This window comes from Mesoplodon bidens (genome assembly GCF_964165515.1).
Source record: "Mesoplodon bidens genome assembly, contig: HAP1_SCAFFOLD_144, whole genome shotgun sequence".
Lineage (NCBI taxonomy): Eukaryota > Metazoa > Chordata > Mammalia > Artiodactyla > Ziphiidae > Mesoplodon > Mesoplodon bidens.
In genome coordinates, this window is record NW_027671255.1 from 771724 (window position 1) to 842896 (window position 71173).

A 71173-nucleotide genomic window follows, 5' to 3' on the forward strand; every position below is an offset into this window, starting at 1 on the left:
TGCGTGCTGTCCTCCCCTCCTTTGTCAACTTTGGGGTTTTCATGGCCGCATGAGGACCAGTGGGAGGATGCTTTCTGGGTCTTGTCCCCTCGTGTCCTGTGGTGACCTTCACCTGTCCTGCGGTGATGGGAACTTTTCCTCGATGAAGACGTGTCCTTCTTTCCTTTTTTTCCTTCCAGGCTTCATCCCTGGGGTGGGAGACCTTCTGGCTTCCATCCCGTTCAGACGTGTAGCCTTCGCTCTGCAAGGTGGAGACCATGGGGGCTGCGACCTTCCCTTCAGTTCTTCCAGCAGCAGGCTTGCTGGTTGTGACTGCAGCTGGCAACACCATGCTCATGCTGCTCTCTGGACCATCTGCCCCCGTCGAGGATATGCTGGCAACACCCGCTGAGACCAGGTTCGTTTCCTGCAGGGATAGGCTGGCAGCACCTGCAGTGGCCTGGACGGATCCGCTTTCTCCTGGATCCTCGATGGTGGCTCCCGCCAGGCCCACGGTCATCCCTGCCGCCGATCCTTCGGCGCCTTTCAGGGCTGCAGGTGACCCACGGGGGTCATGATGGATGCCCTTTCCCCCTACATAAGCATAAGACGTGGCTCCAGTCACGTCACGAAGCTTGTGAAGCCCAACCTCATCCTGATCCCTTTCTCTGTGGAGCTCTGTGGTCTGAGCCAAGGGGAGGAGAGACAGGTAAGATAGAGATGACAGAAAGTGAGCTCAGAACTGTCCGCTCCTCTCTCATCCTGGAGCTGAGCAACTCAAGGCCTTATACTTAGAATAACCTTTGAAATCACCCAGTCTAAGCTCCCATTGGATGCAAGACCCCATCTACTGCACCCCTGTCAATCGGCCACTCCCGTGTACTTGAACAGTCCCAGGGTCAGGGAGAGCACTGATACAATTCTCCATGATGATATACACTTTAACTTTATACCCTTGTGCTTCTCTCTCTGCAGGACAGATTCCTAGAAGTGGGGTTCCTGGGTCAAGGGATGCACACCTTGTACATTTTGGTGACTCCACGGGTGGGGCTGATTTGAGTCAGCGTGTCGGACTCCCGGGGAGACACAATGAAGGAAGGACTTCCTAACTGTGAATGATGTTCCCCACCTGCTGAGACTACCTGGGCTGGGGTAAGTGTTCAGGAAGAGACCAGAGAGTCAGGATGCTGTAGAAGGGATTACAGCCCTGGTGATGAGACCAGTGCAGCCGAGATGATACCTAAGGTCTCTCTGAAACTCGGCCTCGTGGGACAAGGTGGAGAAGCACTCAGAACCTCTCCAGTGTTGTGACTCCCGTAGTGATAGCTCGTTTGTCACTGACCCTTTTCAACGGTAGAAGGTATTTCCCAGGCGAGTCTCAGAGAGCACCAAACGCTATGAAGGACCAGCTTTGCCCTGCTCTCCCGAAGCGCCCTGCCCCGTGTTCTTGAGTCCCTGTCGGTGCTTACCACTAGGATTTTGGCATCCTCTGTAGTCGCTGCATCTCCAGTTTGGAGCATCGGGGTACTGCTGTAACTGTCTACCGGTGGTCTCAGGATATAGACAAGCTTTTCCCAATAGGAAAAGAGGTCTTCTTGTGCGTCGGAACAGGGGCACAGCTGCAGATAGAAAGTCCGGCCGGTAGCAAGATTCAGGCACAGCTGCTGTTTCTCCCGGTTGTGGATGGAGATCTTGACAAACTTCAAGGGGAGCAGCTTGGTGAGCTCTAGGGTCTTCACGGGCTTGCAACCTCTCCCCTTGGTGATCCCGGCACAGACTTTCCTTGGACGGGCCAGCAGCATGACGTCAGGTAGTGGGAAGAGGGGGCTGGTGGATGCGACGCCCACAGTCACCGTTCGGACGCGGTTGTCTAGGTCAATCAGTTCTCCTTCCTTGCTGACCTGGATAAAGTCACTCTCAAACATGGGAGCGTACTTGAAAATGTCATACTCTCCTCCCTCGTACAGTTGTCGTTGCAGGACCCCCATGGAGGTCCTCGACACCCCCACTGAACAGTAGCTATTGGCCGTGTAATGAGGTAAACTCTCACTGCTCATGGCTCTCTTCGTTCAAGACAGAGCCACCAGCCACAAATTGAGTCTCGGAGAGAGAGAGAGAGAGGGAACGAAAGCACCTCGTCACCTCTCTGCAGGACTCTGCCAGAGTCTCTTGACCCGACCCTATTTATACCGCAAGCCCTTTGTGACCCGTCACCATCGCATCACACACCCCTTTGTTGAGCCTCCAAGCCCCCACCCCCTTGGGGCAGGCTCACCAGCCTCCCCCTAAACCAACCACCACGTCCATAGGGAACAGGCTGACCCTGCCAGGGTATACGTGTGGGTAGGCTGGATAGTCTTTCTACTCAAAAGGTTGAGAAAACCCTCCTGCTTTTGTAAATATCTGGGTGGTTTCCAGTCTTGTTGTTGTTACAAATCTCCATCATCTTGGCGCTTCTGCTGAATGATGTCCTGGGGATAAAATCCTGGAAGTGGACCGTGTACTTGCTAAGGGCAGGCATCCTATTGGGATTGCTGTTCTCTGTGCCCCCAGCGTATATAGCACAGTGATGGCAGGAACTTAGAAAGAGTGCTACCTGTCAGAGTCCCATTGGTACTGTCATTTCCAGGATATGGAGAATTTTCTCACCCATTTTCTCTTTTCAAGGAGGCTAACGTTTTATATTTATATTTTTTTACAGTTTTAGAAACTGTTTTTCTTGTGAAATATAACACACATTCATGAAAGTGCACAAACCATAAATATATAGCTTAATGAGTAACAAGAAAGTGAGCAGCCGTGTAGCTGCCACCCAGAACAAGGAATAGAACCCTGCCAGCCCCTCTTCTGCGTGCTCCCTCCCCACAAAGGGAACCCAACCTTGGCTTCTATTTTTTTCCTTTCCCCCCTTCTTTTTTATTGACGTATAGTTGATTTGCAATGTTGTGTTCTTTTCTGTTGTGTTAATTTCTTCTGTTAATTTCTGATTCAGTTTCATGTGTATTCTTTGTATATTTCATGTATAGTCTTTTTCCTATTCTTTTCCATTATGGTTGATCACAGGATACTGACTATAGCTCTCTGTGCTCTACAGTAGGACCCTGCTGTTTATCCATCCTGTAGTTTGTATCTGCTAATACCAAACTCCCAATCCTTCCCTGCCCCCAACCCCACTGAAAACCCCAAGTCTCTCTTCTATGTCTGGGAGTCTGTTTCTGTTTTGCAGATATGTTCATTTGCATCGTACTTTAGAGTCCATGTATAAGGGCTATCATATGGTGAGAAATGTTACTTTTTATATAGGCTTCCCAGGTGATCCTTATGCATGTGAATGTTTGAGAACTACTGTCTTCCACTGTAAAGTTATGGCATACTGGGGTTGAAAGAGGCCCCCCAGACCTCCTAGCCCAGTGGTTTTCCAACTTGGCTGCTGCACAGTAGAATTATTGGGTGAGATTTTTAAAACTCCCAGTGCTGGAGGGCTTACCCCACTTAAATGTCATCAGAATCTCTGGGATTGGGGTCAGGCTATCAATGTTTTTTTGTTTGTTTGTTTGTTTGTTTTGAAGCTCCCCAGGGAACTCCCAACATACAACCAAGGGTAAGAATCACTGCAGCGGTCCAATCCATTGGTTTTACAGTTGGGGACCCCGTGGCTGCCCACCGAGGTACCATTACAGAGAGGCAGAGTGACCCAAGAGAGTCAGTGGCCCAGACAGGATAGGAACTCAGATTTCCTGACTCCTCGTTGGTGCTGCTTCTACCATAAAGATTGTGTCCCTTTGTTGAGCCAATGACAACCCTGATCCCCCCGTGTTCTGTTTTATCCTACACAAAGTAAAATAACTCCCAATGGTTTGATTTCCTTACAAGCCAGAGAGAGTTTCTGTTTTCATGAGGTGAACCTCTGACCCCAGCTATGGCCTGAAGCTCAGCCCCGGCTGCAGACTTGTCCTCCCTCCACCCTAAGTGCCCTGGAGAAGCCTTGCTGGGAAAACAGGCTTCTCTTTCTGGCAGTGGCTATGCACGTGTGACCTTCGAGCAAGCGACGAAAACCTTTTTCTGTGCTTATTTCCTTGCCTTCTACAGAGTGCCCATAACCAAAGCAAAGTGCTTTGCTGAGAAAAGGATGGTTGTTCAATAACATAGCCTCGTGCTAGGCACAGCACGGACAGCCAATAAATACTTGATGAGTTAAGTAATTAATTCAGCAACGCAAGTATACACATCACACAGTCACTTCCCCCAGCTTGTCTTCTCCCCAAGCTATTTACATATTAAATCTTATTTCAAAATATTCCCTACCTCGCAATGAAAATTTCTGTAGAGTGCATCTATTTCCAGCCCTAGTGAATGGCTTAATGATACTTAATACCTATCTTGTACAACAAAATTTTGATTCTGGGGTCTCAGGCCAAAGCACAATTCGCACCACAGAAGTCACTGTCAAGTCCCTACCAGGCGAGGGGACATAGAAAACACAAGATCGCATTTCTTTCGGAGTTGTATGGTTTCCTTTATTAGAGAAAGTAGGAATTGCCTCTCTAGGGAAGGATCCAAGCCAACCGGGGCTTTGTCTACCTCCCAGTGGTCATGTGTGAGCCTTGGTTCTGAATGGGGAATGACTGAAGCGCCGAAAGACGGAGCGTATCTCACTGGCGGTCTTACTTAGAGTCCCCGAACTGGTGGCGGGCTGGCTCTTCCTCCGTCTGCGTGCTGTCCTCCCCTCCTTTGTCATCTTTGGGGTTTTCATGGCCGCATGAGGACCAGTGGGAGGATGCTTTCTGGGTCTTGTCCCCTCGTGTCCTGTGGTGACCTTCACCTGTCCTGCGGTGATGGGAACTTTTCCTCGATGAAGACGTGTCCTTCTTTCCTTTTTTTCCTTCCAGGCTTCATCCCTGGGGTGGGAGACCTTCTGGCTTCCATCCCGTTCAGACGTGTAGCCTTCGCTCTGCAAGGTGGAGACCATGGGGGCTGCAACCTTCCCTTCAGCTCTTCCAGCAGCAGGCTTGCTGGTTGTGACTGCAGCTGGCAACACCATGCTCATGCTGCTCTCTGGACCATCTGCCCCCGTCGAGGATATGCTGGCAACACCCGCTGAGACCAGGTTCGTTTCCTGCAGGGATAGGCTGGCAGCACCTGCAGTGGCCTGGACGGATCCGCTTTCTCCTGGATCCTCGATGGTGGCTCCCGCCAGGCCCACGGTCATCCCTGCCGCCGATCCTTCGGCGCCTTTCAGGGCTGCAGGTGACCCACGGGGGGCATGATGGATTCCCTTTCCCCCTACATAAGCACAAGACGTGGCTCCAGTCACGTCACGAAGCTTGTGAAGCCCAACCTCATCCTGATCCCTTTCTCTGTGGAGTTCTGTGGTCTGAGCCAAGGGGAGGAGAGACAGGTAAGATAGAGATGACAGAAAGTGAGCTCAGAACTGTCCGCTCCTCTCTCATCCTGGAGCTGAGCAACTCAAGGCCTTATACTTAGAATAACCTTTGAAATCACCCAGTCTAAGCTCCCATTGGATGCAAGACCCCATCTACTGCACCCCTGTCAAACGGCCACTCCACTGTACTTGAACAGTCCCAGGGTCAGGGAGAGCACTGATACAATTCTCCATGATGATATACACTTTAACTTTATACCCTTGTGCTTCTCTCTCTGCAGGACAGATTCCTAGAAGTGGGGTTCCTGGGTCAAGGGATGCACACCTTGTACATTTTGGTGACTCCACGGGTGGGGCTGATTTGAGTCAGCGTGTCGGACTCCCGGGGAGACACAATGAAGGAAGGACTTCCTAACTGTGAATGATGTTCCCCACCTGCTGAGACTACCTGGGCTGGGGTAAGTGTTCAGGAAGAGACCAGACAGTCAGGATGCTGTAGAAGGGATTACAGCCCTGGTGATGAGACCAGTGCAGCCGAGATGATACATAAGGTCTCTCTGAAACTCGGCCTCGTGGGACAAGGTGGAGAAGCACTCAGAACCTCTCCAGTGTGGTGACTCCCGTAGTGATAGCTCGTTTGTCCCTGACCCTTTTCAACGGTAGAAGGTATTTCCCAGGCGAGTCTCAGAGAGCACCAAACGCTATGAAGGACCAGCTTTGCCCTGCTCTCCCGAAGCGCCCTGCCCCGTGTTCTTGAGTCCCTGTCGGTGCTTACCACTAGGATTTTGGCATCCTCTGTAGTCGCTGCATCTCCAGTTTGGAGCATCGGGGTACTGCTGTAACTGTCTACCGGTGGTCTCAGGATATAGACAAGCTTTTCCCAATAGGAAAAGAGGTCTTCTTGTGCGTCGGAAGAGGGGCACAGCTGCAGATAGAAAGTCCGGCCGGTAGCAAGATTCAGGCACAGCTGCTGTTTCTCCCGGTTGTGGATGGAGATCTTGACAAACTTCAAGGGGAGCAGCTTGGTGAGCTCTAGGGTCTTCACGGGCTTGCAACCTCTCCCCTTGGTGATCCCGGCACAGACTTTCCTTGGACGGGCCAGCAGCATGTCGTCAGGTAGTGGGAAGAGGGGGCTGGTGGATGCGACGCCCACAGTCACCGTTCGGACGCGGTTGTCTAGGTCAATCAGTTCTCCTTCCTTGCTGACCTGGATAAAGTCGCTCTCAAACATGGGAGCGTACTTGAAAATGTCATACTCTCCTCCCTCGTACAGTTGTCGTTGCAGGACCCCCATGGAGGTCCTCGACACCCCCACTGAACAGTAGCTATTGGCCGTGTAATGAGGTAAACTCTCACTGCTCATGGCTCTCTTCGTTCACGACAGAGCCACCAGCCACAAATTGAGTCTCGGAGAGAGAGAGAGAGAGGGAACGAAAGCACCTCGTCACCTCCCTGCAGGACTCTGCCAGAGTCTCTTGACCCGACCCTATTTCTACCGCAAGCCCTTTGTGACCCGTCACCATCGCATTACACACCCCTTTGGTGAGCCTCCAAGCCCCCAGCCCCTTGGGGCAGGCTCACCAGCCTCCCCCTAAACCAACCACCACGTCCATAGGGAACAGGCTGACCCTGCCTGGGTATACGTGTGGGTAGGCTGGATAGTCTTTCTACTCAAAAGTTTGAGAAAACCCTCATGCCTTTGTAAATATCTGGGTGGTTTCCAGTCTTGTTGTTGTTACAAATCTCCATCATCTTGGCGCTTCTGCTGAATGATGTCCTGGGGATAAAATCCTGGAAGTGGACCGTGTACTTGCTAAGGGCAGGCATCCTATGGGGATTGCTGTTCTCTGTGCCCCCAGCGTATATAGCACAGTGATGGCAGGAACTTAGAAAGAGTGCTACCTCTCAGAGTCCCATTGGTACTGTCATTTCCAGGATATGGAGAATTTTCTCACCCATTTTCTCTTTTCAAGGAGGCTAACGTTTTATATTTATATTTTTTTACAGTTTTAGAAACTGTTTTTCTTGTGAAATATAACACACATTCATGAAAGTGCACAAACCATAAATATATAGCTTAATGAGTAACAAGAAAGTGAGCAGCCGTGTAGCTGCCACCCAGAACAAGGAATAGAACCCTGCCAGCCCCTCTTCTGCGTGCTCCCTCCCCACAAAGGGAACCCAACCTTGGCTTCTATTTTTTTCCTTTCCCCCCTTCTTTTTTATTGACGTATAGTTGATTTGCAATGTTGTGTTCTTTTCTGTTGTGTTAATTTCTTCTGTTAATTTCTGATTCAGTTTCATGTGTATTCTTTGTATATTTCATGTATAGTCTTTTTCCTATTCTTTTCCATTATGGTTGATCACAGGATACTGACTATAGCTCTCTGTGCTCTACAGTAGGACCCTGCTGTTTATCCACCCTGTAGTTTGTATCTGCTAATCCCAAACTCCCAATCCTTCCCTGCCCCCAACCCCACTGAAAACCCCAAGTCTCTCTTCTATGTCTGGGAGTCTGTTTCTGTTTTGCAGATATGTTCATTTGCATCGTACTTTAGAGTCCATGTATAAGGGCTATCATATGGTGAGAAATGTTACTTTTTATATAGGCTTCCCAGGTGATCCTTATGCATGTGAATGTTTGAGAACTACTGTCTTCCACTGTAAAGTTATGGCATACTGGGGTTGAAAGAGGCCCCCCAGACCTCCTAGCCCAGTGGTTTTCCAACTTGGCTGCTGCACAGTAGAATTATTGGGTGAGATTTTTAAAACTCCCAGTGCTGGAGGGCTTACCCCACTTAAATGTCATCAGAATCTCTGGGATTGGGGTCAGGCTATCAATGTTTTTTTGTTTGTTTGTTTGTTTGTTTTGAAGCTCCCCAGGGAACTCCCAACATACAACCAAGGGTAAGAATCACTGCAGCGGTCCAATCCATTGGTTTTACAGTTGGGGACCCCGTGGCTGCCCACCGAGGTACCATTACAGAGAGGCAGAGTGACCCAAGAGAGTCAGTGGCCCAGACAGGATAGGAACTCAGATTTCCTGACTCCTCGTTGGTGCTGCTTCTACCATAAAGATTGTGTCCCTTTGTTGAGCCAATGACAACCCTGATCCCCCCGTGTTCTGTTTTATCCTACACAAAGTAAAATAACTCCCAATGGTTTGATTTCCTTACAAGCCAGAGAGAGTTTCTGTTTTCATGAGGTGAACCTCTGACCCCAGCTATGGCCTGAAGCTCAGCCCCGGCTGCAGACTTGTCCTCCCTCCACCCTAAGTGCCCTGGAGAAGCCTTGCTGGGAAAACAGGCTTCTCTTTCTGGCAGTGGCTATGCACGTGTGACCTTCGAGCAAGCGACGAAAACCTTTTTCTGTGCTTATTTCCTTGCCTTCTACAGAGTGCCCATAACCAAAGCAAAGTGCTTTGCTGAGAAAAGGATGGTTGTTCAATAACATAGCCTCGTGCTAGGCACAGCACGGACAGCCAATAAATACTTGATGAGTTAAGTAATTAATTCAGCAACGCAAGTATACACATCACACAGTCACTTCCCCCAGCTTGTCTTCTCCCCAAGCTATTTACATATTAAATCTTATTTCAAAATATTCCCTACCTCGCAATGAAAATTTCTGTAGAGTGCATCTATTTCCAGCCCTAGTGAATGGCTTAATGATACTTAATACCTATCTTGTACAACAAAATTTTGATTCTGGGGTCTCAGGCCAAAGCACAATTCGCACCACAGAAGTCACTGTCAAGTCCCTACCAGGCGAGGGGACATAGAAAACACAAGATCGCATTTCTTTCGGAGTTGTATGGTTTCCTTTATTAGAGAAAGTAGGAATTGCCTCTCTAGGGAAGGATCCAAGCCAACCGGGGCTTTGTCTACCTCCCAGTGGTCATGTGTGAGCCTTGGTTCTGAATGGGGAATGATTGAAGCACCGAAAGACGGAGCGTATCTCACTGGCGGTCTTACTTAGAGTCCCCGAACTGGTGGCGGGCTGGCTCTTCCTCCGTCTGCGTGCTGTCCTCCCCTCCTTTGTCAACTTTGGGGTTTTCATGGCCGCATGAGGACCAGTGGGAGGATGCTTTCTGGGTCTTGTCCCCTCGTGTCCTGTGGTGACCTTCACCTGTCCTGCGGTGATGGGAACTTTTCCTCGATGAAGACGTGTCCTTCTTTCCTTTTTTTCCTTCCAGGCTTCATCCCTGGGGTGGGAGACCTTCTGGCTTCCATCCCGTTCAGACGTGTAGCCTTCGCTCTGCAAGGTGGAGACCATGGGGGCTGCGACCTTCCCTTCAGTTCTTCCAGCAGCAGGCTTGCTGGTTGTGACTGCAGCTGGCAACACCATGCTCATGCTGCTCTCTGGACCATCTGCCCCCGTCGAGGATATGCTGGCAACACCCGCTGAGACCAGGTTCGTTTCCTGCAGGGATAGGCTGGCAGCACCTGCAGTGGCCTGGACGGATCCGCTTTCTCCTGGATCCTCGATGGTGGCTCCCGCCAGGCCCACGGTCATCCCTGCCGCCGATCCTTCGGCGCCTTTCAGGGCTGCAGGTGACCCACGGGGGTCATGATGGATGCCCTTTCCCCCTACATAAGCATAAGACGTGGCTCCAGTCACGTCACGAAGCTTGTGAAGCCCAACCTCATCCTGATCCCTTTCTCTGTGGAGCTCTGTGGTCTGAGCCAAGGGGAGGAGAGACAGGTAAGATAGAGATGACAGAAAGTGAGCTCAGAACTGTCCGCTCCTCTCTCATCCTGGAGCTGAGCAACTCAAGGCCTTATACTTAGAATAACCTTTGAAATCACCCAGTCTAAGCTCCCATTGGATGCAAGACCCCATCTACTGCACCCCTGTCAATCGGCCACTCCCGTGTACTTGAACAGTCCCAGGGTCAGGGAGAGCACTGATACAATTCTCCATGATGATATACACTTTAACTTTATACCCTTGTGCTTCTCTCTCTGCAGGACAGATTCCTAGAAGTGGGGTTCCTGGGTCAAGGGATGCACACCTTGTACATTTTGGTGACTCCACGGGTGGGGCTGATTTGAGTCAGCGTGTCGGACTCCCGGGGAGACACAATGAAGGAAGGACTTCCTAACTGTGAATGATGTTCCCCACCTGCTGAGACTACCTGGGCTGGGGTAAGTGTTCAGGAAGAGACCAGAGAGTCAGGATGCTGTAGAAGGGATTACAGCCCTGGTGATGAGACCAGTGCAGCCGAGATGATACCTAAGGTCTCTCTGAAACTCGGCCTCGTGGGACAAGGTGGAGAAGCACTCAGAACCTCTCCAGTGTTGTGACTCCCGTAGTGATAGCTCGTTTGTCACTGACCCTTTTCAACGGTAGAAGGTATTTCCCAGGCGAGTCTCAGAGAGCACCAAACGCTATGAAGGACCAGCTTTGCCCTGCTCTCCCGAAGCGCCCTGCCCCGTGTTCTTGAGTCCCTGTCGGTGCTTACCACTAGGATTTTGGCATCCTCTGTAGTCGCTGCATCTCCAGTTTGGAGCATCGGGGTACTGCTGTAACTGTCTACCGGTGGTCTCAGGATATAGACAAGCTTTTCCCAATAGGAAAAGAGGTCTTCTTGTGCGTCGGAACAGGGGCACAGCTGCAGATAGAAAGTCCGGCCGGTAGCAAGATTCAGGCACAGCTGCTGTTTCTCCCGGTTGTGGATGGAGATCTTGACAAACTTCAAGGGGAGCAGCTTGGTGAGCTCTAGGGTCTTCACGGGCTTGCAACCTCTCCCCTTGGTGATCCCGGCACAGACTTTCCTTGGACGGGCCAGCAGCATGACGTCAGGTAGTGGGAAGAGGGGGCTGGTGGATGCGACGCCCACAGTCACCGTTCGGACGCGGTTGTCTAGGTCAATCAGTTCTCCTTCCTTGCTGACCTGGATAAAGTCACTCTCAAACATGGGAGCGTACTTGAAAATGTCATACTCTCCTCCCTCGTACAGTTGTCGTTGCAGGACCCCCATGGAGGTCCTCGACACCCCCACTGAACAGTAGCTATTGGCCGTGTAATGAGGTAAACTCTCACTGCTCATGGCTCTCTTCGTTCAAGACAGAGCCACCAGCCACAAATTGAGTCTCGGAGAGAGAGAGAGAGAGGGAACGAAAGCACCTCGTCACCTCTCTGCAGGACTCTGCCAGAGTCTCTTGACCCGACCCTATTTATACCGCAAGCCCTTTGTGACCCGTCACCATCGCATCACACACCCCTTTGTTGAGCCTCCAAGCCCCCACCCCCTTGGGGCAGGCTCACCAGCCTCCCCCTAAACCAACCACCACGTCCATAGGGAACAGGCTGACCCTGCCAGGGTATACGTGTGGGTAGGCTGGATAGTCTTTCTACTCAAAAGGTTGAGAAAACCCTCCTGCTTTTGTAAATATCTGGGTGGTTTCCAGTCTTGTTGTTGTTACAAATCTCCATCATCTTGGCGCTTCTGCTGAATGATGTCCTGGGGATAAAATCCTGGAAGTGGACCGTGTACTTGCTAAGGGCAGGCATCCTATTGGGATTGCTGTTCTCTGTGCCCCCAGCGTATATAGCACAGTGATGGCAGGAACTTAGAAAGAGTGCTACCTGTCAGAGTCCCATTGGTACTGTCATTTCCAGGATATGGAGAATTTTCTCACCCATTTTCTCTTTTCAAGGAGGCTAACGTTTTATATTTATATTTTTTTACAGTTTTAGAAACTGTTTTTCTTGTGAAATATAACACACATTCATGAAAGTGCACAAACCATAAATATATAGCTTAATGAGTAACAAGAAAGTGAGCAGCCGTGTAGCTGCCACCCAGAACAAGGAATAGAACCCTGCCAGCCCCTCTTCTGCGTGCTCCCTCCCCACAAAGGGAACCCAACCTTGGCTTCTATTTTTTTCCTTTCCCCCCTTCTTTTTTATTGACGTATAGTTGATTTGCAATGTTGTGTTCTTTTCTGTTGTGTTAATTTCTTCTGTTAATTTCTGATTCAGTTTCATGTGTATTCTTTGTATATTTCATGTATAGTCTTTTTCCTATTCTTTTCCATTATGGTTGATCACAGGATACTGACTATAGCTCTCTGTGCTCTACAGTAGGACCCTGCTGTTTATCCATCCTGTAGTTTGTATCTGCTAATACCAAACTCCCAATCCTTCCCTGCCCCCAACCCCACTGAAAACCCCAAGTCTCTCTTCTATGTCTGGGAGTCTGTTTCTGTTTTGCAGATATGTTCATTTGCATCGTACTTTAGAGTCCATGTATAAGGGCTATCATATGGTGAGAAATGTTACTTTTTATATAGGCTTCCCAGGTGATCCTTATGCATGTGAATGTTTGAGAACTACTGTCTTCCACTGTAAAGTTATGGCATACTGGGGTTGAAAGAGGCCCCCCAGACCTCCTAGCCCAGTGGTTTTCCAACTTGGCTGCTGCACAGTAGAATTATTGGGTGAGATTTTTAAAACTCCCAGTGCTGGAGGGCTTACCCCACTTAAATGTCATCAGAATCTCTGGGATTGGGGTCAGGCTATCAATGTTTTTTTGTTTGTTTGTTTGTTTGTTTTGAAGCTCCCCAGGGAACTCCCAACATACAACCAAGGGTAAGAATCACTGCAGCGGTCCAATCCATTGGTTTTACAGTTGGGGACCCCGTGGCTGCCCACCGAGGTACCATTACAGAGAGGCAGAGTGACCCAAGAGAGTCAGTGGCCCAGACAGGATAGGAACTCAGATTTCCTGACTCCTCGTTGGTGCTGCTTCTACCATAAAGATTGTGTCCCTTTGTTGAGCCAATGACAACCCTGATCCCCCCGTGTTCTGTTTTATCCTACACAAAGTAAAATAACTCCCAATGGTTTGATTTCCTTACAAGCCAGAGAGAGTTTCTGTTTTCATGAGGTGAACCTCTGACCCCAGCTATGGCCTGAAGCTCAGCCCCGGCTGCAGACTTGTCCTCCCTCCACCCTAAGTGCCCTGGAGAAGCCTTGCTGGGAAAACAGGCTTCTCTTTCTGGCAGTGGCTATGCACGTGTGACCTTCGAGCAAGCGACGAAAACCTTTTTCTGTGCTTATTTCCTTGCCTTCTACAGAGTGCCCATAACCAAAGCAAAGTGCTTTGCTGAGAAAAGGATGGTTGTTCAATAACATAGCCTCGTGCTAGGCACAGCACGGACAGCCAATAAATACTTGATGAGTTAAGTAATTAATTCAGCAACGCAAGTATACACATCACACAGTCACTTCCCCCAGCTTGTCTTCTCCCCAAGCTATTTACATATTAAATCTTATTTCAAAATATTCCCTACCTCGCAATGAAAATTTCTGTAGAGTGCATCTATTTCCAGCCCTAGTGAATGGCTTAATGATACTTAATACCTATCTTGTACAACAAAATTTTGATTCTGGGGTCTCAGGCCAAAGCACAATTCGCACCACAGAAGTCACTGTCAAGTCCCTACCAGGCGAGGGGACATAGAAAACACAAGATCGCATTTCTTTCGGAGTTGTATGGTTTCCTTTATTAGAGAAAGTAGGAATTGCCTCTCTAGGGAAGGATCCAAGCCAACCGGGGCTTTGTCTACCTCCCAGTGGTCATGTGTGAGCCTTGGTTCTGAATGGGGAATGACTGAAGCGCCGAAAGACGGAGCGTATCTCACTGGCGGTCTTACTTAGAGTCCCCGAACTGGTGGCGGGCTGGCTCTTCCTCCGTCTGCGTGCTGTCCTCCCCTCCTTTGTCATCTTTGGGGTTTTCATGGCCGCATGAGGACCAGTGGGAGGATGCTTTCTGGGTCTTGTCCCCTCGTGTCCTGTGGTGACCTTCACCTGTCCTGCGGTGATGGGAACTTTTCCTCGATGAAGACGTGTCCTTCTTTCCTTTTTTTCCTTCCAGGCTTCATCCCTGGGGTGGGAGACCTTCTGGCTTCCATCCCGTTCAGACGTGTAGCCTTCGCTCTGCAAGGTGGAGACCATGGGGGCTGCAACCTTCCCTTCAGCTCTTCCAGCAGCAGGCTTGCTGGTTGTGACTGCAGCTGGCAACACCATGCTCATGCTGCTCTCTGGACCATCTGCCCCCGTCGAGGATATGCTGGCAACACCCGCTGAGACCAGGTTCGTTTCCTGCAGGGATAGGCTGGCAGCACCTGCAGTGGCCTGGACGGATCCGCTTTCTCCTGGATCCTCGATGGTGGCTCCCGCCAGGCCCACGGTCATCCCTGCCGCCGATCCTTCGGCGCCTTTCAGGGCTGCAGGTGACCCACGGGGGGCATGATGGATTCCCTTTCCCCCTACATAAGCACAAGACGTGGCTCCAGTCACGTCACGAAGCTTGTGAAGCCCAACCTCATCCTGATCCCTTTCTCTGTGGAGTTCTGTGGTCTGAGCCAAGGGGAGGAGAGACAGGTAAGATAGAGATGACAAAAAGTGAGCTCAGAACTGTCCGCTCCTCTCTCATCCTGGAGCTGAGCAACTCAAGGCCTTATACTTAGAATAACCTTTGAAATCACCCAGTCTAAGCTCCCATTGGATGCAAGACCCCATCTACTGCACCCCTGTCAAACGGCCACTCCACTGTACTTGAACAGTCCCAGGGTCAGGGAGAGCACTGATACAATTCTCCATGATGATATACACTTTAACTTTATACCCTTGTGCTTCTCTCTCTGCAGGACAGATTCCTAGAAGTGGGGTTCCTGGGTCAAGGGATGCACACCTTGTACATTTTGGTGACTCCACGGGTGGGGCTGATTTGAGTCAGCGTGTCGGACTCCCGGGGAGACACAATGAAGGAAGGACTTCCTAACTGTGAATGATGTTCCCCACCTGCTGAGACTACCTGGGCTGGGGTAAGTGTTCAGGAAGAGACCAGACAGTCAGGATGCTGTAGAAGGGATTACAGCCCTGGTGATGAGACCAGTGCAGCCGAGATGATACATAAGGTCTCTCTGAAACTCGGCCTCGTGGGACAAGGTGGAGAAGCACTCAGAACCTCTCCAGTGTGGTGACTCCCGTAGTGATAGCTCGTTTGTCCCTGACCCTTTTCAACGGTAGAAGGTATTTCCCAGGCGAGTCTCAGAGAGCACCAAACGCTATGAAGGACCAGCTTTGCCCTGCTCTCCCGAAGCGCCCTGCCCCGTGTTCTTGAGTCCCTGTCGGTGCTTACCACTAGGATTTTGGCATCCTCTGTAGTCGCTGCATCTCCAGTTTGGAGCATCGGGGTACTGCTGTAACTGTCTACCGGTGGTCTCAGGATATAGACAAGCTTTTCCCAATAGGAAAAGAGGTCTTCTTGTGCGTCGGAAGAGGGGCACAGCTGCAGATAGAAAGTCCGGCCGGTAGCAAGATTCAGGCACAGCTGCTGTTTCTCCCGGTTGTGGATGGAGATCTTGACAAACTTCAAGGGGAGCAGCTTGGTGAGCTCTAGGGTCTTCACGGGCTTGCAACCTCTCCCCTTGGTGATCCCGGCACAGACTTTCCTTGGACGGGCCAGCAGCATGTCGTCAGGTAGTGGGAAGAGGGGGCTGGTGGATGCGACGCCCACAGTCACCGTTCGGACGCGGTTGTCTAGGTCAATCAGTTCTCCTTCCTTGCTGACCTGGATAAAGTCGCTCTCAAACATGGGAGCGTACTTGAAAATGTCATACTCTCCTCCCTCGTACACTTGTCGTTGCAGGACCCCCATGGAGGTCCTCGACACCCCCACTGAACAGTAGCTATTGGCCGTGTAATGAGGTAAACTCTCACTGCTCATGGCTCTCTTCGTTCACGACAGAGCCACCAGCCACAAATTGAGTCTCGGAGAGAGAGAGAGAGAGGGAACGAAAGCACCTCGTCACCTCCCTGCAGGACTCTGCCAGAGTCTCTTGACCCGACCCTATTTCTACCGCAAGCCCTTTGTGACCCGTCACCATCGCATTACACACCCCTTTGGTGAGCCTCCAAGCCCCCACCCCCTTGGGGCAGGCTCACCAGCCTCCCCCTAAACCAACCACCACGTCCATAGGGAACAGGCTGACCCTGCCAGGGTATACGTGTGGGTAGGCTGGATAGTCTTTCTACTCAAAAGGTTGAGAAACCCTCATGCCTTTGTAAATATCTGGGTGGTTTCCAGTCTTGTTGTTGTTACAAATCTCCATCATCTTGGCGCTTCTGCTGAATGATGTCCTGGGGATAAAATCCTGGAAGTGGACCGTGTACTTGCTAAGGGCAGGCATCCTATTGGGATTGCTGTTCTCTGTGCCCCCAGCGTATATAGCACAGTGATGGCAGGAACTTAGAAAGAGTGCTACCTCTCAGAGTCCCATTGGTACTGTCATTTCCAGGATATGGAGAATTTTCTCACCCATTTTCTCTTTTCAAGGAGGCTAACGTTTTATATTTATATTTTTTTACAGTTTTAGAAACTGTTTTTCTTGTGAAATATAACACACATTCATGAAAGTGCACAAACCATAAATATATAGCTTAATGAGTAACAAGAAAGTGAGCAGCCGTGTAGCTGCCACCCAGAACAAGGAATAGAACCCTGCCAGCCCCTCTTCTGCGTGCTCCCTCCCCACAAAGGGAACCCAACCTTGGCTTCTATTTTTTTCCTTTCCCCCCTTCTTTTTTATTGACGTATAGTTGATTTGCAATGTTGTGTTCCTTTCTGTTGTGTTAATTTCTTCTGTTAATTTCTGATTCAGTTTCATGTGTATTCTTTGTATATTTCATGTATAGTCTTTTTCCTATTCTTTTCCATTATGGTTGATCACAGGATACTGACTATAGCTCTCTGTGCTCTACAGTAGGACCCTGCTGTTTATCCACCCTGTAGTTTGTATCTGCTAATCCCAAACTCCCAATCCTTCCCTGCCCCCAACCCCACTGGAAACCCCAAGTCTCTCTTCTATGTCTGGGAGTCTGTTTCTGTTTTGCAGATATGTTCATTTGCATCGTACTTTAGAGTCCATGTATAAGGGCTATCATATGGTGAGAAATGTTATTTTTTATATAGGCTTCCCAGGTCATCCTTATGCATGTGAATGTTTGAGAACTACTGTCTTCCACTGTAAAGTTATGGCATACTGGGGCTGAAAGAGGCCCCCCAGACCTCCTAGCCCAGTGGTTTTCCAACTTGGCTGCTGCACAGTAGAATTATTGGGTGAGATTTTTAAAACTCCCAGTGCTGGAGGGCTTACCCCACTTAAATGTCATCAGAATCTCTGGGATTGGGGTCAGGCTATCAATGTTTTTTTGTTTGTTTGTTTGTTTGTTTTGAAGCTCCCCAGGGAACTCCCAACATACAACCAAGGGTAAGAATCACTGCAGCGGTCCAATCCATTGGTTTTACAGTTGGGGACCCCGTGGCTGTCCACCGAGGTACCATTACAGAGAGGCAGAGTGACCCAAGAGAGTCAGTGGCCCAGACAGGATAGGAACTCAGATTTCCTGACTCCTCGTTGGTGCTGCTTCTACCATAAAGATTGTGTCCCTTTGTTGAGCCAATGACAACCCTGATCCCCCCGTGTTCTGTTTTATCCTACACAAAGTAAAATAACTCCCAATGGTTTGATTTCCTTACAAGCCAGAGAGAGTTTCTGTTTTCATAAGGTGAACCTCTGACCCCAGCTATGGCCTGAAGCTCAGCCCCGGCTGCAGACTTGTCCTCCCTCCACCCTAAGTGCCCTGGAGAAGCCTTGCTGGGAAAACAGGCTTCTCTTTCTGGCAGTGGCTATGCACGTGTGACCTTCGAGCAAGCGACGAAAACCTTTTTCTGTGCTTATTTCCTTGCCTTCTACAGAGTGCCCATAACCAAAGCAAAGTGCTTTGCTGAGAAAAGGATGGTTGTTCAATAACATAGCCTCGTGCTAGGCACAGCACGGACAGCCAATAAATACTTGATGAGTTAAGTAATTAATTCAGCAACGCAAGTATACACATCACACAGTCACTTCCCCCAGCTTGTCTTCTCCCCAAGCTATTTACATATTAAATCTTATTTCAAAATATTCCCTACCTCGCAATGAAAATTTCTGTAGAGTGCATCTATTTCCAGCCCTAGTGAATGGCTTAATGATACTTAATACCTATCTTGTACAACAAAATTTTGATTCTGGGGTCTCAGGCCAAAGCACAATTCGCACCACAGAAGTCACTGTCAAGTCCCTACCAGGCGAGGGGACATAGAAAACACAAGATCGCATTTCTTTCGGAGTTGTATGGTTTCCTTTATTAGAGAAAGTAGGAATTGCCTCTCTAGGGAAGGATCCAAGCCAACCGGGGCTTTGTCTACCTCCCAGTGGTCATGTGTGAGCCTTGGTTCTGAATGGGGAATGACTGAAGCGCCGAAAGACGGAGCGTATCTCACTGGCGGTCTTACTTAGAGTCCCCGAACTGGTGGCGGGCTGGCTCTTCCTCCGTCTGCGTGCTGTCCTCCCCTCCTTTGTCATCTTTGGGGTTTTCATGGCCGCATGAGGACCAGTGGGAGGATGCTTTCTGGGTCTTGTCCCCTCGTGTCCTGTGGTGACCTTCACCTGTCCTGCGGTGATGGGAACTTTTCCTCGATGAAGACGTGTCCTTCTTTCCTTTTTTTCCTTCCAGGCTTCATCCCTGGGGTGGGAGACCTTCTGGCTTCCATCCCGTTCAGACGTGTAGCCTTCGCTCTGCAAGGTGGAGACCATGGGGGCTGCAACCTTCCCTTCAGCTCTTCCAGCAGCAGGCTTGCTGGTTGTGACTGCAGCTGGCAACACCATGCTCATGCTGCTCTCTGGACCATCTGCCCCCGTCGAGGATATGCTGGCAACACCCGCTGAGACCAGGTTCGTTTCCTGCAGGGATAGGCTGGCAGCACCTGCAGTGGCCTGGACGGATCCGCTTTCTCCTGGATCCTCGATGGTGGCTCCCGCCAGGCCCACGGTCATCCCTGCCGCCGATCCTTCGGCGCCTTTCAGGGCTGCAGGTGACCCACGGGGGGCATGATGGATTCCCTTTCCCCCTACATAAGCACAAGACGTGGCTCCAGTCACGTCACGAAGCTTGTGAAGCCCAACCTCATCCTGATCCCTTTCTCTGTGGAGTTCTGTGGTCTGAGCCAAGGGGAGGAGAGACAGGTAAGATAGAGATGACAGAAAGTGAGCTCAGAACTGTCCGCTCCTCTCTCATCCTGGAGCTGAGCAACTCAAGGCCTTATACTTAGAATAACCTTTGAAATCACCCAGTCTAAGCTCCCATTGGATGCAAGACCCCATCTACTGCACCCCTGTCAAACGGCCACTCCACTGTACTTGAACAGTCCCAGGGTCAGGGAGAGCACTGATACAATTCTCCATGATGATATACACTTTAACTTTATACCCTTGTGCTTCTCTCTCTGCAGGACAGATTCCTAGAAGTGGGGTTCCTGGGTCAAGGGATGCACACCTTGTACATTTTGGTGACTCCACGGGTGGGGCTGATTTGAGTCAGCGTGTCGGACTCCCGGGGAGACACAATGAAGGAAGGACTTCCTAACTGTGAATGATGTTCCCCACCTGCTGAGACTACCTGGGCTGGGGTAAGTGTTCAGGAAGAGACCAGAGAGTCAGGATGCTGTAGAAGGGATTACAGCCCTGGTGATGAGACCAGTGCAGCCGAGATGATACATAAGGTCTCTCTGAAACTCGGCCTCGTGGGACAAGGTGGAGAAGCACTCAGAACCTCTCCAGTGTGGTGACTCCCGTAGTGATAGCTCGTTTGTCCCTGACCCTTTTCAACGGTAGAAGGTATTTCCCAGGCGAGTCTCAGAGAGCACCAAACGCTATGAAGGACCAGCTTTGCCCTGCTCTCCGGAAGCGCCCTGCCCCGTGTTCTTGAGTCCCTGTCGGTGCTTACCACTAGGATTTTGGCATCCTCTGTAGTCGCTGCATCTCCAGTTTGGAGCATCGGGGTACTGCTGTAACTGTCTACCGGTGGTCTCAGGATATAGACAAGCTTTTCCCAATAGGAAAAGAGGTCTTCTTGTGCGTCGGAAGAGGGGCACAGCTGCAGATAGAAAGTCCGGCCGGTAGCAAGATTCAGGCACAGCTGCTGTTTCTCCCGGTTGTGGATGGAGATCTTGACAAACTTCAAGGGGAGCAGCTTGGTGAGCTCTAGGGTCTTCACGGGCTTGCAACCTCTCCCCTTGGTGATCCCGGCACAGACTTTCCTTGGACGGGCCAGCAGCATGTCGTCAGGTAGTGGGAAGAGGGGGCTGGTGGATGCGACGCCCACAGTCACCGTTCGGACGCGGTTGTCTAGGTCAATCAGTTCTCCTTCCTTGCTGACCTGGATAAAGTCGCTCTCAAACATGGGAGCGTACTTGAAAATGTCATACTCTCCTCCCTCGTACAGTTGTCGTTGCAGGACCCCCATGGAGGTCCTCGACACCCCCACTGAACAGTAGCTATTGGCCGTGTAATGAGGTAAACTCTCACTGCTCATGGCTCTCTTCGTTCACGACAGAGCCACCAGCCACAAATTGAGTCTCGGAGAGAGAGAGAGAGAGGGAACGAAAGCACCTCGTCACCTCCCTGCAGGACTCTGCCAGAGTCTCTTGACCCGACCCTATTTCTACCGCAAGCCCTTTGTGACCCGTCACCATCGCATTACACACCCCTTTGGTGAGCCTCCAAGCCCCCACCCCCTTGGGGCAGGCTCACCAGCCTCCCCCTAAACCAACCACCACGTCCATAGGGAACAGGCTGACCCTGCCAGGGTATACGTGTGGGTAGGCTGGATAGTCTTTCTACTCAAAAGGTTGAGAAACCCTCATGCCTTTGTAAATATCTGGGTGGTTTCCAGTCTTGTTGTTGTTACAAATCTCCATCATCTTGGCGCTTCTGCTGAATGATGTCCTGGGGATAAAATCCTGGAAGTGGACCGTGTACTTGCTAAGGGCAGGCATCCTATTGGGATTGCTGTTCTCTGTGCCCCCAGCGTATATAGCACAGTGATGGCAGGAACTTAGAAAGAGTGCTACCTCTCAGAGTCCCATTGGTACTGTCATTTCCAGGATATGGAGAATTTTCTCACCCATTTTCTCTTTTCAAGGAGGCTAACGTTTTATATTTATATTTTTTTACAGTTTTAGAAACTGTTTTTCTTGTGAAATATAACACACATTCATGAAAGTGCACAAACCATAAATATATAGCTTAATGAGTAACAAGAAAGTGAGCAGCCGTGTAGCTGCCACCCAGAACAAGGAATAGAACCCTGCCAGCCCCTCTTCTGCGTGCTCCCTCCCCACAAAGGGAACCCAACCTTGGCTTCTATTTTTTTCCTTTCCCCCCTTCTTTTTTATTGACGTATAGTTGATTTGCAATGTTGTGTTCTTTTCTGTTGTGTTAATTTCTTCTGTTAATTTCTGATTCAGTTTCATGTGTATTCTTTGTATATTTCATGTATAGTCTTTTTCCTATTCTTTTCCATTATGGTTGATCACAGGATACTGACTATAGCTCTCTGTGCTCTACAGTAGGACCCTGCTGTTTATCCATCCTGTAGTTTGTATCTGCTAATACCAAACTCCCAATCCTTCCCTGCCCCCAACCCCACTGAAAACCCCAAGTCTCTCTTCTATGTCTGGGAGTCTGTTTCTGTTTTGCAGATATGTTCATTTGCATCGTACTTTAGAGTCCATGTATAAGGGCTATCATATGGTGAGAAATGTTACTTTTTATATAGGCTTCCCAGGTGATCCTTATGCATGTGAATGTTTGAGAACTACTGTCTTCCACTGTAAAGTTATGGCATACTGGGGTTGAAAGAGGCCCCCCAGACCTCCTAGCCCAGTGGTTTTCCAACTTGGCTGCTGCACAGTAGAATTATTGGGTGAGATTTTTAAAACTCCCAGTGCTGGAGGGCTTACCCCACTTAAATGTCATCAGAATCTCTGGGATTGGGGTCAGGCTATCAATGTTTTTTTGTTTGTTTGTTTGTTTGTTTTGAAGCTCCCCAGGGAACTCCCAACATACAACCAAGGGTAAGAATCACTGCAGCGGTCCAATCCATTGGTTTTACAGTTGGGGACCCCGTGGCTGCCCACCGAGGTACCATTACAGAGAGGCAGAGTGACCCAAGAGAGTCAGTGGCCCAGACAGGATAGGAACTCAGATTTCCTGACTCCTCGTTGGTGCTGCTTCTACCATAAAGATTGTGTCCCTTTGTTGAGCCAATGACAACCCTGATCCCCCCGTGTTCTGTTTTATCCTACACAAAGTAAAATAACTCCCAATGGTTTGATTTCCTTACAAGCCAGAGAGAGTTTCTGTTTTCATAAGGTGAACCTCTGACCCCAGCTATGGCCTGAAGCTCAGCCCCGGCTGCAGACTTGTCCTCCCTCCACCCTAAGTGCCCTGGAGAAGCCTTGCTGGGAAAACAGGCTTCTCTTTCTGGCAGTGGCTATGCACGTGTGACCTTCGAGCAAGCGACGAAAACCTTTTTCTGTGCTTATTTCCTTGCCTTCTACAGAGTGCCCATAACCAAAGCAAAGTGCTTTGCTGAGAAAAGGATGGTTGTTCAATAACATAGCCTCGTGCTAGGCACAGAACGGACAGCCAATAAATACTTGATGAGTTAAGTAATTAATTCAGCAACGCAAGTATACACATCACACAGTCACTTCCCCCAGCTTGTCTTCTCCCCAAGCTATTTACATATTAAATCTTATTTCAAAAGATTCGCAACCTCGCAATGAAAATTTCTGTAGAGTGCATCTATTTCCAGCCCTAGTGAATGGCTTAATGATACTTAATACCTATCTTGTACAACAAAATTTTGATTCTGGGGTCTCAGGCCAAAGCACAATTCGCACCACAGAAGTCACTGTCAAGTCACTACCAGGCGAGGGGACATAGAAAACACAAGATCGCATTTCTTTCGGAGTTGTATGGTTTCCTTTATTAGAGAAAGTAGGAATTGCCTCTCTAGGGAAGGATCCAAGCCAACCGGGGCTTTGTCTACCTCCCAGTGGTCATGTGTGAGCCTTGGTTCTGAATGGGGAATGACTGAAGCGCCTAAAGACGGAGCGGATCTCACAGGCGGTCTTACTTAGAGTCCCCGAACTGGTGGCGGGCTGGCTCTTCCTCCGTCTGCGTGCTGTCCTCCCCTCCTTTGTCAACTTTGGGGTTTTCATGGCCGCATGAGGACCAGTGGGAGGATGCTTTCTGGGTCTTGTCCCCTCTTGTCCTGTGGTGACCTTCACCTGTCCTGCGGTGTTGGGAACTTTTCCTCGATGAAGACGTGTCCTTCTTTCCTTTTTTTCCTTCCAGGCTTCATCCCTGGGGTGGGAGACCTTCTGGCTTCCATCCCGTTCAGACGTGTAGCCTTCGCTCTGCAAGGTGGAGACCATGGGGGCTGCGACCTTCCCTTCAGCTCTTCCAGCAGCAGGCTTGCTGGTTGTGACTGCAGCTGGCAACACCATGCTCATGCTGCTCTCTGGACCATCCGCCCCCGTCGAGGATATGCTGGCAACACCCGCTGAGACCAGGTTCGTTTCCTGCAGGGATAGGCTGGCAGCACCTGCAGTGGCCTGGACGGATCCGCTTTCTCCTGGATCCTCGATGGTGGCTCCCGCCAGGCCCACGGTCATCCCTGCCGCCGATCCTTCGGCGCCTTTCAGGGCTGCAGGTGACCCACGGGGGGCATGATGGATTCCCTTTCCCCCTACATAAGCACAAGACGTGGCTCCAGTCACGTCACGAAGCTTGTGAAACCCAAACTCATCCTGATCCCTTTCTCTGTGGAGCTCTGTGGTCTGAGCCAAGGGGAGGAGAGACAGGTAAGTTAGAGATGACAGAAAGTGAGCTCAGAACTGTCCGCTCTTCTCTCATCCTGGAGCTGAGCAACTCAAGGCCTTATACTTAGAATAACCTTTGAAATCACCCAGTCTATGCTCCCATTGGATGTAAGACCCCATCTACTGCACCCCTGTCAAACGGCCACTCCACTTTACTTGAACAGTCCCAGGGTCCGGGAGAGCACTGATACAATTCTCCATGATGATATACACTTTAACTTTGTACCGTTGTGCTTCTCTCTCTGCAGGACAGATTCCTAGAAGTGGGGTTCCTGGGTCAAGGGATGCACACCTTGTACATTTTGGTGACTCCACGGGTTGGGCTGATTTGAGTCAGCGTGTCTGAGTCCCGGGGAGGCACAATGAAGGAAGGACTTCCTAACTGTGAATGATGTTCCCCACCTGCTGAGACTACCTGGGCTGGGGTAAGTGTTCAGGAAGAGACCAGACAGTCAGGATGCTGTAGAAGGGATTACAGCCCTGGTGATGAGACCAGTGCAGCCGAGATGATACCTAAGGTCTCTCTGAAACTCGGCCTCGTGGGACAAGGTGGAGAAGCACTCAGAACCTCTCCAGTGTGGTGACTCCCGTAGTGATAGCTCGTTTGTCCCTGACCCTTTTCAACGGTAGAAGGTATTTCCCAGGCGAGTCTCAGAGAGCACCAAAGGCTATGAAGGACCAGCTTTGCCCTGCTCTCCCGAAGCGCCCTGCCCCGTGTTCTTGAGTCCCTGTCGGTGCTTACCACTAGGATTTTGGCATCCTCTGTAGTCGCTGCATCTCCAGTTTGGAACATCGGGGTACTGCTGTAACTGTCTACCGGTGGTCTCAGGATATAGACAAGCTTTTCCCAATAGGAAAAGAGGTCTTCTTGTGCGTCAGAAGAGGGGCACAGCTGCAGATAGAAAGTCCGGCCGGTAGCAAGATTCAGGCACCGCTGCTGTTTCTCCCGGTTGTGGATGGAGATCTTGACAAACTTCAAGGGGAGCAGCTTGGTGAGCTCTAGGGTCTTCACGGGCTTGCAACCTCTCCCCTTGGTGATCCCGGCACAGACTTTCCTTGGTCGGGCCAGCAGCATGACGTCAGGTAGTGGGAAGAGGGGGCTGGTGAATGCGACGCCCACAGTCACCGTTCGGACGTGGTTGTCTAGGTCAATCAGTTCTCCTTCCTTGCTGACCTGGATAAAGTCGCTCTCAAACATGGGAGCGTACTTGAAAATGTCATACTCTCCTCCCTCGTACAGTTGTCGTTGCAGGACCCCCATGGAGGTCCTCGACACCCCCACTGAACAGTAGCTATTGGCCGTGTAATGAGGTAAACTCTCACTGCTCATGGCTCTCTTCGTTCAAGACAGAGCCACCAGCCACAAATTGAGTCTCGGAGAGAGAGAGAGAGAGGGAACGAAAGCACCTCGTCACCTCCCTGCAGGACTCTGCCAGAGTCTCTTGACCCGACCCTATTTCTACCGCAAGCCCTTTGTGACCCGTCACCATCGCATTACACACCCCTTTGGTGAGCCTCCAAGCCCCCAGCCCCTTGGGGCAGGCTCACCAGCCTCCCCCTAAACCAACCACCACGTCCATAGGGAACAGGCTGACCCTGCCAGGGTATACGTGTGGGTAGGCTGGATAGTCTTTCTACTCAAAAGGTTGAGAAAACCCTCCTGCTTTTGTAAATATCTGGGTGGTTTCCAGTCTTGTTGTTGTTACAAATCTCCATCATCTTGGCGCTTCTGCTGAATGATGTCCTGGGGATAAAATCCTGGAAGTGGACCGTGTACTTGCTAAGGGCAGGCATCCTATGGGGATTGCTGTTCTCTGTGCCCCCAGCGTATATAGCACAGTGCTGGCAGGAACTTAGAAAGAGTGCTACCTGTCAGAGTCCCATTGGTACTGTCATTTCCAGGATATGGAGAATTTTCTCACCCATTTTCTCTTTTCAAGGAGGCTAACGTTTTATATTTATATTTTTTTACAGTTTTAGAAACTGTTTTTCTTGTGAAATATAACACACATTCATGAAAGTGCACAAACCATAAATATATAGCTTAATGAGTAACAAGAAAGTGAGCAGCCTTGTAGCTGCCACCCAGAGCAAGGAATAGAACCCTGCCAGCCCCTCTTCTGCGTGCTCCCTCCCCACAAAGGGAACCCAACCTTGGCTTCTATTTTTTTCCTTTCCCCCCTTCTTTTTTATTGACGTATAGTTGATTTGCAATGTTGTGTTCCTTTCTGTTGTGTTAATTTCTTCTGTTAATTTCTGATTCAGTTTCATGTGTATTCTTTGTATATTTCATGTATAGTCATTTTCCTATTCTTTTCCATTATGGTTGATCACAGGATACTGACTATAGCTCTCTGTGCTCTACAGTAGGACCCTGCTGTTTATCCACCCTGTAGTTTGTATCTGCTAATCCCAAACTCCCAATCCTTCCCTGCCCCCAACCCCACTGGAAACCCCAAGTCTCTCTTCTATGTCTGGGAGTCTGTTTCTGTTTTGCAGATATGTTCATTTGCATCGTACTTTAGAGTCCATGTATAAGGGCTATCATATGGTGAGAAATGTTATTTTTTATATAGGCTTCCCAGGTCATCCTTATGCATGTGAATGTTTGAGAACTACTGTCTTCCACTGTAAAGTTATGGCATACTGGGGCTGAAAGAGGCCCCCCAGACCTCCTAGCCCAGTGGTTTTCCAACTTGGCTGCTGCACAGTAGAATTATTGGGTGAGATTTTTAAAACTCCCAGTGCTGGAGGGCTTACCCCACTTAAATGTCATCAGAATCTCTGGGATTGGGGTCAGGCTATCAATGTTTTTTTGTTTGTTTGTTTGTTTGTTTTGAAGCTCCCCAGGGAACTCCCAACATACAACCAAGGGTAAGAATCACTGCAGCGGTCCAATCCATTGGTTTTACAGTTGGGGACCCCGTGGCTGTCCACCGAGGTACCATTACAGAGAGGCAGAGTGACCCAAGAGAGTCAGTGGCCCAGACAGGATAGGAACTCAGATTTCCTGACTCCTCGTTGGTGCTGCTTCTACCATAAAGATTGTGTCCCTTTGTTGAGCCAATGACAACCCTGATCCCCCCGTGTTCTGTTTTATCCTACACAAAGTAAAATAACTCCCAATGGTTTGATTTCCTTACAAGCCAGAGAGAGTTTCTGTTTTCATAAGGTGAACCTCTGACCCCAGCTATGGCCTGAAGCTCAGCCCCGGCTGCAGACTTGTCCTCCCTCCACCCTAAGTGCCCTGGAGAAGCCTTGCTGGGAAAACAGGCTTCTCTTTCTGGCAGTGGCTATGCACGTGTGACCTTCGAGCAAGCGACGAAAACCTTTTTCTGTGCTTATTTCCTTGCCTTCTACAGAGTGCCCATAACCAAAGCAAAGTGCTTTGCTGAGAAAAGGATGGTTGTTCAATAACATAGCCTCGTGCTAGGCACAGCACGGACAGCCAATAAATACTTGATGAGTTAAGTAATTAATTCAGCAACGCAAGTATACACATCACACAGTCACTTCCCCGAGCTTGTCTTCTCCCCAAGCTATTTACATATTAAATCTTATTTCAAAAGATTCGCAACCTCGCAATGAAAATTTCTGTAGAGTGCATCTATTTCCAGCCCTAGTGAATGGCTTAATGATACTTAATACCTATCTTGTACAACAAAATTTTGATTCTGGGGTCTCAGGCCAAAGCACAATTCGCACCACAGAAGTCACTGTCAAGTCACTACCAGGAGAGGGGACATGGAAAACACAAGGTAGCATTTGTTTTGGAGTTGTATGGTTTCCTTTATTAGAGAAAGTAGGAATTGCCTCTCTAGGGAAGGATCCAAGCCAACCGGGGCTTTGTCTACCTCCCAGTGGTCATGTGTGAGCCTTGGTTCTGAATGGGGAATGACTGAAGCGCCGAAAGACGGAGCGTATCTCACTGGCGGTCTTACTTAGAGTCCCCGAACTGGTGGCGGGCTGGCTCTTCCTCCGTCTGCGTGCTGTCCTCCCCTCCTTTGTCATCTTTGGGGTTTTCATGGCCGCATGAGGACCAGTGGGAGGATGCTTTCTGGGTCTTGTCCCCTCGTGTCCTGTGGTGACCTTCACCTGTCCTGCGGTGATGGGAACTTTTCCTCGATGAAGACGTGTCCTTCTTTCCTTTTTTTCCTTCCAGGCTTCATCCCTGGGGTGGGAGACCTTCTGGCTTCCATCCCGTTCAGACGTGTAGCCTTCGCTCTGCAAGGTGGAGACCATGGGGGCTGCAACCTTCCCTTCAGCTCTTCCAGCAGCAGGCTTGCTGGTTGTGACTGCAGCTGGCAACACCATGCTCATGCTGCTCTCTGGACCATCTGCCCCCGTCGAGGATATGCTGGCAACACCCGCTGAGACCAGGTTCGTTTCCTGCAGGGATAGGCTGGCAGCACCTGCAGTGGCCTGGACGGATCCGCTTTCTCCTGGATCCTCGATGGTGGCTCCCGCCAGGCCCACGGTCATCCCTGCCGCCGATCCTTCGGCGCCTTTCAGGGCTGCAGGTGACCCACGGGGGGCATGATGGATTCCCTTTCCCCCTACATAAGCACAAGACGTGGCTCCAGTCACGTCACGAAGCTTGTGAAGCCCAACCTCATCCTGATCCCTTTCTCTGTGGAGTTCTGTGGTCTGAGCCAAGGGGAGGAGAGACAGGTAAGATAGAGATGACAGAAAGTGAGCTCAGAACTGTCCGCTCCTCTCTCATCCTGGAGCTGAGCAACTCAAGGCCTTATACTTAGAATAACCTTTGAAATCACCCAGTCTAAGCTCCCATTGGATGCAAGACCCCATCTACTGCACCCCTGTCAAACGGCCACTCCACTGTACTTGAACAGTCCCAGGGTCAGGGAGAGCACTGATACAATTCTCCATGATGATATACACTTTAACTTTATACCCTTGTGCTTCTCTCTCTGCAGGACAGATTCCTAGAAGTGGGGTTCCTGGGTCAAGGGATGCACACCTTGTACATTTTGGTGACTCCACGGGTGGGGCTGATTTGAGTCAGCGTGTCGGACTCCCGGGGAGACACAATGAAGGAAGGACTTCCTAACTGTGAATGATGTTCCCCACCTGCTGAGACTACCTGGGCTGGGGTAAGTGTTCAGGAAGAGACCAGAGAGTCAGGATGCTGTAGAAGGGATTACAGCCCTGGTGATGAGACCAGTGCAGCCGAGATGATACATAAGGTCTCTCTGAAACTCGGCCTCGTGGGACAAGGTGGAGAAGCACTCAGAACCTCTCCAGTGTGGTGACTCCCGTAGTGATAGCTCGTTTGTCCCTGACCCTTTTCAACGGTAGAAGGTATTTCCCAGGCGAGTCTCAGAGAGCACCAAACGCTATGAAGGACCAGCTTTGCCCTGCTCTCCGGAAGCGCCCTGCCCCGTGTTCTTGAGTCCCTGTCGGTGCTTACCACTAGGATTTTGGCATCCTCTGTAGTCGCTGCATCTCCAGTTTGGAGCATCGGGGTACTGCTGTAACTGTCTACCGGTGGTCTCAGGATATAGACAAGCTTTTCCCAATAGGAAAAGAGGTCTTCTTGTGCGTCGGAAGAGGGGCACAGCTGCAGATAGAAAGTCCGGCCGGTAGCAAGATTCAGGCACAGCTGCTGTTTCTCCCGGTTGTGGATGGAGATCTTGACAAACTTCAAGGGGAGCAGCTTGGTGAGCTCTAGGGTCTTCACGGGCTTGCAACCTCTCCCCTTGGTGATCCCGGCACAGACTTTCCTTGGACGGGCCAGCAGCATGTCGTCAGGTAGTGGGAAGAGGGGGCTGGTGGATGCGACGCCCACAGTCACCGTTCGGACGCGGTTGTCTAGGTCAATCAGTTCTCCTTCCTTGCTGACCTGGATAAAGTCGCTCTCAAACATGGGAGCGTACTTGAAAATGTCATACTCTCCTCCCTCGTACAGTTGTCGTTGCAGGACCCCCATGGAGGTCCTCGACACCCCCACTGAACAGTAGCTATTGGCCGTGTAATGAGGTAAACTCTCACTGCTCATGGCTCTCTTCGTTCACGACAGAGCCACCAGCCACAAATTGAGTCTCGGAGAGAGAGAGAGAGAGGGAACGAAAGCACCTCGTCACCTCCCTGCAGGACTCTGCCAGAGTCTCTTGACCCGACCCTATTTCTACCGCAAGCCCTTTGTGACCCGTCACCATCGCATTACACACCCCTTTGGTGAGCCTCCAAGCCCCCACCCCCTTGGGGCAGGCTCACCAGCCTCCCCCTAAACCAACCACCACGTCCATAGGGAACAGGCTGACCCTGCCAGGGTATACGTGTGGGTAGGCTGGATAGTCTTTCTACTCAAAAGGTTGAGAAACCCTCATGCCTTTGTAAATATCTGGGTGGTTTCCAGTCTTGTTGTTGTTACAAATCTCCATCATCTTGGCGCTTCTGCTGAATGATGTCCTGGGGATAAAATCCTGGAAGTGGACCGTGTACTTGTTAAGGGCAGGCATCCTATTGGGATTGCTGTTCTCTGTGCCCCCAGCGTATATAGCACAGTGATGGCAGGAACTTAGAAAGAGTGCTACCTCTCAGAGTCCCATTGGTACTGTCATTTCCAGGATATGGAGAATTTTCTCACCCATTTTCTCTTTTCAAGGAGGCTAACGTTTTATATTTATATTTTTTTACAGTTTTAGAAACTGTTTTTCTTGTGAAATATAACACACATTCATGAAAGTGCACAAACCATAAATATATAGCTTAATGAGTAACAAGAAAGTGAGCAGCCGTGTAGCTGCCACCCAGAACAAGGAATAGAACCCTGCCAGCCCCTCTTCTGCGTGCTCCCTCCCCACAAAGGGAACCCAACCTTGGCTTCTATTTTTTTCCTTTCCCCCCTTCTTTTTTATTGACGTATAGTTGATTTGCAATGTTGTGTTCTTTTCTGTTGTGTTAATTTCTTCTGTTAATTTCTGATTCAGTTTCATGTGTATTCTTTGTATATTTCATGTATAGTCTTTTTCCTATTCTTTTCCATTATGGTTGATCACAGGATACTGACTATAGCTCTCTGTGCTCTACAGTAGGACCCTGCTGTTTATCCACCCTGTAGTTTGTATCTGCTAATACCAAACTCCCAATCCTTCCCTGCCCCCAACCCCACTGAAAACCCCAAGTCTCTCTTCTATGTCTGGGAGTCTGTTTCTGTTTTGCAGATATGTTCATTTGCATCGTACTTTAGAGTCCATGTATAAGGGCTATCATATGGTGAGAAATGTTATTTTTTATATAGGCTTCCCAGGTGATCCTTATGCATGTGAATGTTTGAGAACTACTGTCTTCCACTGTAAAGTTATGGCATACTGGGGTTGAAAGAGGCCCCCCAGACCTCCTAGCCCAGTGGTTTTCCAACTTGGCTGCTGCACAGTAGAATTATTGGGTGAGATTTTTAAAACTCCCAGTGCTGGAGGGCTTACCCCACTTAAATGTCATCAGAATCTCTGGGATTGGGGTCAGGCTATCAATGTTTTTTTGTTTGTTTGTTTGTTTGTTTTGAAGCTCCCCAGGGAACTCCCAACATACAACCAAGGGTAAGAATCACTGCAGCGGTCCAATCCATTGGTTTTACAGTTGGGGACCCCGTGGCTGCCCACCGAGGTACCATTACAGAGAGGCAGAGTGACCCAAGAGAGTCAGTGGCCCAGACAGGATAGGAACTCAGATTTCCTGACTCCTCGTTGGTGCTGCTTCTACCATAAAGATTGTGTCCCTTTGTTGAGCCAATGACAACCCTGATCCCCCCGTGTTCTGTTTTATCCTACACAAAGTAAAATAACTCCCAATGGTTTGATTTCCTTACAAGCCAGAGAGAGTTTCTGTTTTCATAAGGTGAACCTCTGACCCCAGCTATGGCCTGAAGCTCAGCCCCGGCTGCAGACTTGTCCTCCCTCCACCCTAAGTGCCCTGGAGAAGCCTTGCTGGGAAAACAGGCTTCTCTTTCTGGCAGTGGCTATGCACGTGTGACCTTCGAGCAAGCGACGAAAACCTTTTTCTGTGCTTATTTCCTTGCCTTCTACAGAGTGCCCATAACCAAAGCAAAGTGCTTTGCTGAGAAAAGGATGGTTGTTCAATAACATAGCCTCGTGCTAGGCACAGAACGGACAGCCAATAAATACTTGATGAGTTAAGTAATTAATTCAGCAACGCAAGTATACACATCACACAGTCACTTCCCCCAGCTTGTCTTCTCCCCAAGCTATTTACATATTAAATCTTATTTCAAAAGATTCGCAACCTCGCAATGAAAATTTCTGTAGAGTGCATCTATTTCCAGCCCTAGTGAATGGCTTAATGATACTTAATACCTATCTTGTACAACAAAATTTTGATTCTGGGGTCTCAGGCCAAAGCACAATTCGCACCACAGAAGTCACTGTCAAGTCACTACCAGGCGAGGGGACATAGAAAACACAAGATCGCATTTCTTTCGGAGTTGTATGGTTTCCTTTATTAGAGAAAGTAGGAATTGCCTCTCTAGGGAAGGATCCAAGCCAACCGGGGCTTTGTCTACCTCCCAGTGGTCATGTGTGAGCCTTGGTTCTGAATGGGGAATGACTGAAGCGCCTAAAGACGGAGCGGATCTCACAGGCGGTCTTACTTAGAGTCCCCGAACTGGTGGCGGGCTGGCTCTTCCTCCGTCTGCGTGCTGTCCTCCCCTCCTTTGTCAACTTTGGGGTTTTCATGGCCGCATGAGGACCAGTGGGAGGATGCTTTCTGGGTCTTGTCCCCTCTTGTCCTGTGGTGACCTTCACCTGTCCTGCGGTGTTGGGAACTTTTCCTCGATGAAGACGTGTCCTTCTTTCCTTTTTTTCCTTCCAGGCTTCATCCCTGGGGTGGGAGACCTTCTGGCTTCCATCCCGTTCAGACGTGTAGCCTTCGCTCTGCAAGGTGGAGACCATGGGGGCTGCGACCTTCCCTTCAGCTCTTCCAGCAGCAGGCTTGCTGGTTGTGACTGCAGCTGGCAACACCAGGCTCATGCTGCTCTCTGGACCATCCGCCCCCGTCGAGGATATGCTGGCAACACCCGCTGAGACCAGGTTCGTTTCCTGCAGGGATAGGCTGGCAGCACCTGCAGTGGCCTGGACGGATCCGCTTTCTCCTGGATCCTCGATGGTGGCTCCCGCCAGGCCCACGGTCATCCCTGCCGCCGATCCTTCGGCGCCTTTCAGGGCTGCAGGTGACCCACGGGGGGCATGATGGATTCCCTTTCCCCCTACATAAGCACAAGACGTGGCTCCAGTCACGTCACGAAGCTTGTGAAACCCAAACTCATCCTGATCCCTTTCTCTGTGGAGCTCTGTGGTCTGAGCCAAGGGGAGGAGAGACAGGTAAGTTAGAGATGACAGAAAGTGAGCTCAGAACTGTCCGCTCTTCTCTCATCCTGGAGCTGAGCAACTCAAGGCCTTATACTTAGAATAACCTTTGAAATCACCCAGTCTATGCTCCCATTGGATGTAAGACCCCATCTACTGCACCCCTGTCAAACGGCCACTCCACTTTACTTGAACAGTCCCAGGGTCCGGGAGAGCACTGATACAATTCTCCATGATGATATACACTTTAACTTTGTACCGTTGTGCTTCTCTCTCTGCAGGACAGATTCCTAGAAGTGGGGTTCCTGGGTCAAGGGATGCACACCTTGTACATTTTGGTGACTCCACGGGTTGGGCTGATTTGAGTCAGCGTGTCTGAGTCCCGGGGAGGCACAATGAAGGAAGGACTTCCTAACTGTGAATGATGTTCCCCACCTGCTGAGACTACCTGGGCTGGGGTAAGTGTTCAGGAAGAGACCAGACAGTCAGGATGCTGTAGAAGGGATTACAGCCCTGGTGATGAGACCAGTGCAGCCGAGATGATACCTAAGGTCTCTCTGAAACTCGGCCTCGTGGGACAAGGTGGAGAAGCACTCAGAACCTCTCCAGTGTGGTGACTCCCGTAGTGATAGCTCGTTTGTCCCTGACCCTTTTCAACGGTAGAAGGTATTTCCCAGGCGAGTCTCAGAGAGCACCAAACGCTATGAAGGACCAGCTTTGCCCTGCTCTCCCGAAGCGCCCTGCCCCGTGTTCTTGAGTCCCTGTCGGTGCTTACCACTAGGATTTTGGCATCCTCTGTAGTCGCTGCATCTCCAGTTTGGAACATCGGGGTACTGCTGTAACTGTCTACCGGTGGTCTCAGGATATAGACAAGCTTTTCCCAATAGGAAAAGAGGTCTTCTTGTGCGTCAGAAGAGGGGCACAGCTGCAGATAGAAAGTCCGGCCGGTAGCAAGATTCAGGCACCGCTGCTGTTTCTCCCGGTTGTGGATGGAGATCTTGACAAACTTCAAGGGGAGCAGCTTGGTGAGCTCTAGGGTCTTCACGGGCTTGCAACCTCTCCCCTTGGTGATCCCGGCACAGACTTTCCTTGGTCGGGCCAGCAGCATGACGTCAGGTAGTGGGAAGAGGGGGCTGGTGAATGCGACGCCCACAGTCACCGTTCGGACGTGGTTGTCTAGGTCAATCAGTTCTCCTTCCTTGCTGACCTGGATAAAGTCGCTCTCAAACATGGGAGCGTACTTGAAAATGTCATACTCTCCTCCCTCGTACAGTTGTCGTTGCAGGACCCCCATGGAGGTCCTCGACACCCCCACTGAACAGTAGCTATTGGCCGTGTAATGAGGTAAACTCTCACTGCTCATGGCTCTCTTCGTTCAAGACAGAGCCACCAGCCACAAATTGAGTCTCGGAGAGAGAGAGAGAGAGGGAACGAAAGCACCTCGTCACCTCCCTGCAGGACTCTGCCAGAGTCTCTTGACCCGACCCTATTTCTACCGCAAGCCCTTTGTGACCCGTCACCATCGCATTACACACCCCTTTGGTGAGCCTCCAAGCCCCCAGCCCCTTGGGGCAGGCTCACCAGCCTCCCCCTAAACCAACCACCACGTCCATAGGGAACAGGCTGACCCTGCCAGGGTATACGTGTGGGTAGGCTGGATAGTCTTTCTACTCAAAAGTTTGAGAAAACCCTCATGCCTTTGTAAATATCTGGGTGGTTTCCAGTCTTGTTGTTGTTACAAATCTCCATCATCTTGGCGCTTCTGCTGAATGATGTCCTGGGGATAAAATCCTGGAAGTGGACCGTGTACTTGCTAAGGGCAGGCATCCTATGGGGATTGCTGTTCTCTGTGCCCCCAGCGTATATAGCACAGTGATGGCAGGAACTTAGAAAGAGTGCTACCTCTCAGAGTCCCATTGGTACTGTCATTTCCAGGATATGGAGAATTTTCTCACCCATTTTCTCTTTTCAAGGAGGCTAACGTTTTATATTTATATTTTTTTACAGTTTTAGAAACTGTTTTTCTTGTGAAATATAACACACATTCATGAAAGTGCACAAACCATAAATATATAGCTTAATGAGTAACAAGAAAGTGAGCAGCCGTGTAGCTGCCACCCAGAACAAGGAATAGAACCCTGCCAGCCCCTCTTCTGCGTGCTCCCTCCCCACAAAGGGAACCCAACCTTGGCTTCTATTTTTTTCCTTTCCCCCCTTCTTTTTTATTGACGTATAGTTGATTTGCAATGTTGTGTTCTTTTCTGTTGTGTTAATTTCTTCTGTTAATTTCTGATTCAGTTTCATGTGTATTCTTTGTATATTTCATGTATAGTCTTTTTCCTATTCTTTTCCATTATGGTTGATCACAGGATACTGACTATAGCTCTCTGTGCTCTACAGTAGGACCCTGCTGTTTATCCACCCTGTAGTTTGTATCTGCTAATACCAAACTCCCAATCCTTCCCTGCCCCCAACCCCACTGAAAACCCCAAGTCTCTCTTCTATGTCTGGGAGTCTGTTTCTGTTTTGCAGATATGTTCATTTGCATCGTACTTTAGAGTCCATGTATAAGGGCTATCATATGGTGAGAAATGTTATTTTTTATATAGGCTTCCCAGGTGATCCTTATGCATGTGAATGTTTGAGAACTACTGTCTTCCACTGTAAAGTTATGGCATACTGGGGTTGAAAGAGGCCCCCCAGACCTCCTAGCCCAGTGGTTTTCCAACTTGGCTGCTGCACAGTAGAATTATTGGGTGAGATTTTTAAAACTCCCAGTGCTGGAGGGCTTACCCCACTTAAATGTCATCAGAATCTCTGGGATTGGGGTCAGGCTATCAATGTTTTTTTGTTTGTTTGTTTGTTTGTTTTGAAGCTCCCCAGGGAACTCCCAACATACAACCAAGGGTAAGAATCACTGCAGCGGTCCAATCCATTGGTTTTACAGTTGGGGACCCCGTGGCTGCCCACCGAGGTACCATTACAGAGAGGCAGAGTGACCCAAGAGAGTCAGTGGCCCAGACAGGATAGGAACTCAGATTTCCTGACTCCTCGTTGGTGCTGCTTCTACCATAAAGATTGTGTCCCTTTGTTGAGCCAATGACAACCCTGATCCCCCCGTGTTCTGTTTTATCCTACACAAAGTAAAATAACTCCCAATGGTTTGATTTCCTTACAAGCCAGAGAGAGTTTCTGTTTTCATAAGGTGAACCTCTGACCCCAGCTATGGCCTGAAGCTCAGCCCCGGCTGCAGACTTGTCCTCCCTCCACCCTAAGTGCCCTGGAGAAGCCTTGCTGGGAAAACAGGCTTCTCTTTCTGGCAGTGGCTATGCACGTGTGACCTTCGAGCAAGCGACGAAAACCTTTTTCTGTGCTTATTTCCTTGCCTTCTACAGAGTGCCCATAACCAAAGCAAAGTGCTTTGCTGAGAAAAGGATGGTTGTTCAATAACATAGCCTCGTGCTAGGCACAGAACGGACAGCCAATAAATACTTGATGAGTTAAGTAATTAATTCAGCAACGCAAGTATACACATCACACAGTCACTTCCCCCAGCTTGTCTTCTCCCCAAGCTATTTACATATTAAATCTTATTTCAAAAGCTTCGCAACCTCGCAATGAAAATTTCTGTAGAGTGCATCTATTTCCAGCCCTAGTGAATGGCTTAATGATACTTAATACCTATCTTGTACAACAAAATTTTGATTCTGGGGTCTCAGGCCAAAGCACAATTCGCACCACAGAAGTCACTGTCAAGTCACTACCAGGCGAGGGGACATAGAAAACACAAGATCGCATTTCTTTCGGAGTTGTATGGTTTCCTTTATTAGAGAAAGTAGGAATTGCCTCTCTAGGGAAGGATCCAAGCCAACCGGGGCTTTGTCTACCTCCCAGTGGTCATGTGTGAGCCTTGGTTCTGAATGGGGAATGACTGAAGCGCCTAAAGACGGAGCGGATCTCACAGGCGGTCTTACTTAGAGTCCCCGAACTGGTGGCGGGCTGGCTCTTCCTCCGTCTGCGTGCTGTCCTCCCCTCCTTTGTCAACTTTGGGGTTTTCATGGCCGCATGAGGACCAGTGGGAGGATGCTTTCTGGGTCTTGTCCCCTCGTGTCCTGTGGTGACCTTCACCTGTCCTGCGGTGATGGGAACTTTTCCTCGATGAAGACGTGTCCTTCTTTCCTTTTTTTCCTTCCAGGCTTCATCCCTGGGGTGGGAGACCTTCTGGCTTCCATCCCGTTCAGACGTGTAGCCTTCGCTCTGCAAGGTGGAGACCATGGGGGCTGCGACCTTCCCTTCAGCTCTTCCAGCAGCAGGCTTGCTGGTTGTGACTGCAGCTGGCAACACCATGCTCATGCTGCTCTCTGGACCATCTGCCCCCGTCGAGGATATGCTGGCAACACCCGCTGAGACCAGGTTCGTTTCCTGCAGGGATAGGCTGGCAGCACCTGCAGTGGCCTGGACGGATCCGCTTTCTCCTGGATCCTCGATGGTGGCTCCCGCCAGGCCCACGGTCATCCCTGCCGCCGATCCTTCGGCGCCTTTCAGGGCTGCAGGTGACCCACGGGGGGCATGATGGATTCCCTTTCCCCCTACATAAGCATAAGACGTGGCTCCAGTCACGTCACGAAGCTTGTGAAGCCCAACCTCATCCTGATCCCTTTCTCTGTGGAGCTCTGTGGTCTGAGCCAAGGGGAGGAGAGACAGGTAAGATAGAGATGACAGAAAGTGAGCTCAGAATTGTCCGCTCCTCTCTCATCCTGGAGCTGAGCAACTCAAGGCCTTATACTTAGAATAACCTTTGAAATCACCCAGTCTAAGCTCCCATTGGATGCAAGACCCCATCTACTGCACCCCTGTCAATCGGCCACTCCACTGTACTTGAACAGTCCCAGGGTCAGGGAGAGCACTGATACAATTCTCCATGATGATATACACTTTAACTTTATACCCTTGTGCTTCTCTCTCTGCAGGACAGATTCCTAGAAGTGGGGTTCCTGGGTCAAGGGATGCACACCTTGTACATTTTGGTGACTCCACGGGTGGGGCTGATTTGAGTCAGCGTGTCGGACTCCCGGGGAGACACAATGAAGGAAGGACTTCCTAACTGTGAATGATGTTCCCCACCTGCTGAGACTACCTGGGCTGGGGTAAGTGTTCAGGAAGAGACCAGACAGTCAGGATGCTGTAGAAGGGATTACAGCCCTGGTGATGAGACCAGTGCAGCCGAGATGATACCTAAGGTCTCTCTGAAACTCGGCCTCGTGGGACAAGGTGGAGAAGCACTCAGAACCTCTCCAGTGTTGTGACTCCCGTAGTGATAGCTCGTTTGTCCCTGACCCTTTTCAACGGTAGAAGGTATTTCCCAGGCGAGTCTCAGAGAGCACCAAACGCTATGAAGGACCAGCTTTGCCCTGCTCTCCCGAAGCGCCCTGCCCCGTGTTCTTGAGTCCCTGTCGGTGTTACCACTAGGATTTTGGCATCCTCTGTAGTCGCTGCATCTCCAGTTTGGAGCATCGGGGTACTGCTGTAACTGTCTACCGGTGGTCTCAGGATATAGACAAGCTTTTCCCAATAGGAAAAGAGGTCTTCTTGTGCGTCGGAAGAGGGGCACAGCTGCAGATAGAAAGTCCGGCCGGTAGCAAGATTCAGGCACAGCTGCTGTTTCTCCCGGTTGTGGATGGAGATCTTGACAAACTTCAAGGGGAGCAGCTTGGTGAGCTCTAGGGTCTTCACGGGCTTGCAACCTCTCCCCTTGGTGATCCCGGCACAGACTTTCCTTGGTCGGGCCAGCAGCATGACGTCAGGTAGTGGGAAGAGGGGGCTGGTGGATGCGATGCCCACAGTCACCGTTCGGACGCGGTTGTCTAGGTCAATCAGTTCTCCTTCCTTGCTGACCTGGATAAAGTCGCTCTCAAACATGGGAGCGTACTTGAAAATGTCATACTCTCCTCCCTCGTACAGTTGTCGTTGCAGGACCCCCATGGAGGTCCTCGACACCCCCACTGAACAGTAGCTATTGGCCGTGTAATGAGGTAAACTCTCACTGCTCATGGCTCTCTTCGTTCAAGACAGAGCCACCAGCCACAAATTGAGTCTCGGAGAGAGAGAGAGAGAGGGAACGAAAGCACCTCGTCACCTCCCTGCAGGACTCTGCCAGAGTCTCTTGACCCGACCCTATTTCTACCGCAAGCCCTTTGTGACCCGTCACCATCGCATTACACACCCCTTTGGTGAGCCTCCAAGCCCCCAGCCCCTTGGGGCAGGCTCACCAGCCTCCCCCTAAACCAACCACCACGTCCATAGGGAACAGGCTGACCCTGCCAGGGTATACGTGTGGGTAGGCTGGATAGTCTTTCTACTCAAAAGTTTGAGAAAACCCTCATGCCTTTGTAAATATCTGGGTGGTTTCCAGTCTTGTTGTTGTTACAAATCTCCATCATCTTGGCGCTTCTGCTGAATGATGTCCTGGGGATAAAATCCTGGAAGTGGACCGTGTACTTGCTAAGGGCAGGCATCCTATGGGGATTGCTGTTCTCTGTGCCCCCAGCGTATATAGCACAGTGATGGCAGGAACTTAGAAAGAGTGCTACCTCTCAGAGTCCCATTGGTACTGTCATTTCCAGGATATGGAGAATTTTCTCACCCATTTTCTCTTTTCAAGGAGGCTAACGTTTTATATTTATATTTTTTTACAGTTTTAGAAACTGTTTTTCTTGTGAAATATAACACACATTCATGAAAGTGCACAAACCATAAATATATAGCTTAATGAGTAACAAGAAAGTGAGCAGCCGTGTAGCTGCCACCCAGAACAAGGAATAGAACCCTGCCAGCCCCTCTTCTGCGTGCTCCCTCCCCACAAAGGGAACCCAACCTTGGCTTCTATTTTTTTCCTTTCCCCCCTTCTTTTTTATTGACGTATAGTTGATTTGCAATGTTGTGTTCTTTTCTGTTGTGTTAATTTCTTCTGTTAATTTCTGATTCAGTTTCATGTGTATTCTTTGTATATTTCATGTATAGTCTTTTTCCTATTCTTTTCCATTATGGTTGATCACAGGATACTGACTATAGCTCTCTGTGCTCTACAGTAGGACCCTGCTGTTTATCCACCCTGTAGTTTGTATCTGCTAATACCAAACTCCCAATCCTTCCCTGCCCCCAACCCCACTGAAAACCCCAAGTCTCTCTTCTATGTCTGGGAGTCTGTTTCTGTTTTGCAGATATGTTCATTTGCATCGTACTTTAGAGTCCATGTATAAGGGCTATCATATGGTGAGAAATGTTATTTTTTATATAGGCTTCCCAGGTGATCCTTATGCATGTGAATGTTTGAGAACTACTGTCTTCCACTGTAAAGTTATGGCATACTGGGGTTGAAAGAGGCCCCCCAGACCTCCTAGCCCAGTGGTTTTCCAACTTGGCTGCTGCACAGTAGAATTATTGGGTGAGATTTTTAAAACTCCCAGTGCTGGAGGGCTTACCCCACTTAAATGTCATCAGAATCTCTGGGATTGGGGTCAGGCTATCAATGTTTTTTTGTTTGTTTGTTTGTTTGTTTTGAAGCTCCCCAGGGAACTCCCAACATACAACCAAGGGTAAGAATCACTGCAGCGGTCCAATCCATTGGTTTTACAGTTGGGGACCCCGTGGCTGCCCACCGAGGTACCATTACAGAGAGGCAGAGTGACCCAAGAGAGTCAGTGGCCCAGACAGGATAGGAACTCAGATTTCCTGACTCCTCGTTGGTGCTGCTTCTACCATAAAGATTGTGTCCCTTTGTTGAGCCAATGACAACCCTGATCCCCCCGTGTTCTGTTTTATCCTACACAAAGTAAAATAACTCCCAATGGTTTGATTTCCTTACAAGCCAGAGAGAGTTTCTGTTTTCATAAGGTGAACCTCTGACCCCAGCTATGGCCTGAAGCTCAGCCCCGGCTGCAGACTTGTCCTCCCTCCACCCTAAGTGCCCTGGAGAAGCCTTGCTGGGAAAACAGGCTTCTCTTTCTGGCAGTGGCTATGCACGTGTGACCTTCGAGCAAGCGACGAAAACCTTTTTCTGTGCTTATTTCCTTGCCTTCTACAGAGTGCCCATAACCAAAGCAAAGTGCTTTGCTGAGAAAAGGATGGTTGTTCAATAACATAGCCTCGTGCTAGGCACAGAACGGACAGCCAATAAATACTTGATGAGTTAAGTAATTAATTCAGCAACGCAAGTATACACATCACACAGTCACTTCCCCCAGCTTGTCTTCTCCCCAAGCTATTTACATATTAAATCTTATTTCAAAAGATTCGCAACCTCGCAATGAAAATTTCTGTAGAGTGCATCTATTTCCAGCCCTAGTGAATGGCTTAATGATACTTAATACCTATCTTGTACAACAAAATTTTGATTCTGGGGTCTCAGGCCAAAGCACAATTCGCACCACAGAAGTCACTGTCAAGTCACTACCAGGCGAGGGGACATAGAAAACACAAGATCGCATTTCTTTCGGAGTTGTATGGTTTCCTTTATTAGAGAAAGTAGGAATTGCCTCTCTAGGGAAGGATCCAAGCCAACCGGGGCTTTGTCTACCTCCCAGTGGTCATGTGTGAGCCTTGGTTCTGAATGGGGAATGACTGAAGCGCCTAAAGACGGAGCGGATCTCACAGGCGGTCTTACTTAGAGTCCCCGAACTGGTGGCGGGCTGGCTCTTCCTCCGTCTGCGTGCTGTCCTCCCCTCCTTTGTCAACTTTGGGGTTTTCATGGCCGCATGAGGACCAGTGGGAGGATGCTTTCTGGGTCTTGTCCCCTCGTGTCCTGTGGTGACCTTCACCTGTCCTGCGGTGATGGGAACTTTTCCTCGATGAAGACGTGTCCTTCTTTCCTTTTTTTCCTTCCAGGCTTCATCCCTGGGGTGGGAGACCTTCTGGCTTCCATCCCGTTCAGACGTGTAGCCTTCGCTCTGCAAGGTGGAGACCATGGGGGCTGCGACCTTCCCTTCAGCTCTTCCAGCAGCAGGCTTGCTGGTTGTGACTGCAGCTGGCAACACCATGCTCATGCTGCTCTCTGGACCATCTGCCCCCGTCGAGGATATGCTGGCAACACCCGCTGAGACCAGGTTCGTTTCCTGCAGGGATAGGCTGGCAGCACCTGCAGTGGCCTGGACGGATCCGCTTTCTCCTGGATCCTCGATGGTGGCTCCCGCCAGGCCCACGGTCATCCCTGCCGCCGATCCTTCGGCGCCTTTCAGGGCTGCAGGTGACCCACGGGGGGCATGATGGATTCCCTTTCCCCCTACATAAGCATAAGACGTGGCTCCAGTCACGTCACGAAGCTTGTGAAGCCCAACCTCATCCTGATCCCTTTCTCTGTGGAGCTCTGTGGTCTGAGCCAAGGGGAGGAGAGACAGGTAAGATAGAGATGACAGAAAGTGAGCTCAGAATTGTCCGCTCCTCTCTCATCCTGGAGCTGAGCAACTCAAGGCCTTATACTTAGAATAACCTTTGAAATCACCCAGTCTAAGCTCCCATTGGACGCAAGACCCCATCTACTGCACCCCTGTCAATCGGCCACTCCACTGTACTTGAACAGTCCCAGGGTCAGGGAGAGCACTGATACAATTCTCCATGATGATATACACTTTAACTTTATACCCTTGTGCTTCTCTCTCTGCAGGACAGATTCCTAGAAGTGGGGTTCCTGGGTCAAGGGATGCACACCTTGTACATTTTGGTGACTCCACGGGTGGGGCTGATTTGAGTCAGCGTGTCGGACTCCCGGGGAGACACAATGAAGGAAGGACTTCCTAACTGTGAATGATGTTCCCCACCTGCTGAGACTACCTGGGCTGGGGTAAGTGTTCAGGAAGAGACCAGACAGTCAGGATGCTGTAGAAGGGATTACAGCCCTGGTGATGAGACCAGTGCAGCCGAGATGATACCTAAGGTCTCTCTGAAACTCGGCCTCGTGGGACAAGGTGGAGAAGCACTCAGAACCTCTCCAGTGTTGTGACTCCCGTAGTGATAGCTCGTTTGTCCCTGACCCTTTTCAACGGTAGAAGGTATTTCCCAGGCGAGTCTCAGAGAGCACCAAAGGCTATGAAGGACCAGCTTTGCCCTGCTCTCCCGAAGCGCCCTGCCCCGTGTTCTTGAGTCCCTGTCGGTGCTTACCACTAGGATTTTGGCATCCTCTGTAGTCGCTGCATCTCCAGTTTGGAGCATCGGGGTACTGCTGTAACTGTCTACCGGTGGTCTCAGGATATAGACAAGCTTTTCCCAATAGGAAAAGAGGTCTTCTTGTGCGTCGGAAGAGGGGCACAGCTGCAGATAGAAAGTCCGGCCGGTAGCAAGATTCAGGCACAGCTGCTGTTTCTCCCGGTTGTGGATGGAGATCTTGACAAACTTCAAGGGGAGCAGCTTGGTGAGCTCTAGGGTCTTCACGGGCTTGCAACCTCTCCCCTTGGTGATCCCGGCACAGACTTTCCTTGGTCGGGCCAGCAGCATGACGTCAGGTAGTGGGAAGAGGGGGCTGGTGGATGCGATGCCCACAGTCACCGTTCGGACGCGGTTGTCTAGGTCAATCAGTTCTCCTTCCTTGCTGACCTGGATAAAGTCGCTCTCAAACATGGGAGCGTACTTGAAAATGTCATACTCTCCTCCCTCGTACAGTTGTCGTTGCAGGACCCCCATGGAGGTCCTCGACACCCCCACTGAACAGTAGCTATTGGCCGTGTAATGAGGTAAACTCTCACTGCTCATGGCTCTCTTCGTTCAAGACAGAGCCACCAGCCACAAATTGAGTCTCGGAGAGAGAGAGAGAGAGGGAACGAAAGCACCTCGTCACCTCCCTGCAGGACTCTGCCAGAGTCTCTTGACCCGACCCTATTTATACCTCAAGCCCTTTGTGACCCGTCACCATCGCATCACACACCCCTTTGTTGAGCCTCCAAGCCCCCACCCCCTTGGGGCAGGCTCACCAGCCTCCCCCTAAACCAACCACCACGTCCATAGGGAACAGGCTGACCCTGCCAGGGTATACGTGTGGGTAGGCTGGATAGTCTTTCTACTCAAAAGGTTGAGAAAACCCTCCTGCTTCTGTAAATATCTGGGTGGTTTCCAGTCTTGTTGTTGTTACAAATCTCCATCATCTTGGCGCTTCTGCTGAATGATGTCCTGGGGATAAAATCCTGGAAGTGGACCGTTTACTTGCTAAGGGCAGGCATCCTATGGGGATTGCTGTTCTCTGTGCCCCCAGCATATATAGCACAGTGCTGGCAGGAACTTAGAAAGAGTGCTACCTGTCAGAGTCCCATTGGTACTGTCATTTCCAGGATATGGAGAATTTTCTCACCCATTTTCTCTTTTCAAGGAGGCTAACGTTTTATATTTATATTTTTTTACAGTTTTAGAAACTGTTTTTCTTGTGAAATATAACACACATTCATGAAAGTGCACAAACCATAAATATATAGCTTAATGAGTAACAAGAAAGTGAGCAGCCTTGTAGCTGCCACCCAGAGCAAGGAATAGAACCCTGCCAGCCCCTCTTCTGCGTGCTCCCTCCCCACAAAGGGAACCCAACCTTGGCTTCTATTTTTTTCCTTTCCCCCCTTCTTTTTTATTGACGTATAGTTGATTTGCAATGTTGTGTTCCTTTCTGTTGTGTTAATTTCTTCTGTTAATTTCTGATTCAGTTTCATGTGTATTCTTTGTATATTTCATGTATAGTCTTTTTCCTATTCTTTTCCATTATGGTTGATCACAGGATACTGACTATAGCTCTCTGTGCTCTACAGTAGGACCCTGCTGTTTATCCACCCTGTAGTTTGTATCTGCTAATCCCAAACTCCCAATCCTTCCCTGCCCCCAACCCCACTGAAAACCCCAAGTCTCTCTTCTATGTCTGGGAGTCTGTTTCTGTTTTGCAGATATGTTCATTTGCATCGTACTTTAGAGTCCATGTATAAGGGCTATCATATGGTGAGAAATGTTATTTTTTATATAGGCTTCCCAGGTCATCCTTATGCATGTGAATGTTTGAGAACTACTGTCTTCCACTGTAAAGTTATGGCATACTGGGGCTGAAAGAGGCCCCCCAGACCTCCTAGCCCAGTGGTTTTCCAACTTGGCTGCTGCACAGTAGAATTATTGGGTGAGATTTTTAAAACTCCCAGTGCTGGAGGGCTTACCCCACTTAAATGTCATCAGAATCTCTGGGATTGGGGTCAGGCTATCAATGTTTTTTTGTTTGTTTGTTTGTTTGTTTTGAAGCTCCCCAGGGAACTCCCAACATACAACCAAGGGTAAGAATCACTGCAGCGGTCCAATCCATTGGTTTTACAGTTGGGGACCCCGTGGCTGCCCACCGAGGTACCATTACAGAAGGCAGAGTGACCCAAGAGAGTCAGTGGCCCAGACAGGATAGGAACTCAGATTTCCTGACTCCTCGTTGGTGCTGCTTCTACCATAAAGATTGTGTCCCTTTGTTGAGCCAATGACAACCCTGATCCCCCCGTGTTCTGTTTTATCCTACACAAAGTAAAATAACTCCCAATGGTTTGATTTCCTTACAAGCCAGAGAGAGTTTCTGTTTTCATAAGGTGAACCTCTGACCCCAGCTATGGCCTGAAGCTCAGCCCCGGCTGCAGACTTGTCCTCCCTCCACCCTAAGTGCCCTGGAGAAGCCTTGCTGGGAAAACAGGCTTCTCTTTCTGGCAGTGGCTATGCACGTGTGAACTTCGAGCAAGCGACGAAAACCTTTTTCTGTGCTTATTTCCTTGCCTTCTACAGAGTGCCCATAACCAAAGCAAAGTGCTTTGCTGAGAAAAGGATGGTTGTTCAATAACATAGCCTCGTGCTAGGCACAGCACGGACAGCCAATAAATACTTGATGAGTTAAGTAATTAATTCAGCAACGCAAGTATACACATCACACAGTCACTTCCCCCAGCTTGTCTTCTCCCCAAGCTATTTACATATTAAATCTTATTTCAAAAGATTCGCAACCTCGCAATGAAAATTTCTGTAGAGTGCATCTATTTCCAGCCCTAGTGAATGGCTTAATGATACTTAATACCTATCTTGTACAACAAAATTTTGATTCTGGGGTCTCAGGCCAAAGCACAATTCGCACCACAGAAGTCACTGTCAAGTCACTACCAGGCGAGGGGACATAGAAAACACAAGATAGCATTTGTTTTGGAGTTGTATGGTTTCCTTTATTAGAGAAAGTAGGAATTGCCTCTCTAGGGAAGGATCCAAGCCAACCGGGGCTTTGTCTACCTCCCAGTGGTCATGTGTGAGCCTTGGTTCTGAATGGGGAATGACTGAAGCGCCTAAAGACGGAGCGGATCTCACTGGCGGTCTTACTTAGAGTCCCCGAACTGGTGGCGGGCTGGCTCTTCCTCCGTCTGCGTGCTGTCCTCCCCTCCTTTGTCATCTTTGGGGTTTTCATGGCCGCATGAGGACCAGTGGGAGGATGCTTTCTGGGTCTTGTTCCCTCGTGTCCTGTGGTGACCTTCACCTGTCCTGCGGTGATGGGAACTTTTCCTCGATGAAGACGTGTCCTTCTTTCCTTTTTTTCCTTCCAGGCTTCATCCCTGGGGTGGGAGACCTTCTGGCTTCCATCCCGTTCAGACGTGTAGCCTTCGCTCTGCAAGGTGGAGACCATGGGGGCTGCGACCTTCCCTTCAGCTCTTCCAGCAGCAGGCTTTCTGGTTGTGACTGCAGCTGGCAACACCATGCTCATGCTGCTCTCTGGACCATCTGCCCCCGTCGAGGATATGCTGGCAACACCCGCTGAGACCAGGTTCGTTTCCTGCAGGGATAGGCTGGCAGCACCTGCAGTGGCCTGGACGGATCCGCTTTCTCCTGGATCCTCGATGGTGGCTCCCGCCAGGCCCACGGTCATCCCTGCCGCCGATCCTTCGGCGCCTTTCAGGGCTGCAGGTGACCCACGGGGGGCATGATGGATTCCCTTTCCCCCTACATAAGCACAAGACGTGGCTCCAGTCACGTCACGAAGCTTGTGAAGCCCAACCTCATCCTGATCACTTTCTCTGTGGAGCTCTGTGGTCTGAGCCAAGGGGAGGAGAGACAGGTAAGATAGAGATGACAGAAAGTGAGCTCAGAACTGTCCGCTCCTCTCTCATCCTGGAGCTGAGCAACTCAAGGCCTTATACTTAGAATAACCTTTGAAATCACCCAGTCTAAGCTCCCATTGGATGCAAGACCCCATCTACTGCACCCCTGTCAAACGGCCACTCCACTGTACTTGAACAGTCCCAGGGTCAGGGAGAGCACTGATACAATTCTCCATGATGATATACACTTTAACTTTATACCCTTGTGCTTCTCTCTCTGCAGGACAGATTCCTAGAAGTGGGGTTCCTGGGTCAAGGGATGCACACCTTGTACATTTTGGTGACTCCACGGGTGGGGCTGATTTGAGTCAGCGTGTCGGACTCCCGGGGAGACACAATGAAGGAAGGACTTCCTAACTGTGAATGATGTTCCCCACCTGCTGAGACTACCTGGGCTGGGGTAAGTGTTCAGGAAGAGACCAGACAGTCAGGATGCTGTAGAAGGGATTACAGCCCTGGTGATGAGACCAGTGCAGCCGAGATGATACATAAGGTCTCTCTGAAACTCGGCCTCGTGGGACAAGGTGGAGAAGCACTCAGAACCTCTCCAGTGTTGTGACTCCCGTAGTGATAGCTCGTTTGTCCCTGACCCTTTTCAACGGTAGAAGGTATTTCCCAGGCGAGTCTCAGAGAGCACCAAACGCTATGAAGGACCAGCTTTGCCCTGCTCTCCCGAAGCGCCCTGCCCCGTGTTCTTGAGTCCCTGTCGGTGCTTACCACTAGGATTTTGGCATCCTCTGTAGTCGCTGCATCTCCAGTTTGGAGCATCGGGGTACTGCTGTAACTGTCTACCGGTGGTCTCAGGATATAGACAAGCTTTTCCCAATAGGAAAAGAGGTCTTCTTGTGCGTCGGAAGAGGGGCACAGCTGCAGATAGAAAGTCCGGCCGGTAGCAAGATTCAGGCACAGCTGCTGTTTCTCCCGGTTGTGGATGGAGATCTTGACAAACTTCAAGGGGAGCAGCTTGGTGAGCTCTAGGGTCTTCACGGGCTTGCAACCTCTCCCCTTGGTGATCCCGGCACAGACTTTCCTTGGACGGGCCAGCAGCATGACGTCAGGTAGTGGGAAGAGGGGGCTGGTGGATGCGACGCCCACAGTCACCGTTCGGACGCGGTTGTCTAGGTCAATCAGTTCTCCTTCCTTGCTGACCTGGATAAAGTCACTCTCAAACATGGGAGCGTACTTGAAAATGTCATACTCTCCTCCCTCGTACAGTTGTCGTTGCAGGACCCCCATGGAGGTCCTCGACACCCCCACTGAACAGTAGCTATTGGCCGTGTAATGAGGTAAACTCTCACTGCTCATGGCTCTCTTCGTTCAAGACAGAGCCACCAGCCACAAATTGAGTCTCGGAGAGAGAGAGAGAGAGGGAGCGAAAGCACCTCGTCACCTCTCTGCAGGACTCTGCCAGAGTCTCTTGACCCGACCCTATTTATACCGCAAGCCCTTTGTGACCCGTCACCATCGCATCACACACCCCTTTGTTGAGCCTCCAAGCCCCCACCCCCTTGGGGCAGGCTCACCAGCCTCCCCCTAAACCAACCACCACGTCCATAGGGAACAGGCTGACCCTGCCAGGGTATACGTGTGGGTAGGCTGGATAGTCTTTCTACTCAAAAGGTTGAGAAAACCCTCCTGCTTTTGTAAATATCTGGGTGGTTTCCAGTCTTGTTGTTGTTACAAATCTCCATCATCTTGGCGCTTCTGCTGAATGATGTCCTGGGGATAAAATCCTGGAAGTGGACCGTGTACTTGCTAAGGGCAGGCATCCTATGGGGATTGCTGTTCTCTGTGCCCCCAGCGTATATAGCACAGTGATGGCAGGAACTTAGAAAGAGTGCTACCTCTCAGAGTCCCATTGGTACTGTCATTTCCAGGATATGGAGAATTTTCTCACCCATTTTCTCTTTTCAAGGAGGCTAACGTTTTATATTTATATTTTTTTACAGTTTTAGAAACTGTTTTTCTTGTGAAATATAACACACATTCATGAAAGTGCACAAACCATAAATATATAGCTTAATGAGTAACAAGAAAGTGAGCAGCCTTGTAGCTGCCACCCAGAGCAAGGAATAGAACCCTGCCAGCCCCTCTTCTGCGTGCTCCCTCCCCACAAAGGGAACCCAACCTTGGCTTCTATTTTTTTCCTTTCCCCCCTTCTTTTTTATTGACGTATAGTTGATTTGCAATGTTGTGTTCTTTTCTGTTGTGTTAATTTCTTCTGTTAATTTCTGATTCAGTTTCGTGTGTATTCTTTGTATATTTCATGTATAGTCTTTTTCCTATTCTTTTCCATTATGGTTGATCACAGGATACTGACTATAGCTCTCTGTGCTCTACAGTAGGACCCTGCTGTTTATCCACCCTGTAGTTTGTATCTGCTAATACCAAACTCCCAATCCTTCCCTGCCCCCAACCCCACTGAAAACCCCAAGTCTCTCTTCTATGTCTGGGAGTCTGTTTCTGTTTTGCAGATATGTTCATTTGCATCGTACTTTAGAGTCCATGTATAAGGGCTATCATATGGTGAGAAATGTTATTTTTTATATAGGCTTCCCAGGTGATCCTTATGCATGTGAATGTTTGAGAACTACTGTCTTCCACTGTAAAGTTATGGCATACTGGGGTTGAAAGAGGCCCCCCAGACCTCCTAGCCCAGTGGTTTTCCAACTTGGCTGCTGCACAGTAGAATTATTGGGTGAGATTTTTAAAACTCCCAGTGCTGGAGGGCTTACCCCACTTAAATGTCATCAGAATCTCTGGGATTGGGGTCAGGCTATCAATGTTTTTTTGTTTGTTTGTTTGTTTGTTTTGAAGCTCCCCAGGGAACTCCCAACATACAACCAAGGGTAAGAATCACTGCAGCGGTCCAATCCATTGGTTATACATTTGGGGACCCTGTGGCTGCCCACCGAGGTACCATTACAGAGAGGCAGAGTGACCCAAGAGAGTCAGTGGCCCAGACAGGATAGGAACTCAGATTTCCTGACTCCTCGTTGGTGCTGCTTCTACCATAAAGATTGTGTCCCTTTGTTGAGCCAATGACAACCCTGATCCCCCCGTGTTCTGTTTTATCCTACACAAAGTAAAATAACTCCCAATGGTTTGATTTCCTTACAAGCCAGAGAGAGTTTCTGTTTTCATAAGGTGAACCTCTGACCCCAGCTATGGCCTGAAGCTCAGCCCCGGCTGCAGACTTGTCCTCCCTCCACCCTAAGTGCCCTGGAGAAGCCTTGCTGGGAAAACAGGCTTCTCTTTCTGGCAGTGGCTATGCACGTGTGACCTTCGAGCAAGCGACGAAAACCTTTTTCTGTGCTTATTTCCTTGCCTTCTACAGAGTGCCCATAACCAAAGCAAAGTGCTTTGCTGAGAAAAGGATGGTTGTTCAATAACATAGCCTCGTGCTAGGCACAGCACGGACAGCCAATAAATACTTGATGAGTTAAGTAATTAATTCAGCAACGCAAGTATACACATCACACAGTCACTTCCCCCAGCTTGTCTTCTCCCCAAGCTATTTACATATTAAATCTTATTTCAAAAGATTCGCAACCTCGCAATGAAAATTTCTGTAGAGTGCATCTATTTCCAGCCCTAGTGAATGGCTTAATGATACTTAATACCTATCTTGTACAACAAAATTTTGATTCTGGGGTCTCAGGCCAAAGCACAATTCGCACCACAGAAGTCACTGTCAAGTCACTACCAGGCGAGGGGACATAGAAAACACAAGATAGCATTTGTTTTGGAGTTGTATGGTTTCCTTTATTAGAGAAAGTAGGAATTGCCTCTCTAGGGAAGGATCCAAGCCAACCGGGGCTTTGTCTACCTCCCAGTGGTCATGTGTGAGCCTTGGTTCTGAATGGGGAATCACTGAAGCGCCTAAAGACGGAGCGGATCTCACAGGCGGTCTTACTTAGAGTCCCCGAACTGGTGGCGGGCTGGCTCTTCCTCCGTCTGCGTGCTGTCCTCCCCTCCTTTGTCAACTTTGGGGTTTTCATGGCCGCATGAGGACCAGTGGGAGGATGCTTTCTGGGTCTTGTCCCCTCGTGTCCTGTGGTGACCTTCACCTGTCCTGCGGTGATGGGAACTTTTCCTCGATGAAGACGTGTCCTTCTTTCCTTTTTTTCCTTCCAGGCTTCATCCCTGGGGTGGGAGACCTTCTGGCTTCCATCCCGTTCAGACGTGTAGCCTTCGCTCTGCAAGGTGGAGACCATGGGGGCTGCGACCTTCCCTTCAGCTCTTCCAGCAGCAGGCTTGCTGGTTGTGACTGCAGCTGGCAACACCATGCTCATGCTGCTCTCTGGACCATCTGCCCCCGTCGAGGATATGCTGGCAACACCCGCTGAGACCAGGTTCGTTTCCTGCAGGGATAGGCTGGCAGCACCTGCAGTGGCCTGGACGGATCCGCTTTCTCCTGGATCCTCGATGGTGGCTCCCGCCAGGCCCACGGTCATCCCTGCCGCAGATCCTTCGGCACCTTTCAGGGCTGCAGGTGACCCACGGGGGGCATGATGGATTCCCTTTCCCCCTACATAAGCATAAGACGTGGCTCCAGTCACGTCACGAAGCTTGTGAAGCCCAACCTCATCCTGATCCCTTTCTCTGTGGAGCTCTGTGGTCTGAGCCAAGGGGAGGAGAGACAGGTAAGATAGAGATGACAGAAAGTGAGCTCAGAACTGTCCGCTCCTCTCTCATCCTGGAGCTGAGCAACTCAAGGCCTTATACTTAGAATAACCTTTGAAATCACCCAGTCTAAGCTCCCATTGGATGCAAGACCCCATCTACTGCACCCCTGTCAATCGGCCACTCCACTGTACTTGAACAGTCCCAGGGTCAGGGAGAGCACTGATACAATTCTCCATGATGATATACACTTTAACTTTATACCCTTGTGCTTCTCTCTCTGCAGGACAGATTCCTAGAAGTGGGGTTCCTGGGTCAAGGGATGCACACCTTGTACATTTTGGTGACTCCACGGGTGGGGCTGATTTGAGTCAGCGTGTCGGACTCCCGGGGAGACACAATGAAGGAAGGACTTCCTAACTGTGAATGATGTTCCCCACCTGCTGAGACTACCTGGGCTGGGGTAAGTGTTCAGGAAGAGACCAGACAGTCAGGATGCTGTAGAAGGGATTACAGCCCTGGTGATGAGACCAGTGCAGCCGAGATGATACCTAAGGTCTCTCTGAAACTCGGCCTCGTGGGACAAGGTGGAGAAGCACTCAGAACCTCTCCAGTGTTGTGACTCCCGTAGTGATAGCTCGTTTGTCCCTGACCCTTTTCAACGGTAGAAGGTATTTCCCAGGCGAGTCTCAGAGAGCACCAAAGGCTATGAAGGACCAGCTTTGCCCTGCTCTCCCGAAGCGCCCTGCCCCGTGTTCTTGAGTCCCTGTCGGTGCTTACCACTAGGATTTTGGCATCCTCTGTAGTCGCTGCATCTCCAGTTTGGAGCATCGGGGTACTGCTGTAACTGTCTACCGGTGGTCTCAGGATATAGACAAGCTTTTCCCAATAGGAAAAGAGGTCTTCTTGTGCGTCGGAAGAGGGGCACAGCTGCAGATAGAAAGTCCGGCCGGTAGCAAGATTCAGGCACAGCTGCTGTTTCTCCCGGTTGTGGATGGAGATCTTGACAAACTTCAAGGGGAGCAGCTTGGTGAGCTCTAGGGTCTTCACGGGCTTGCAACCTCTCCCCTTGGTGATCCCGGCACAGACTTTCCTTGGTCGGGCCAGCAGCATGACGTCAGGTAGTGGGAAGAGGGGGCTGGTGGATGCGACGCCCACAGTCACCGTTCGGACGCGGTTGTCTAGGTCAATCAGTTCTCCTTCCTTGCTGACCTGGATAAAGTCGCTCTCAAACATGGGAGCGTACTTGAAAATGTCATACTCTCCTCCCTCGTACAGTTGTCGTTGCAGGACCCCCATGGAGGTCCTCGACACCCCCACTGAACAGTAGCTATTGGCCGTGTAATGAGGTAAACTCTCACTGCTCATGGCTCTCTTCGTTCAAGACAGAGCCACCAGCCACAAATTGAGTCTCGGAGAGAGAGAGAGAGAGGGAACGAAAGCACCTCGTCACCTCCCTGCAGGACTCTGCCAGAGTCTCTTGACCCGACCCTATTTATACCTCAAGCCCTTTGTGACCCGTCACCATCGCATCACACACCCCTTTGTTGAGCCTCCAAGCCCCCACCCCCTTGGGGCAGGCTCACCAGCCTCCCCCTAAACCAACCACCACGTCCATAGGGAACAGGCTGACCCTGCCAGGGTATACGTGTGGGTAGGCTGGATAGTCTTTCTACTCAAAAGGTTGAGAAAACCCTCCTGCTTCTGTAAATATCTGGGTGGTTTCCAGTCTTGTTGTTGTTACAAATCTCCATCATCTTGGCGCTTCTGCTGAATGATGTCCTGGGGATAAAATCCTGGAAGTGGACCGTTTACTTGCTAAGGGCAGGCATCCTATGGGGATTGCTGTTCTCTGTGCCCCCAGCATATATAGCACAGTGCTGGCAGGAACTTAGAAAGAGTGCTACCTGTCAGAGTCCCATTGGTACTGTCATTTCCAGGATATGGAGAATTTTCTCACCCATTTTCTCTTTTCAAGGAGGCTAACGTTTTATATTTATATTTTTTTACAGTTTTAGAAACTGTTTTTCTTGTGAAATATAACACACATTCATGAAAGTGCACAAACCATAAATATATAGCTTAATGAGTAACAAGAAAGTGAGCAGCCTTGTAGCTGCCACCCAGAGCAAGGAATAGAACCCTGCCAGCCCCTCTTCTGCGTGCTCCCTCCCCACAAAGGGAACCCAACCTTGGCTTCTATTTTTTTCCTTTCCCCCCTTCTTTTTTATTGACGTATAGTTGATTTGCAATGTTGTGTTCCTTTCTGTTGTGTTAATTTCTTCTGTTAATTTCTGATTCAGTTTCATGTGTATTCTTTGTATATTTCATGTATAGTCTTTTTCCTATTCTTTTCCATTATGGTTGATCACAGGATACTGACTATAGCTCTCTGTGCTCTACAGTAGGACCCTGCTGTTTATCCACCCTGTAGTTTGTATCTGCTAATCCCAAACTCCCAATCCTTCCCTGCCCCCAACCCCACTGGAAACCCCAAGTCTCTCTTCTATGTCTGGGATTCTGTTTCTGTTTTGCAGATATGTTCATTTGCATCGTACTTTAGAGTCCATGTATAAGGGCTATCATATGGTGAGAAATGTTATTTTTTATATAGGCTTCCCAGGTCATCCTTATGCATGTGAATGTTTGAGAACTACTGTCTTCCACTGTAAAGTTATGGCATACTGGGGCTGAAAGAGGCCCCCCAGACCTCCTAGCCCAGTGGTTTTCCAACTTGGCTGCTGCACAGTAGAATTATTGGGTGAGATTTTTAAAACTCCCAGTGCTGGAGGGCTTACCCCACTTAAATGTCATCAGAATCTCTGGGATTGGGGTCAGGCTATCAATGTTTTTTTGTTTGTTTGTTTGTTTGTTTTGAAGCTCCCCAGGGAACTCCCAACATACAACCAAGGGTAAGAATCACTGCAGCGGTCCAATCCATTGGTTTTACAGTTGGGGACCCCGTGGCTGCCCACCGAGGTACCATTACAGAGAGGCAGAGTGACCCAAGAGAGTCAGTGGCCCAGACAGGATAGGAACTCAGATTTCCTGACTCCTCGTTGGTGCTGCTTCTACCATAAAGATTGTGTCCCTTTGTTGAGCCAATGACAACCCTGATCCCCCCGTGTTCTGTTTTATCCTACACAAAGTAAAATAACTCCCAATGGTTTGATTTCCTTACAAGCCAGAGAGAGTTTCTGTTTTCATAAGGTGAACCTCTGACCCCAGCTATGGCCTGAAGCTCAGCCCCGGCTGCAGACTTGTCCTCCCTCCACCCTAAGTGCCCTGGAGAAGCCTTGCTGGGAAAGCAGGCTTCTCTTTCTGGCAGTGGCTATGCACGTGTGACCTTCGAGCAAGCGACGAAAACCTTTTTCTGTGCTTATTTCCTTGCCTTCTACAGAGTGCCCATAACCAAAGCAAAGTGCTTTGCTGAGAAAAGGATGGTTGTTCAATAGCATAGCCTCGTGCTAGGCACAGCACGGACAGCCAATAAATACTTGATGAGTTAAGTAATTAATTCAGCAACGCAAGTATACACATCACACAGTCACTTCCCCCAGCTTGTCTTCTCCCCAAGCTATTTACATATTAAATCTTATTTCAAAAGATTCGCAACCTCGCAATGAAAATTTCTGTAGAGTGCATCTATTTCCAGCCCTAGTGAATGGCTTAATGATACTTAATACCTATCTTGTACAACAAAATTTTGATTCTGGGGTCTCAGGCCAAAGCACAATTCGCACCACAGAAGTCACTGTCAAGTCACTACCAGGCGAGGGGACATAGAAAACACAAGATCGCATTTCTTTCGGAGTTGTATGGTTTCCTTTATTAGAGAAAGTAGGAATTGCCTCTCTAGGGAAGGATCCAAGCCAACCGGGGCTTTGTCTACCTCCCAGTGGTCATGTGTGAGCCTTGGTTCTGAATGGGGAATGACTGAAGCGCCGAAAGACGGAGCGTATCTCACTGGCGGTCTTACTTAGAGTCCCCGAACTGGTGGCGGGCTGGCTCTTCCTCCGTCTGCGTGCTGTCCTCCCCTCCTTTGTCATCTTTGGGGTTTTCATGGCCGCATGAGGACCAGTGGGAGGATGCTTTCTGGGTCTTGTCCCCTCGTGTCCTGTGGTGACCTTCACCTGTCCTGCGGTGTAGGGAACTTTTCCTCGATGAAGACGTGTCCTTCTTTCCTTTTTTTCCTTCCAGGCTTCATCCTTGGGGTGGGAGACCTTCTGGCTTCCATCCCGTTCAGACGTGTAGCCTTCGCTCTGCAAGGTGGAGACCATGGGGCCTGCGACCTTCCCTTCAGCTCTTCCAGCAGCAGGCTTGCTGGTTGTGACTGCAGCTGGCAACACCATGCTCATGCTGCTCTCTGGACCATCTGCCCCCGTCGAGGATATGCTGGCAACACCCGCTGAGACCAGGTTCGTTTCCTGCAGGGATAGGCTGGCAGCACCTGCAGTGGCCTGGACGGATCCGCTTTCTCCTGGATCCTCGATGGTGGCTCCCGCCAGGCCCACGGTCATCCCTGCCGCCGATCCTTCGGCGCCTTTCAGGGCTGCAGGTGACCCACGGGGGGCATGATGGATTCCCTTTCCCCCTACATAAGCACAAGACGTGGCTCCAGTCACGTCACGAAGCTTGTGAAGCCCAACCTCATCCTGATCCCTTTCTCTGTGGAGCTCTGTGGTCTGAGCCAAGGGGAGGAGAGACAGGTAAGATAGAGATGACAGAAAGTGAGCTCAGAACTGTCCGCTCCTCTCTCATCCTGGAGCTGAGCAACTCAAGGCCTTATACTTAGAATAACCTTTGAAATCACCCAGTCTAAGCTCCCATTGGATGCAAGACCCCATCTACTGCACCCCTGTCAAACGGCCACTCCACTGTACTTGAACAGTCCCAGGGTCAGGGAGAGCACTGATACAATTCTCCATGATGATATACACTTTAACTTTATACCCTTGTGCTTCTCTCTCTGCAGGACAGATTCCTAGAACTGGGGTTCCTGGGTCAAGGGATGCACACCTTGTACATTTTGGTGACTCCACGGGTGGGGCTGATTTGAGTCAGCGTGTCGGACTCCCGGGGAGACACAATGAAGGAAGGACTTCCTAACTGTGAATGATGTTCCCCACCTGCTGAGACTACCTGGGCTGGGGTAAGTGTTCAGGAAGAGACCAGACAGTCAGGATGCTGTAGAAGGGATTACAGCCCTGGTGATGAGACCAGTGCAGCCGAGATGATACATAAGGTCTCTCTGAAACTCGGCCTCGTGGGACAAGGTGGAGAAGCACTCAGAACCTCTCCAGTGTTGTGACTCCCGTAGTGATAGCTCGTTTGTCCCTGACCCTTTTCAACGGTAGAAGGTATTTCCCAGGCGAGTCTCAGAGAGCACCAAACGCTATGAAGGACCAGCTTTGCCCTGCTCTCCCGAAGCGCCCTGCCCCGTGTTCTTGAGTCCCTGTCGGTGCTTACCACTAGGATTTTGGCATCCTCTGTAGTCGCTGCATCTCCAGTTTGGAGCATCGGGGTACCGCTGTAACTGTCTACCGGTGGTCTCAGGATATAGACAAGCTTTTCCCAATAGGAAAAGAGGTCTTCTTGTGCGTCGGAAGAGGGGCACAGCTGCAGATAGAAAGTCCGGCCGGTAGCAAGATTCAGGCACAGCTGCTGTTTCTCCCGGTTGTGGATGGAGATCTTGACAAACTTCAAGGGGAGCAGCTTGGTGAGCTCTAGGGTCTTCACGGGCTTGCAACCTCTCCCCTTGGTGATCCCGGCACAGACTTTCCTTGGACGGGCCAGCAGCATGACGTCAGGTAGTGGGAAGAGGGGGCTGGTGGATGCGACGCCCACAGTCACCGTTCGGACGCGGTTGTCTAGGTCAATCAGTTCTCCTTCCTTGCTGACCTGGATAAAGTCACTCTCAAACATGGGAGCGTACTTGAAAATGTCATACTCTCCTCCCTCGTACAGTTGTCGTTGCAGGACCCCCATGGAGGTCCTCGACACCCCCACTGAACAGTAGCTATTGGCCGTGTAATGAGGTAAACTCTCACTGCTCATGGCTCTCTTCGTTCACGACAGAGCCACCAGCCACAAATTGAGTCTCGGAGAGAGAGAGAGAGAGGGAACGAAAGCACCTCGTCACCTCTCTGCAGGACTCTGCCAGAGTCTCTTGACCCGACCCTATTTATACCGCAAGCCCTTTGTGACCCGTCACCATCGCATCACACACCCCTTTGTTGAGCCTCCAAGCCCCCACCCCCTTGGGGCAGGCTCACCAGCCTCCCCCTAAACCAACCACCACGTCCATAGGGAACAGGCTGACCCTGCCAGGGTATACGTGTGGGTAGGCTGGATAGTCTTTCTACTCAAAAGGTTGAGAAAACCCTCCTGCTTTTGTAAATATCTGGGTGGTTTCCAGTCTTGTTGTTGTTACAAATCTCCATCATCTTGGCGCTTCTGCTGAATGATGTCCTGGGGATAAAATCCTGGAAGTGGACCGTGTACTTGCTAAGGGCAGGCATCCTATGGGGATTGCTGTTCTCTGTGCCCCCAGCGTATATAGCACAGTGATGGCAGGAACTTAGAAAGAGTGCTACCTCTCAGAGTCCCATTGGTACTGTCATTTCCAGGATATGGAGAATTTTCTCACCCATTTTCTCTTTTCAAGGAGGCTAACGATTTATATTTATATTTTTTTACAGTTTTAGAAACTGTTTTTCTTGTGAAATATAACACACATTCATGAAAGTGCACAAACCATAAATATATAGCTTAATGAGTAACAAGAAAGTGAGCAGCCTTGTAGCTGCCACCCAGAGCAAGGAATAGAACCCTGCCAGCCCCTCTTCAGCGTGCTCCCTCCCCACAAAGGGAACCCAACCTTGGCTTCTATGTTTTTCCTTTCTCCCCTTCTTTTTTATTGACGTATAGTTGATTTGCAATGTTGTGTTCCTTTCTGTTGTGTTAACTTCTTCTGTTAATTTCTGATTCAGTTTCATGTGTATTCTTTGTATATTTCATGTATAGTCTTTTTCCTATTCTTTTCCATTATGGTTGATCACAGGATACTGACTATAGCTCTCTGTGCTCTACAGTAGGACCCTGCTGTTTATCCACCCTGTAGTTTGTATCTGCTAATCCCAAACTCCCAATCCTTCCCTGCCCCCAACCCCACTGAAAACCCCAAGTCTCTCTTCTATGTCTGGGAGTCTGTTTCTGTTTTGCAGATATGTTCATTTGCATCGTACTTTAGAGTCCATGTATAAGGGCTATCATATGGTGAGAAATGTTATTTTTTATATAGGCTTCCCAGGTCATCCTTATGCATGTGAATGTTTGAGAACTACTGTCTTCCACTGTAAAGTTATGGCATACTGGGGCTGAAAGAGGCCCCCCAGACCTCCTAGCCCAGTGGTTTTCCAACTTGGCTGCTACACAGTAGAATTATTGGGTGAGATTTTTAAAACTCCCAGTGCTGGAGGGCTTACCCCACTTAAATGTCATCAGAATCTCTGGGATTGGGGTCAGGCTATCAATGTTTTTTTGTTTGTTTGTTTGTTTGTTTTGAAGCTCCCCAGGGAACTCCCAACATACAACCAAGGGTAAGAATCACTGCAGCGGTCCAATCCATTGGTTTTACAGTTGGGGACCCCGTGGCTGCCCACCGAGGTACCATTACAGAGAGGCAGAGTGACCCAAGAGAGTCAGTGGCCCAGACAGGATAGGAACTCAGATTTCCTGACTCCTCGTTGGTGCTGCTTCTACCATAAAGATTGTGTCCCTTTGTTGAGCCAGTGACAACCCTGATTCCCTCGTGTTCTGTTTTATCCTACACAAAGTAAAATAACTCCCAATGGTTTGATTTCCTTACAAGCCAGAGAGAGTTTCTGTTTTCATAAGGTGAACCTCTGACCCCAGCTATGGCCTGAAGCTCAGCCCCGGCTGCAGACTTGTCCTCCCTCCACCCCAAGTGCCCTGGAGAAGCCTTGCTGGGAAAACAGGCTTCTCTTTCTGGCAGTGGCTATGCACGTGTGACCTTCGAGCAAGCGACGAAAACCTTTTTCTGTGCTTATTTCCTTGCCTTCTACAGAGTGCCCATAACCAAAGCAAAGTGCTTTGCTGAGAAAAGGATGGTTGTTCAATAACATAGCCTCGTGCTAGGCACAGCACGGACAGCCAATAAATACTTGATGAGTTAAGTAATTAATTCAGCAACGCAAGTATACACATCACACAGTCACTTCCCCCAGCTTGTCTTCTCCCCAAGCTATTTACATATTAAATCTTATTTCAAAAGATTCCCAACCTCGCAATGAAAATTTCTCTAGAGTGCATCTATTTCCAGCCCTAGTGTATGGCTTAATGATACTTAATAACTATCTTGTACAACAAAATTTTGATTCTGGGGTCTCAGGCCAAAGCACAATTCGCACCACAGAAGTCACTGTCAAGTCACTACCAGGCGAGGGGACATAGAAAACACAAGATCGCATTTCTTTCGGAGTTGTATTGTTTCCTTTATTAGAGAAAGTAGGAATTGCCACTCTAGGGAAGGATCCAAGCCAACCGGGGCTTTGTCTAACTCCCAGTGGTCATGTGTGAGCCTTGTTGCTGAATGGGGAATGACTGAAGCGCCTAAAGACGGAGAGGATCTCACTGGCGGTCTTACATAGAGTCCCCGAACTGGTGGCGGACTGGCTCTTCCTCCGTCTGCGAGCTGTCCTCCCCTCCTTTGTCAACTTTGGGGTTTTCATGGCCGCATGAGGACCAGTGGGAGGATGCTTTCTGGGTCTTGCCCCTCGTGTCCTGTGGTGACCTTCACCTGCCCTGCGTTGATGGGAACTTTTCCTCGATGAAGACGTGTCCTTCTTTCCTTTTTTTCCTTCCAGGCTTCATCCCTGGGGTGGGAGACCTTCTGGCTTCCATCCCGTTCAGACGTGTAGCCTTCGCTCTGCAAGGTGGAGACCATGGGGGCTGCGACCTTCCCTTCAGCTCTTCCAGCAGCAGGCTTGCTGGTTGTGACTGCAGCTGGCAACACCATGCTCATGCTACTCTCTGGACCATCTGCCCCCGTCGAGGATATGCTGGCAACACCCTCCGAGACCAGGTTCGTGTCCTGCAGGGATAGGCTGGCAGCACCTGCAGTGGCCTGGACCGATCCGCTTTCTCCTGGATCCTCGATGGTGGCTCCCGCCAGGCCCACGGTCATCCCTGCCGCCGATCCTTCGGCGCCTTTCAGGGCTGCAGGTGACCCACGGGGGGCATGATGGATTCCCTCTCCCACCACATAAGCACAAGACGTGGCTCCAATCACGTCACGAAGCTTGTGAAGCCCAACCTCATCCTGATGCCTTTCTCTGTGGAGCTCTGTGGTCTGAGCCAAGGGGAGGAGAGACAGGTAAGATAGAGATGACAGAAAGTGAGCTCAGAACTGTCCGCTCCTCTCTCATCCTGGAGCTGAGCAACTCAAGGCCTTATACTTAGAATAACCTTTGAAATCACCCAGTCTAAGCTCCCATTGGATGCAAGACCCCATCTACTGCACCCCTGTCAAACGGCCACTCCACTTTACTTGAACAATCCCAGGGTCCGTGAGAGCACTGATACAATTCTCCATGATGATATACACTTTAACTTTATACCCTTGTGCTTCTCTCTCTGCAGGACAGATTCCTAGAAGTGGGGTTCCTGGGTCAAGGGATGCACACCTTGTACATTTTGGTGACTCCACGGGTTGGGCTGATTTGAGTCAGCGTGTCGGAGTCCCGGGGAGACACAATGAAGGAAGGACTTCCTAACTGTGAATGATGTTCCCCACCTGCTGAGACTACCTGGGCTGGGGTAAGTGTTCATGAAGAGACCAGACAGTCAGGATGCTGTAGAAGGGATTACAGCCCTGGTGATGAGACCAGTGCAGCCGAGATGATACCTAAGGTCTCTCTGAAACTCGGCCTCGTGGGACAAGGTGGAGAAGCACTCGGAACCTCTCCCGTGTGGTGACTCCCGTAGTGATAGCTCGTTTGTCCCTGAACCTTTTCAACGGTAGAAGATATTTCCCAGGCGAGTCTCAGAGAGCACCAAAGGCTATGAAGGACCAGCTTTGCCTTGCTCTCCCGAAGCGCCCTGCCCCGTGTTCTTGAATCCCTATCGGTACTTACCACTAGGATTTTGGCATCCTCTGTAGTCGCTGCATCTCCAGTTTGGAGCATCGGGGTACTGCTGTAACTGTCTACCGGTGGTCTCAGGATATAGACAAGCTTTTCCCAATAGGAAAAGAGGTCTTCTTGTGCGTCGGAAGAGGGGCACAGCTGCAGATAGAAAGTCCGGCCGGTAGCAAGATTCAGGCACCGCTGCTGTTTCTCCCGGTTGTGGATGGACATCTTGACAAACTTCAAGGGGAGCAGCTTGGTGAGCTCTAGGGTCTTCACGGGCTTGCAACCTCTCCCCTTGGTGATCCCGGCACAGACTTTCCTTGGTCGGGCCAGCAGCATGACGTCAGGTAGTGGGAAGAGGGGGCTGGTGGATGCGACGCCCACAGTCACCGTTCGGACGCGGTTGTCTAGGTCAATCAGTTCTCCTTCCTTGCTGACCTGGATAAAGTCGCTCTCAAACATGGGAGCGTACTTGAAAATGTCATACTCTCCTCCCTCGTACAGTTGTCGTTGCAGGACCCCCATGGAGGTCCTCGACACCCCCACTGAACAGTAGCTATTGGCCATGTAATGAGGTAAACTCTCACTGCTCTTGGCTCTCTTCGTTCACGACAGAGCCACCAGCCACAAATTGAGTGTCGGAGAGAGAGAGAGAGAGGGAACGAAAGCACCTCGTCACCTCCCTGCAGGACTCTGCCAGAGTCTCTTGAACCGACCCTATTTCTACCGCAAGCCCTTTGTGACCCGTCACCATCGCATTACACACCCCTTTGGTGAGCATCCAAGCCCCCACCCCCTTGGGGCAGGCTCACCAGCCTCCCCCTAAACCAACCACCACGTCCATAGGGAACAGGCTGACCCTGCCAGGGTATACGTGTGGGTAGGCTGGATAGTCTTTCTACTCAAAAGGTTGAGAAAACCCTCATGCCTTTGTAAATATCTGGGTGGTTTCCAGTCTTGTTGTTGTTACAAATCTCCATCATCTTGGCGCTTCTGCTGAATGATGTCCTGGGGATAAAATCCTGGAAGTGGACCGTGTACTTGCTAAGGGCAGGCATCCTATGGGGATTGCTGTTCTCTGTGCCCCCAGCGTATATAGCACAGTGATGGCAGGAACTTAGAAAGAGTGCTACCTCTCAGAGTCCCATTGGTACTGTCATTTCCAGGATATGGAGAATTTTCTCACCCATTTTCTCTTTTCAAGGAGGCTAACGTTTTATATTTATATTTTTTTACAGTTTTAGAAACTGTTTTTCTTGTGAAATATAACACACATTCATGAAAGTGCACAAACCATAAATATATAGCTTAATGAGTAACAAGAAAGTGAGCAGCCTTGTAGCTGCCACCCAGAACAAGGAATAGAACCCTGCCAGCCCCTCTTCTGCGTGCTCCCTCCCCACAAAGGGAACCCAACCTTGGCTTCTATTTTTTTCCTTTCCCCCCTTCTTTTTTATTGACGTATAGTTGATTTGCAATGTTGTGTTCCTTTCTGTTGTGTTAATTTCTTCTGTTAATTTCTGATTCAGTTTCATGTGTATTCTTTGTATATTTCATGTATAGTCTTTTTCCTATTCTTTTCCTTTATGGTTGATCACAGGATACTGACTATAGCTCTCTGTGCTCTACAGTAGGACCCTGCTGTTTATCCACCCTGTAGTTTGTATCTGCTAATCCCAAACTCCCAATCCTTCCCTGCCCCCAACCCCACTGAAAATCCCAAGTCTCTCTTCTATGTCTGGGAGTCTGTTTCTGTTTTGCAGATATGTTCATTTGCATCGTTATTTAGAGTCCATGTATAAGGGCTATCATATGGTGAGAAATGTTATTTTTTATATAGGCTTCCCAGGTCATCCTTATGCATGTGAATGTTTGAGAACTACTGTCTTCCACTGTAAAGTTATGGCATACTGGGGCTGAAAGAGGCCCCCCAGACCTCCTAGCCCAGTGGTTTTCCAACTTGGCTGCTGCACAGTAGAATTATTGGGTGAGATTTTTAAAACTCCCTGTGCTGGAGGGCTTACCCCACTTAAATGTCATCAGAATCTCTGGGATTGGGGTCAGGCTATCAATGTTTTTTTGTTTGTTTGTTTGTTTGTTTTGAAGCTCCCCAGGGAACTCCCAACATACAACCAAGGGTAAGAATCACTGCAGCGGTCCAATCCGTTGGTTTTATAGTTGGGGACCCCGTGGCTGCCCACCGAGGTACCATTACAGAGCGGCAGAGTGACCCAAGAGTGTCAGTGGCCCAGACAGGATAGGAACTCAGATTTCCTGACTCCTCGTTGGTGCTGCTTCTACCATAAAGATTGTGTCCCTTTGTTGAGCCAATGACAACCCTGATCCCGCCGTGTTCTGTTTTATCCTACACAAAGTAAAATAACTCCCAATGGTTTGATTTCCTTACAAGCCAGAGAGAGTTTCTGTTTTCATAAGGTGAACCACTGACCCCAGCTATGGCCTGAAGCTCAGCCCCGGCTGCAGACTTGTCCTCCCTCCACCCTAAGTGCCCTGGAGAAGCCTTGCTGGGAAAACAGGCTTCTCTTTCTGGCAGTGGCTATGCACGTGTGACCTTCGAGCAAGCGACGAAAACCTTTTTCTGTGCTTATTTCCTTGCCTTCTACAGAGTGCCCATAACCAAAGCAAAGTGCTTTGCTGAGAAAAGGATGGTTGTTCAATAACATAGCCTCGTGCTAGGCACAGAACGGACAGCCAATAAATACTTGATGAGTTAAGTAATTAATTCAGCAACGCAAGTATACACATCACACAGTCACTTCCCCCAGCTTGTCTTCTCCCCAAGCTATTTACATATTAAATCTTATTTCAAAAGCTTCGCAACCTCGCAATGAAAATTTCTGTAGAGTGCATCTATTTCCAGCCCTAGTGAATGGCTTAATGATACTTAATACCTATCTTGTACAACAAAATTTTGATTCTGGGGTCTCAGGCCAAAGCACAATTCGCACCACAGAAGTCACTGTCAAGTCCCTACCAGGCGAGGGGACATAGAAAACACAAGATAGCATTTCTTTCGGAGTTGTATGGTTTCCTTTATTAGAGAAAGTAGGAATTGCCTCTCTAGGGAAGGATCCAAGCCAACCGGGGCTTTGTCTACCTCCCAGTGGTCATGTGTGAGCCTTGGTTCTGAATGGGGAATGATTGAAGCGCCGAAAGACGGAGCGTATCTCACTGGCGGTCTTACTTAGAGTCCCCGAACTGGTGGCGGGCTGGCTCTTCCTCCGTCTGCGTGCTGTCCTCCCCTCCTTTGTCAACTTTGGGGTTTTCATGGCCGCATGAGGACCAGTGGGAGGATGCTTTCTGGGTCTTGTCCCCTCGTGTCCTGTGGTGACCTTCACCTGTCCTGCGGTGTAGGGAACTTTTCCTCGATGAAGACGTGTCCTTCTTTCCTTTTTTTCCTTCCAGGCTTCATCCCTGGGGTGGGAGACCTTCTGGCTTCCATCCCGTTCAGACGTGTAGCCTTCGCTCTGCAAGGTGGAGACCATGGGGGCTGCGACCTTCCCTTCAGCTCTTCCAGCAGCAGGCTTGCTGGTTGTGACTGCAGCTGGCAACACCATGCTCATGCTGCTCTCTGGACCATCTGCCCCCGTCGAGGATATGCTGGCAACACCCGCTGAGACCAGGTTCGTTTCCTGCAGGGATAGGCTGGCAGCACCTGCAGTGGCCTGGACGGATCCGCTTTCTCCTGGATCCTCGATGGTGGCTCCCGCCAGGCCCACGGTCATCCCTGCCGCCGATCCTTCGGCGCCTTTCAGGGCTGCAGGTGACCCACGGGGGGCATGATGGATTCCCTTTCCCCCTACATAAGCACAAGACGTGGCTCCAGTCACGTCACGAAGCTTGTGAAGCCCAAACTCATCCTGATCCCTTTCTCTGTGGAGCTCTGTGGTCTGAGCCAAGGGGAGGAGAGACAGGTAAGTTAGAGATGACAGAAAGTGAGCTCAGAACTGTCCGCTCTTCTCTCATCCTGGAGCTGAGCAACTCAATGCCTTATACTTAGAATAACCTTTGAAATCACCCAGTCTAAGCTCCCATTGGATGCAAGACCCCATCTAATGCACCCCTGTCAAACGGCCACTCCACTGTACTTGAACAGTCCCAGGGTCCGGGAGAGCACTGATACAATTCTCCATGATGATATACACTTTAACTTTATACCGTTGTGCTTCTCTCTCTGCAGGACAGATTCCTAGAAGTGGGGTTCCTGGGTCAAGGGATGCACACCTTGTACATTTTGGTGACTCCACGGGTTGGGCTGATTTGAGTCAGCGTGTCTGAGTCCCGGGGAGGCACAATGAAGGAAGTACTTCCTAACTGTGAATGATGTTCCCCACCTGCTGAGACTACCTGGGATGGGGTAAGTGTTCAGGAAGAGACCAGACAGTCAGGATGCTTTAGAAGGGATTACAGCCCTGGTGATGAGACCAGTGCAGCCGAGATGATACCTAAGGTCTCTCTGAAACTCGGCCTCGTGGGACAAGGTGGAGAAGCACTCAGAACCTCTCCAGTGTGGTGACTCCCGTAGTGATAGCTCGTTTGTCCCTGACCCTTTTCAACGGTAGAAGGTATTTCCCAGGCGAGTCTCAGAGAGCACCAAAGGCTATGAAGGACCAGCTTTGCCCTGCTCTCCCGAAGCGCCCTGCCCCGTGTTCTTGAGTCCCTGTCGGTGCTTACCACTAGGATTTTGGCATCCTCTGTAGTCGCTGCATCTCCAGTTTGGAGCATCGGGGTACTGCTGTAACTGTCTACCGGTGGTCTCAGGATAGAGACAAGCTTTTCCCAGTAGGAAAAGAGGTCTTCTTGTGCGTCAGAAGAGGGGCACAGCTGCAGATAGAAAGTCCGGCCGGTAGCAAGATTCAGGCACCGCTGCTGTTTCTCCCGGTTGTGGATGGAGATCTTGACAAACTTCAAGGGGAGCAGCTTGGTGAGCTCTAGGGTCTTCACGGGCTTGCAACCTCTCCCCTTGGTGATCCCGGCACAGACTTTCCTTGGTCGGGCCAGCAGCATGACGTCAGGTAGTGGGAAGAGGGGGCTGGTGGATGCGATGCCCACAGTCACCGTTCGGACGCGGTTGTCTAGGTCAATCAGTTCTCCTTCCTTGCTGACCTGGATAAAGTCACTCTCAAACATGGGAGCGTACTTGAAAATGTCATACTCTCCTCCCTCGTACAGTTGTCGTTGCAGGACCCCCATGGAGGTCCTCGACACCCCCACTGAACAGTAGCTATTGGCCGTGTAATGAGGTAAACTCTCACTGCTCATGGCTCTCTTCGTTCAAGACAGAGCCACCAGCCACAAATTGAGTCTCGGAGAGAGAGAGAGAGAGGGAACGAAAGCACCTCGTCACCTCCCTGCAGGACTCTGCCAGAGTCTCTTGACCCGACCCTATTTATACCTCAAGCCCTTTGTGACCCGTCACCATCGCATCACACACCCCTTTGTTGAGCCTCCAAGCCCCCACCCCCTTGGGGCAGGCTCACCAGCCTCCCCCTAAACCAACCACCACGTCCATAGGGAACAGGCTGACCCTGCCAGGGTATACGTGTGGGTAGGCTGGATAGTCTTTCTACTCAAAAGTTTGAGAAAACCCTCATGCCTTTGTAAATATCTGGGTGGTTTCCAGTCTTGTTGTTGTTACAAATCTCCATCATCTTGGCGCTTCTGCTGAATGATGTCCTGGGGATAAAATCCTGGAAGTGGACCGTGTACTTGCTAAGGGCAGGCATCCTATGGGGATTGCTGTTCTCTGTGCCCCCAGCGTATATAGCACAGTGCTGGCAGGAACTTAGAAAGAGTGCTACCTGTCAGAGTCCCTTTGGTACTGTCATTTCCAGGATATGGAGAATTTTCTCACCCATTTTCTCTTTTCAAGGAGGCTAACGTTTTATATTTATATTTTTTTACAGTTTTAGAAACTGTTTTTCTTGTGAAATATAACACACATTCATGAAAGTGCACAAACCATAAATATATAGCTTAATGAGTAACAAGAAAGTGAGCAGCCTTGTAGCTGCCACCCAGAGCAAGGAATAGAACCCTGCCAGCCCCTCTTCTGCGTGCTCCCTCCCCACAAAGGGAACCCAACCTTGGCTTCTATTTTTTTCCTTTCTCCCCTTCTTTTTTATTGACGTATAGTTGATTTGCAATGTTGTGTTCCTTTCTGTTGTGTTAATTTCTTCTGTTAATTTCTGATTCAGTTTCATGTGTATTCTTTGTATATTTCATGTATAGTCTTTTTCCTATTCTTTTCCATTATGGTTGATCACAGGATACTGACTATAGCTCTCTGTGCTCTACAGTAGGACCCTGCTGTTTATCCACCCTGTAGTTTGTATCTGCTAATCCCAAACTCCCAATCCTTCCCTGCCCCCAACCCCACTGAAAACCCCAAGTCTCTCTTCTATGTCTGGGAGTCTGTTTCTGTTTTGCAGATATGTTCATTTGCATCGTACTTTAGAGTCCATGTATAAGGGCTATCATATGGTGAGAAATGTTATTTTTTATATAGGCTTCCCAGGTCATCCTTATGCATGTGAATGTTTGAGAACTACTGTCTTCCACTGTAAAGTTATGGCATACTGGGGCTGAAAGAGGCCCCCCAGACCTCCTAGCCCAGTGGTTTTCCAACTTGGCTGCTGCACAGTAGAATTATTGGGTGAGATTTTTAAAACTCCCAGTGCTGGAGGGCTTACCCCACTTAAATGTCATCAGAATCTCTGGGATTGGGGTCAGGCTATCAATGTTTTTTTGTTTGTTTGTTTGTTTGTTTTGAAGCTCCCCAGGGAACTCCCAACATACAACCAAGGGTAAGAATCACTGCAGCGGTCCAATCCATTGGTTTTACAGTTGGGGACCCCGTGGCTGCCCACCGAGGTACCATTACAGAGAGGCAGAGTGACCCAAGAGAGTCAGTGGCCCAGACAGGATAGGAACTCAGATTTCCTGACTCCTCGTTGGTGCTGCTTCTACCATAAAGATTGTGTCCCTTTGTTGAGCCAATGACAACCCTGATCCCCCCGTGTTCTGTTTTATCCTACACAAAGTAAAATAACTCCCAATGGTTTGATTTCCTTACAAGCCAGAGAGAGTTTCTGTTTTCATAAGGTGAACCTCTGACCCCAGCTATGGCCTGAAGCTCAGCCCCGGCTGCAGACTTGTCCTCCCTCCACCCTAAGTGCCCTGGAGAAGCCTTGCTGGGAAAACAGGCTTCTCTTTCTGGCAGTGGCTATGCACGTGTGACCTTCGAGCAAGTGACGAAAACCTTTTTCTGTGCTTATTTCCTTGCCTTCTACAGAGTGCCCATAACCAAAGCAAAGTGCTTTGCTGAGAAAAGGATGGTTGTTCAATAACATAGCCTCGTGCTAGGCACAGAACGGACAGCCAGTAAATACTTGATGAGTTAAGTAATTAATTCAGCAACGCAAGTATACACATCACACAGTCACTTCCCCCAGCTTGTCTTCTCCCCAAACTATTTACATATTAAATCTTATTTCAAAAGATTCGCAACCTCGCAATGAAAATTTCTGTAGAGTGCATCTATTTCCAGCCCTAGTGAATGGCTTAATGATACTTAATACCTATCTTGTACAACAAAATTTTGATTCTGGGGTCTCAGGCCAAAGCACAATTCGCACCACAGTAGTAACTGTCAAGTCACTACCAGGCGAGGGGACATAGAAAACACAAGATAGCATTTCTTTTGGAGTTGTATGGTTTCCTTTATTAGAGAAAGTAGGAATTGCCACTCTAGGGAAGGATCCAAGCCAACCGGGGCTTTGTCTACCTCCCAGTGGTCATGTTTGAGCCTTGGTGCTGAATGGGGAATGACTGAAGCGCCTAAAGACGGAGAGGATCTCACTGGCGGTCTTACTTAGAGTCCCCGAACTGGTGGCGGGCTGGCTCTTCCTCCGTCTGCGAGCTGTCCTCCCCTCCTTTGTCAACTTTGGGGTTTTCATGGCCGCATGAGGACCAGTGGGAGGATGCTTTCTGGGTCTTGTCCCCTCGTGTCCTGTGGTGACCTTCACCTGTCCTGCGGTGATGGGAACTTTTCCTCGATGAAGACGTGTCCTTCTTTCCTTTTTTTCCTTCCAGGCTTCATCCACGGGGTGGGAGACCTTCTGGCTTCCATCCCGTTCAGACGTGTAGCCTTCGCTCTGCAAGGTGGAGACCATGGGGGCTGCAACCTTCCCTTCAGCTCTTCCAGCAGCAGGCTTGCTGGTTGTGACTGCAGCTGGCAACACCATGCTCATGCTGCTCTGTGGACCATCTGCCCCGTCGAGGATATGCTGGCAACACCCGCCGAGACCAGGTTCGTGTCCTGCAGGGATAGGCTGGCAGCACCTGCAGTGGCCTGGACGGATCCGCTTTCTCCTGGATCCTCGATGGTGGCTCCTGCCAGGCCGACGGTCATCCCTGCCGCCGATCCTTCGGCGCCTTTCAGGGCTGCAGGTGACCCACGGGGGGCATGATGGATTCCCTCTCCCCCTACATAAGCACAAGACGTGGCTCCAGTCACGTCACGAAGCTTGTGAAGCCCAAACTCATCCTGATCCCTTTCTCTGTGGAGCTCTGTGGTCTGAGCCAAGGGGAGGAGAGACAGGTAAGATAGAGATGACAGAAAGTGAGCTCAGAACTGTCCGCTCCTCTCTCATCCGGGAGCTGAGCAACTCAAGGCCTTATACGTAGAATAACCTTTGAAATCACCCAGTCTAAGCTCCCATTGGATGAAAGACCGCATCTACTGCACACCTGTCAAA

General features: G+C 49.8%; 2 protein-coding genes across 2 annotated transcripts; both read right to left on the minus strand.

Moving 5' to 3' along the window:
- Window positions 1-525: 525 nt before the first annotated feature.
- Window positions 526-11352, minus strand: LOC308611663 (Golgi-associated RAB2 interactor protein 3-like; the record flags this gene model as incomplete). Its single annotated transcript, XM_081260368.1, has 3 exons — window positions 11148-11352; window positions 6138-6398; window positions 526-531 (listed from the first exon to the last, which is right to left on the minus strand). Exons 1-3 carry the CDS (start codon window positions 11343-11345, stop codon window positions 526-528), a joined length of 465 nt encoding a protein of 154 aa, XP_081116494.1. The 5' UTR covers window positions 11346-11352.
- Window positions 11353-29917: 18565 nt separating this feature from the next.
- On the minus strand, window positions 29918-44164 carry LOC308611664 (Golgi-associated RAB2 interactor protein 3-like; the record flags this gene model as incomplete). The annotated part of the gene is made up of 3 exons (XM_081260369.1): window positions 29918-29938; window positions 38957-39217; window positions 43967-44164. 3 exons carry the CDS (start codon window positions 44162-44164, stop codon window positions 29918-29920), a joined length of 480 nt encoding a protein of 159 aa, XP_081116495.1.
- Window positions 44165-71173: the final 27009 nt, after the last annotated feature.